The 72,089-nt window shown below is 37.9% G+C and overlaps 1 protein-coding gene and 1 long non-coding RNA gene across 14 annotated transcripts; one reads left to right on the plus strand and one right to left on the minus strand.

The window, feature by feature from the left end:
• Positions 1-5,917: 5,917 nt before the first annotated feature.
• Positions 5,918-32,948, minus strand: C9orf72 (C9orf72-SMCR8 complex subunit). Of its 12 annotated transcripts, none has more exons than XM_042963541.1 (13): positions 32,861-32,948; positions 30,753-31,873; positions 30,471-30,665; positions 26,967-27,454; positions 25,555-25,614; positions 20,259-20,354; positions 19,487-19,551; positions 17,260-17,332; positions 15,409-15,525; positions 12,642-12,877; positions 9,141-9,198; positions 7,926-8,035; positions 5,918-7,803 (listed from the first exon to the last, which is right to left on the minus strand). In XM_042963541.1, the coding sequence occupies exons 4-13, from the start codon at positions 27,408-27,410 to the stop codon at positions 7,617-7,619; spliced, it is 1,446 nt and encodes a 481-aa protein (XP_042819475.1). In that variant the 5' UTR covers positions 27,411-27,454; positions 30,471-30,665; positions 30,753-31,873; positions 32,861-32,948; the 3' UTR covers positions 5,918-7,616. The 12 variants fall into 12 exon arrangements, with proteins under 12 accessions (XP_042819475.1, XP_042819478.1, XP_042819471.1 ...); XM_042963544.1 differs by having other exon boundaries at positions 30,753-31,870; positions 32,861-32,940; XM_042963537.1 differs by lacking the exon at positions 32,861-32,948 and adding an exon at positions 32,779-32,856 and having other exon boundaries at positions 30,753-31,955.
• Positions 32,924-54,417, plus strand: LOC102954500. 2 transcript variants are annotated; one of them, XR_444168.3, is made up of 3 exons: positions 32,924-33,009; positions 34,999-35,148; positions 53,926-54,417. It is a non-coding gene; the product is annotated as an uncharacterized LOC102954500 (long non-coding RNA). The 2 variants fall into 2 exon arrangements; XR_006210344.1 differs by lacking the exon at positions 32,924-33,009 and adding an exon at positions 33,022-33,123.
• The last annotated feature ends 17,672 nt before the right edge of the window (positions 54,418-72,089 follow it).

Genomic DNA, 72,089 nt, shown 5'->3' on the forward strand with positions numbered 1-72,089 from the left:
TCCAATCAAAAGACATAGGGTAGGAGAATGGATAAGAAAACAAGATCCATCTATATGCTGTTTACAAGAGACCCACTTTAGACCTAAAGACACTTTCAGATTGAAAATAAGGGGATGGAGAACATCTATCATGCTAATGGTCAAGAAAAGAAAGCCGGAGTAGCCATACTTATATCAGACAATCTAGACTTTAAAATAAAGACTGTATCAAGGGATGCAGACGGGCATTATATCATAATCAAGGGATCTATCTACCAAGAAGACCTAACAATTATAAAGATTTATGCGCCAAATGTGGTAGCACACAAATACACAAATCAATTAATCACAAACATAAACTCATCGATAGTAATACCATAATAGTAGGAGACTTCAACACCCCACTCACAACAATGGACAGATCATCTAATCAAAAAATCAACAAGGAAACAATGGCTTTGAATGACACACTGGACCTGATGGACTTAACAGATATATTCAGAACATTTCATCATAAAGTAGCAGATTACACATTCTTCTCCAGTACACATGGAACGTTCTCCAGAATAGACCATATACTGGGACACAAATTAATCCTAAGTAAGTACAAAAAGATCAAGATCATACTGTGTATATTTTCAGACCACAACGCTATGAAACTCGAAATCAACCACAAGAAAAAATTTGGAAAGGTAACAAACACTTGAAGACTGAAGAACATCCTACTAAAGAATGAATGGGCTAACCAAGCAGTTAAAGAGGAAATTAAAAAGTATAGGGAAGTCAATGAAAATGATAACACCACAACCCAAAACCTCTGGGACACAGCAAAGGCAATCACAAGAGGAAAGTATATAGCAATCCAGGCCTTCCTAAAGAAGGAAGAAAGATCTCAGATACACAACCTAACCTTATGCCTTAGGGAGCTGGGAAAGAACAGCAAATAAAACCCAAAGCCAGCAGAAGACAGGAAATAATAAAGATTAGAGCATAAATTAAGGCTGTCAAAACCAAAAAAACAGTAGAACAGATCAATGAAACCAGGAGCTGGTTCTTTGAAAGAATTAACAAAATTGATAAACCACTAGCCAGTTTGATCAAAAAGAAAAAGGAAAGGACCCAAATAAATAAAATCAAGAATGAAAGAGGAGGGATCACAACCAACATAGCAGAAATAAAAACAATAATAAGAGAATATTATGAGCAATTATACGCCAATAAAATGAGCAATCTGGAAGAAATAGACAAGTTCCTAGAAACATATATACTACCAAAACTGAAACAGGAAGAAATAGAAAATTTGAACAGACCCATAACCAGTAAGGAAACTGAATTAGTAATCAAAAATCTGCCAAAAGACAAGACTCAGGGCCAGATGGCTTTCCAGGGGAATTCTACCAAACATTTACGGAAAAGTTAACACCTATTCTCTTGAAGGTGTTCCAAAAAATAGAAATGGAAGGAAAACTTCCAAACTCTTTCTATGAAGTCAGCATTACCTTAATTCCAAAACCAGACAGAGAACCCACTAAGGAGAACTATAGACCAATTTCCCTGATGAACATGGATGCAAAAATCCTCAACAGGATATTAGCCAATAGGATCCAACAATACATTAAAAAAATCATTCACCACGACCAAATGGGATTTATACATGGGATGCAGGGATGGTTCAATATCCGCAAAACAATTGACGTGATTCATTACATCAATAAAAGAAAGGACAAGAACCATATGGTCCTTTCAATAGATGTAGAGAAAGCATTTGACAAAATAAAACATCCTTTCTTGATAAAAACCCTCAAGAAAGTAGGGATAGAAGGAGCATACCTAGAGATCATAAAAGCCATATATGAATGACCCACTCTAATATCATCCTCAATGGGGAAAAACTGAGAGCTTTCTCCCTAATGTCAGGAACAACACAGGGATGTCTACTCTTGCCACTGTTATTCAACATAGTATTGGACGTCTTAGCCTCTGCAATCAGACAACACAAAGAAATAAAAGGCATCGAAATCGGCCAGGAGGAGGTCAAACTTTCACTCTTTGCAGATGACATGATACTCTCTATCTAAAACCCAAAAGATTCCACCAAGAAACTGCTAGACTTGATTCATGAATTCAGCAAAGTTGCAGGATATAAAATCAATGCACAGAAATCGGTTGCATTCCTATAGGCCAACAATGAAGTGACAGAAAGAGAAATCAAGGAATCGATCCCATTTACAGTTGCACAAAAAACCATACAATACCTAGGAATAAATCTAACCAAAGAGGTGAAAAATCTATACACTGAAAACGATAGAAAGCTTATGAAAGAAATTGAAGACACAAAAAAATGGAAAAAGATTCTATGCTCCTGGATAGGAAGAACAAATATTGTTAAAATGTCGATACTACCCAAAGCAATCTACATACTCAATGCAATCCCTATCAAAATAACACTAGCATTCTTCACAGAGCTAGAACAAATAATCCTAAAATTTGTATGGAACCAGAAAAGACCCCAAATAGCCAAAGCGATCTTGAAAAAGAAAACCAAAGCAGGAGGCACCACAATCAGACTTCAAGCTACACTACAAAGCTGTAATCATCAAGACAGTATGGTACTGGCATAAGTACAGACACTCAGATCAATGGAACAGAATAGAGAACCCAGAATTGGACCCACAAACGTATGGCCAACTAATCTTTGACAAAGCAGGAAAGAATATCCAATGGAATAAAGACAGTCTCTTCAGCAAGTGGTGCTGGGAAAACTGGACAGCGACATGCAGAAGAATGAACTTGGACCACTTTCTCACACCATACACAAAAATAAACTCAAAATGGATGAAAGACCTCAATGTAAGACAGGAAGCCATCAAAATCCTTGAGGAGAAAGCAGGTAAAAACGTCTCTGATCTTGGCCACAGCAACTTCTTACTCAACACGTCTCCGTAGGCAAGGGAAACAAAAGCAAAAATGAACTACTGGGACCTCATCAAAATAAAAAGCTTTTGCACAGCAAAGGAAACAATCAGCAAAACTAAAAGGCAACCAACAGAATGGGAGATGATATTTGTAAATGACATTATCAGATAAAGGGTTAGTATCCAAAATCTATAAAGAACTTATCAAACTCAACACCCAAAAAACAAATAATCCACTGAAGAAATGGGCAAAAGACATGAATAGACACTTCTCCAAAGACAGCCAGATGGTCAACTGACACATGAGAAAATGCTCAACATCACTCATCAGAGAATTAGAAATCAAAACCACAATGAGATACCACCTTACACCTGTCAGAATGGCTAACATCAACAACTCATGCAACAAAAGATGCTGGCAAGGATGCGGAAAAAGAGGATCTCTTTTGCATTAATGTGGGAATGCAAGCTGGTGTAGCCACTCTGGAAAACAAAAACTCTCAAAAAACTAAAAATAGAGAACTACCCTATGACCCAGCAACTGCACTACTAAGTATTTATCCAAGGGATATTGGTGTGCTGTTTCGAAGGGACACATGCACCCCCATGTTTATAGCAGCACTATCAACAATAGCCAAAGTATGGAAAGAGCCCAAATGTCCATCTGTGGATGAATGGATAAAGAAGATATGGTATATATATACAATGGAGTATTACTCGGCAATCAAAAAGAATGACATTTTGCCATTTGCAACTATGTGGATGGAACTGGAGGGTATTATGCTAAGTGAAATTAGTCAGTCAGAGAAGAGAAAAATCCTATGACTTCACTCATATGAGGACTTTAAGAGACAAAACAGATGAACATAAGGGAAGGGAAACAAAAATAATATAAAAACAGGGAGGGGACAAAACATAAGAGACTCATAAATACAGAATACAAACTGAGGGTTACTAGAGGGGTTGTGGGAGGGGGATGTGCTAAATGGGTAAAGGGCACTAAGGAATCTACTCCTGAAATCATTGTTGCACTTATATGCTAATTTGGATGTAAATTTTAAATAATAAAAAATAAAATAAAAAAAAGAAGTTAAAAATGTATGTATAGTATAGTATAGACCTTTATATACATCCATATATATGTGTATATATAGGTTAGTATACTACACTAGCAATCACTTAAAAGCAGAGTTACAATAAGCCAAGAAGAGATAAAAAGGAATCATAAAAAATAACACAAAACAGAAAAAAAAAGACAAAGAACAAATGGATCAAAATTTAAAAAAATAAACAAAGATGATAGATTTAACCTAAACCATATCAAAATCATGTTAAATGTAAATGTTCTAAAACATGATTAATTAGGTAATTAAAAGGTAGAGATTTTCAGATTATATAAAAAAGCACTGGAGCTCTGGTCAGGTACTGACCTAAGCACCTTAGATAATCTCGTTAAATCCTCTTGTAACAATCAGGAGGTATCAATCATGCCTTCAATTTCAAATATTTAAAAAAAAAAATGATCCTCAGAGAGGTTATGTAACTTTTCCAAGCAACCCAGCAGGTAATCACTCTTGGGCACTGCGGAGGGCTGGGACGCCCATAGTACTTGCTTCCTTCCCTTCCCTTCAATGCAGGGGAACTGCATTAGGTGCTGTGCTGCATGGCAATATGTACTGTTTAGGATGAAATCCAACTTAACTAGCTGATGACCATGGGCTGCATATATTTCTTTAAGATATGGCACTTGTACCCTAATGTTTATAGCAGCACTCTCAACAATAGCCAAATTATGGAAAGAGCCTAAATGTCCATCAACTGATGAATGGATACAGAAATTGTGGTTTATATACACAATGGAATACTACGTGGCAATGAGAAAGAATGAAATATGGCCTTTTGTAGCAACGTGGATGGAACTGGAGAGTGTGATGCTAAGTGAAATAAGCCATACAGAGAAAGACAGATACCATATGGTTTCACTCTTATGTGGATCCTGAGAAACTTAACAGAAACCCATGGGGGAGGGGAAGGAAAAAAAAAAAAAAAGAGGTTAGAGTGGGAGACAGCCAAAGCATAAGAGACTGTTAAAAACTGAGAACAAACTGAGGGTTGATGGGGGGTGGGAGGGAGGGCAGGGTGGGTGATGGGTATTGAGGAGGGCACCTTTTGGGATGAGCACTGGGTGTTGTATGGAAACCAATTTGACAATAAATTTCATATATTAAAAAAAAAAAAAAAGATATGTTTCCTCATTTGTAAAGTAGAAATAATAATAGCCGCCTTAGAGTGTTGTGACGATACACTGAGAAAGTCCAGTGGGCAGTGTGTATTAACTGGGGATGGTCCTGATACTTTAGGCCATCCCCTGCAGATCACAAGACAAACATCAATTGTACAATTCCACTTCAAAACCAAAACAGTGCTTGCTAAGAGTAACCATCACTACCCTCCTGCTCAACCTGCAGCATTACAGAAATAGAGCATAGGAGTTACTGTCTCATTTTTACTTTACAGCATTATATGAACTTGACGATTTTTCTTTGAGAATCTTAGCGTGCAATGAATCAGCCTTCTTTTAAAGGAAACTTCCAACTCAACTATTATGTTTATCAAATCCTTTTTTTTCTCCCCCCCCCGGAGTAAAACTGTCAATGTCACTTTTTCTCCAGATTACAAAATTTAGATTCCTTGTGTTTTCATTTTGGACACCTAGAAGAAATAACTTCATCTTAGAAAAGAATTAGAAAAATTACTCAAGCATTACCTTACATTTGAAATATTAATACATGACTTTAAAAATCAAAATGCAATCCTGGGAGTTAAGCAGAAAGTTAAAAAAGTAATAAAAACAACATAAGATTCCAGCATTACATAGAACCTTCAAATTCATTTTCTTTCAAAAGAGACAACAATTAAAAAAACAATTTAGATACAACACAGACTGTCAGCTAAACAGGAAACCAATCAGTCTTCATTGTCATAATACTGCTTTTCTGAACAAATAAATGTTGGACACAAAATTTCAAAGACAGTTTATTCAAAATTCTCCACCTAGGAGAAAAGATATATAACAATGTTTACACGTGCTTTAATAACTTAGTTCACTGTACAACTTGCATTCCATGTAACAGTACAATAAACCAGCAAAAGAAAATAATCAGTCAGCACTCTTTAATAATCAATCACATAAGAAGCACTGAGTAAGGGGTACAATAAGGTGGTATCTGTAAATTCTTTCATGAGTGCACCACAGAGCACCAGTCATCTCATTCGGTTTGTGTCTAAAAATCAAGATGTCTACACTCTTCTTATTAGTGATGTGAAAGGTAATTAGGACCTTTCAGAACATAACATGTTAGTTTTGGTTCCATTTGGTGAGCAATGGCAGAGGGGCTCTGTCACTTTTATCCCTTTCTTATAAATACTTTTCCCTTTTGTGTAACTTCCACAGTTTTAAATAAAAATAATTTTAATGCTTGTATATACTATTATGTCAAAACGGTTCTAGCAAAGAATTATATTAATCAGTTTACAGCTAGCACAATGGTCCAAAGACATTAAAGAAACAAAAGAAATTGACCACTTAGTTCCGCCAAAGTAGCACCTAGTAAAATAGCACATCAATAAAGTTTCTCCTGTTTTCCTCACGTGATACAGAGGCAAATAGACCTGGCAATAACCTCAAAAGTAAGGGCAGAAATTTGAGAAGGAAAAGGACAAGATATTGTTCTCTGTTCCTGTAAAAGGATCTTACTAGTTAGTATATTCTCCATTGCATTTCATAATCTTGGAGTTACAACTGCCAAATGAGGGTAAGACTACGCAGGAGGAAAACAAGATAAAAATGACTGACTAGTGTAATCTGAACTTCTTCCAAGTAATTATATTTTCCAAGAAAAAAAAAGGCACAGGAGGTACACATTTCAATTTGGCTCAAAAATAATAAAAATTAATTTAAATAGTTTGCAATAACTACTAAAACATAAAATCCAATTTCCTCTATTGTCTTTGACAGAGCTCAACACACACACACACACACACACACACACACACACACACACACAAATACCCTGACTGGTTTGCCATAATCCGGACTATACATACTGCGTGATATTTCTACACAGACTGAACCCTAAGGACTGCCCAGTCTACAAAGGAGGATCTAATAATTAATTTGAATTAAACATCTGCTTGATCAATACATTCTTTCTAATACTTAACCTATGTTCCAACTAAGTTCCTTTTGTGGAACTGAAATGATTCAGATGCTCTAATTTTCAGCTGATTATAAAAGTATTACAGTAATCTTACATACCAAGGAATACCAAGAGATGAAAAGTCAACTAGTATTATATCTGTGAAAAGTAACTCAGATTTCACTTTGATACATGTAAACCATGAATTGTAAATTTCAAAAACAGTAGTTGTGGTCAAGTTCATATCTTATTATTGTATCTTTAAAAGATAGCAGGAACATTTACTCTAACTGTAAACATAAGTCTGTATCTCAAGACAGCACACCTAGGAAAAGATGCATCCATTGTAACAATGCACCGGACATCCCTTGACAGACTTGTGACAAGTGTAGTGTAACTAACTTTAACTGCATTGCCAAGTAGGAGTCTGGGACATGACCCAAGGGAATGATGTTTCCTACACCACTGAGCTACTTCAGCAGCAATCATCATGGTGACAAAATATATTTAATAAGTTACACATTTAAAAAGTCATTAGAACATCTCGTTCTTGTACACTAGTATAGAAAGGTCTTCCAAAGATAAATGAGTGGAGGCCTGGTTTAATTTTCTCAGCTAGAGCCATTATTATGTTAAGGTCGCCCTCTGCTGTTAAATCAAGGTCTATCTTCAGGTTCCGAAGAGACTTAAAGGGCTTTTTCCCCTTCTGCCTATAAATAATGAAGAAAAAACCTTTTTACATATAAATACATAAAAATATATAGAAAACGTCCAAAAGGAACAAAACAAAGCACAATGCACAAAGGTTTTTATTCCATATAGCTTTACTTACGTATCATCTTCTATATACTTTATTAGCGTCAAGGCTTTTCTGTGAAGGACGAGTAGAAACTGTGCCAGGAAAGTACTCCTGAGAGATAAACCAGGCTTCAAATGAAAGACCTACAGGAAAATCAAACATTTTAATAAATAATTTGCTCCAAATCTTCTTATACAGCATATTTCTATCACAGTGTTGACAACGTCTGGCAGCTAACACACATTAGAGCAGCTCTCCACAACCATTCCTACTGATGCCCCTAACAGACAGGAAGTACTGAATTTAGAGGCGATCATGTTTTTCTGAAGTTTTCTATTTTATCTTTGAAAATGGACTCTAATTTTGCATTCTACCTCAAATATATATCCCTATTTACTTTATTAAGAACCATGATGTAATGTGCATCCTGATGTGTACTTAACTTTTTCTGCCCATATCTCCAAATAAAATCCAAGCTCTCAGAAGTTGAGCCACGCTTATAGGCTAGGGTTTTGAGGTCTTCTTCTCTCTCTCTACTCTTGGGGTGTTGAGGGTACATGTGTAATGATAGAATGATTTTATTCAGCTTGAGAAGCATGGAATTCATTGCATGATTGTGAATTATCTCTGAACTTTGCAATATGTCACAGACCACACAGATCTGGTTCCAAAATTTTGAGTTAACTTAAGGACCTCATTATTTCAAACCTACTTCTATGACCCTGTTCCTGGCCTGATCCCCAGAATGATATTATGACACAGCTCTGTTATATTAGGAAATAAGTCCCATGTAATCTATAATTTTCTTAAAATGTTAATTAAGCAGATTATTTTTGAAAAGAATAAGACAATAAAGATGTTATTATTTCAGTAGAAGTATACAAGTTTTAAAGATATTTTGGCCCAATTAAGGCAAATAAAAACCATTCTCCCCTCCCCAAAAGAAAACACCTGGAGTTATAGGTTAGTGGTTGGAATTAAAACATTTATTATTTTAACTGGGGAATACTGCATCTTTAATTGTTAATATACAGCCCATGGCCATTAACAATTCAAAAGAAAAATCATGTAGACACTTTGGAAAGACATGAGACACTACGAAAAGATAGTAACTTAATTCTATGATGATATATATATATAGAGAGAGAGAGAGCGAGAGAGAGCGCATGCGCACAGGCAATGTAGTATATATTAAAAAAGATAATATGTCATACTATTCATTTTGACAATCTTAGGTTTAACATTTACCTGATCCAGGAAGGCTTTTACTAGAGTGTCTCTGTGTAAGACATCTTGAAAAATATTCCTACAAAAAAAACAGTCCAAATGTTGAAATGTCTGTACAACGCTACTTTCCCAAATCCCTCACTCCAGTCAAATTAATTCTTAGAAATGGAATATTACATATAAACATATTTATAAAAATTAGATGTATATATTTGGAGATATAAAATACATATTCATTTTAACGCAAGGATACACTTGTATATTACTGGAGTTTGTCAAGACAGTATGTAATTATTTTTCTCTTAAAGATATAAGCAGTCCCAAGGGCATGTAAGTACCCATCAATCTATTTTTGTACCCTCACCTTATAAAAAAAATTTGAGAGCCTCAGAGAATTAATAAATACCAATTCCTGCCATGTCAAAAAAATAAAAGCAACAAAAATAAACACATATTACTACCATCAAAACCCAAAATAAAATAAAAGGTTAACCTTATAATAACTTGTAATAAGCTGTTCAGGAAGAAAAAGGTAAAAGGGTGAACACTAAGAAACATTCAAATGGGATTAATGAACATCTTGACCACTGAGTTGCATCAACAAACCTATCATCAGGCAAGTAACAAGAACCAATTACTTAGTAAAGTATAAGCTACTTGGTAATGATCGGAGTAAGAAACTAAGACGTTAACTCACACTTGAGATAATGTGCACACTTGAGATAGTGTATATCTAACATACCATAAAGTAAGCAATTTTTAACTGAAAATAGTAGGGATCATCATCGAACTGACAAGACTGGCAAAGAGGTGTGTATGCATAAATAAATAGGAAAGTACCTAAAATTTCCTAGTTAAGGAGATGGGTATACCAAATTACAGAAGAAGGAAATTCAGAAGGAAAAAAAAAAATCAGCATTTCGTCATTACTGGCTGTCCAACTGGTGTCCAATTTGGTAGTAACAGTACCCCTTTTCTGGCTTTGGAGAGAGAATAAGGCTAAATTATGTAAGTCTAGTGTTCTGAATATACTGTTTCACTGACTGTCTCAGTAATAAGTAAATCAGATGAAGCAAGTGTTAAAAAAGAATATTTCTAGTGACTGATTTTTCACGTAGTGGCAGTGAGTGTAACTATTTTTAAGAGTGTAACTATTTTTAATAGGGGCGCCTGGGTGGCTCAGTCGGTTGAGCATCCAACTTCGGCTCAGGTCATGATCTCACGGTCTGAGTTCAAGACCCGCGTCGGGCTTGTGCTGACAGCTCAGAGCCTGTCTCAAAAAAGTAAATAAACGTTAAAAAAATAAAAATTAAAAAAAAAGAATTAAAATTAAAAATATCTTAAAATTAAATAATATTATTTAAAGAAAACTAAAAAATACAGTATCTGTAACATATAAAAGTTAATACACAATCTAATGGTAGAAAATATCATTTTGGGCCCATTTGATGCTCAGAAAATTTACTTAGAGTTGTAAACAAATTTTAAAAATTCATGACATTATGGTTTTTTATTTTATCACCAACAAAAATAAGACTAGATGGCTAATCAACATCTGTCAAATCAGTGAAGCATTCAAATATAACTGGCTAAAATGAGTAAGAAATGTTAAAAGCATACATACACTTTCTCTAAAAAAATAAAAATAAAAATATAGGTGGTAAATCCATCCTAAAGTTCACTAAATTCCCCAAAAAGGATATCTGAAGTAACAAAAAAAAAACAAAAAAAAACAAAAAAAAAAAACCCAAAAAAAACAAAACAGAAAAAATACTAAACACTTTAGTTAAGAAGAAAATGCTTGAAAGCACAGATTAATTTTGAGAATTATTACACATGTACCAAAATTACCAATACTTGAAAACATAGTCATCACCTGGAATTCCGATTTTGACCAATTCATTTTCCTTCTTTTTTCTTTTGAAAGTTTATTTTATTTATTTTGGAAGAGACAGAGTGAATGAGCAGGGCTGGGGCCTGCTGAAGAGAGGCCTGAAGGGAGGGAGAGAGAGAATCCCAAGCAGGCTCTGTGCTGTCAGTGCAGAGCCAGATGCGGGGTTCCATCTCACAAACCGTGAGATCATGACCTGGGTCAAAACCAAAAGTCGGACGCTTGACGGATGGAGTCACCCACATGCCCCTTGACCAATTCATTTTCTAAACCAATTCTCTTAAAACTTTCTAAGGAACCAACAAGATCGGTGCACGCACAGCTGAGAAAAGATGGGTCCTAATGATGCCATCTTTTAGAGACACGTGAGGCTGGGGATCCCTTGGACATGGGTGCTCCTTTTCTCTGCTTTGGTCACCATCTTCTGTGTGACTACTGGTGCTCCACATGTCCCCTGTCTCAGCTCAAAATCTTTCTTAGAAACACAGGACAGAGTTGCATGCTCCAATTTTACTGCTGCTTTGTCCACTCAGAACTGGATTATCACAGTTAACATATATTGAGCACATTATATATGCCAGGTACTTTACACTGATTAAAGAGAACCATTATACTATACTCCATTTCTTTTCCTGATGTAGAACTTAAGTATTTTCTTGGGGTTTATAATACAAATTTATAATTTTTTCTCCTCTCATTAGGTCCACTTTCAACATTTTATCACTACTTTTCCTCTTTTTTTATTTAGTGATCACACTTTATGGTAAAAAATGAGTAACACAATATGAAATGCAAATAAAAGAATGCTCTGTAAATGTATTTTTGTAGTTCTACTGTATTTTATATTCACATATCAAGAAAAAAAGACTTAGAATTACTTCTTTAGTTAAGTTAAAATGCCTTCTAATGAGTCTTATACACTAGACTAATAAGCAATGCCAAGGGTTGGGGCTATCTGGTTGGTCACTATTTTTTTTAAATATTTATTTTGAGAGAGAAAGAGAGAGTGTGAGCAGGATGAAGCAGAGAGAGAATCCCAAGCAGGCTCTGTGCTGTCAGTGCATAATGCAACAGGGCTCAATCCCATGAACTGTGAGATCATGACCTGAGCCAAAATCAAGAATCGGACGCTTAACTGACTGAGCCACAAAGGTGCCCCCAGTTGGTCACTACCAGCCTTAGCACCTATTACGGTGCCTAGGGCCTCAATATATATTTGTTAAATAAATACTTAAATAGTTACTTAAAAAAATTTTTTTTTGTTTATTTTTGAGAGAGACAGACTATGAGAGGGGGAGGGGCAGAGAGAGAGGGAGGCACAGAATCTGAAGCAGGCTCCAGGCTCTGAGCTGTCAGCACAGATCATGACCTGAGCCGAAGTTGGACGCTTAACCCACTGAGCCACCCAGGTGCCCTTTAAATATTTACTTTTAAGGACTAATCTAATCTCTCTATGCAAAACATAATTACATTAAGAAAAACAGACATTTAAGAAAAAAGGTATGACTAACCAAATTTTTCTTCAAGCATAATTCTCTTAGTAATAGTTCATTCCTTTCAAATACACACTTGATTTTACTCATAAAAGATACAACTGCACAATACTGCTTAACAATAACATTATTACATACAAATCAGGAGTGAAGCTTTCGTCTGTATAGATGATTGTATCCTGAGCCATGTCTTCTTCTGAAGTGGCTCTCCAGAATGCTGTCAGCTCAGATCTCATGTATCTGCGCTGATTGTAAATATGCTCGTGACATGGTGGCATCTGCTTGACAGTGTTGACGTCCACATCTATGTGTGTGGTGGGATAGGGAGCGTACATGACTTGCCGGAACGGGAGCACAAAGCTTCCGGTTGAATCCTGTCATAATGAAAAGAAAATTCATTGTCTTATATGTCAAAAGACACGAAGAATTATTTTTTAACCAGAAAAACTGGCTTTAACAAATCCATCGTATACGAAGTTTTAGTGATGTGTGCACTAAAGCACTGGCTGAAATAGTGAGCACTAGAAAACAAGTAAGCATCCAAAAAGAGAACTGATTAAACAAAAAATGGCTTATTATTTAGCTACTAAAAATGAATTTGCAGAACAACTGAAGTTATCAATTTGTGTTGATACAGAAAGATATTCACAACATATTATGGAAAAAGGAGGTTAAAATATGCAGGGATAGGGACAGAGAACTATGTAAAAGATACATACAGAAGAAAAAAAGACCAGAAAGATAGATGCCAAATATTAACGGTGGTTATACATTGGATTATGAGAGTATGGGTAACTTTTTATTTTGTTCTTGATTATTCCTAATGTTCTTTTAAATCTCAATGAATATATAATTTTTGTAAGTAAAAAAATGTACTTCTTTCCAAGTATTGTCAGTTGGGTAGTCAACTGCCATGTAACAAATATCTGTGTATGAAACACTGGTATATGTTATGAATACAATATAGAGGCTACTTTCAATTTTTCACTCTTATAATGCTATAATAAACACTTTCATAAGTAAATCTTTCTTCTTATACAACTGCTTCCCTAAGATTTCCAGAAATATAGATAGTAAGCTAAGTCTTTGAACATTTTTATTTTTTATTTTAGAGACCAAGAGAGAGGGAGAGTGCCTGCACACATGCATGCACTTGAGTGGGGGAGGGGGGGAGAGGAAGGGGGAGAGAGACAGAGACAGAGACAGAATCTTAAGCAGGATCCATGCTCAGTGTGGAACTGGATGCAGGGCTTAATCCCACAACCCTCAGATCATGATCTGAGCTGAAATCAAGAGTCAGACACTCAACTGACTAAGCCATCCAGGCACCCCAATTTTTGAACATCTTTAAGGCTCTTGACAATGTTAAAATATTTCTGAAAGGCTTAACAATTTATACTTATATGGAAAACTCTTAACAAATATTTTTCATTAGATTATAGTTTCAAGTTTTCCTCTATGCATCTGGTATAGGTCCCTTTTAGGGATAAAATTACATAACTAAATGAGAGGGTACTAAGAAAATAAAAGTACTAAGTACCTTATCATGCCTTTGATAAAAAGAAGTTCTAATTTTCAGACTTGTAAAATTCAAATTGGAAATAGTTACATCCCTTAAGTAGTTTCTGTATTATTCTGAGCTCAAAGCATGCACACTGTTAAAAATGCAAAAGCTGAATATAATTTTTATTTGCCACAACTTTTAATATGTTTTGTTTCATTTTGCTATGCATAGATCCTCAAGAAAGCATTCGCTATGAGAATCACATAACCATTAGGAAATCTACCTTCTCCCATCTTTTGACTGTAATTGAAACATCAATGATAGTTTCAATAAAATGAATAAAATGTCTTCCCTGTAATTATTGAAAACAATTTCTAATTTACATTTATCTGCCTTGCTCCTTGAAAAGCAGATTCAAGCAGTCAGAGAAAGACAAGTACCATATGATTTCACCCGTCTAAGAATTTAAGAAACAAAACAAATGAACAAAAACTATAGAGAACAAACTTATGGTTATTAGAAGGGGATGGGAGGATGGGTAAAACAGGTGATGGGGATTAAGAGTACACCTATCACGATGAACACTGAATGTACAGAATTACTGGAACACTGTATTATACACCTGAAACGAATATAAAGCTGTATGTTAACCATACTGGAATTAAAAAGAAAAAGAAAATAAATAAAAGAAAAATGTAAAATAATTTAAAATTACCTACATGTGAAAATATATATGCATTGTTCAAATCCTATACACAATTTTGAAGACAGGAAGCAGCTTTAAATTTTTTTTCAATAAATGAATACAGTACATAAAAAATGCTAACACAAAAATTCAAATCCTTTTCAGAAAAAAAAGTAACTATTTTAGATGTGCAATCTGATTCAACCACATATATTTTTTTTAATGTTTTATTTATTTTTGAGAGAGAGACAGAGTGCAAGCGGGGAAGGAGCAGAGAGAGAGAGAGAGAGAGAGAGAGAGACACAGAATCCGAAGCAGACTCCAGGCTCTGAGCTGTCAGCACAGAGCCCGACGCACGGGGCTCGAACGCAGGAACCACGAGAACAGGACCTGAGCTGAAGTCAGATGCTTATCCGACTGAGCCACCCAGGCGCCCCAGATTTAACCGCATATTAAAAAACAAATAATCCTGGAGCCAGACAGGCAGCTATAGGAAACCAAACAGACACACACAAAAAGATACTCTAAGCTGTTTCACTCATACTAATTATAAATCTGTAAGATATATACTCTGTGCTCAGACTTGTGCATAACAGTCAGCTCCTTGGCATACAAACATGAGATGCACCACATGCTAATATTCACAGTGTATTTATACAGAATGTCAAAAATGATTTTAAAAAATTGCTTTCACATGTGACAAATAGAAACTATACCTTTAGCAGGCCTTGTACAAAGAGCCCTGACTCGTATTTAAATGATGATTCTGCTTCACATAATCTGGAACATTTTCTCTCTGCTGGAGTCAGAAAAAGGCATAATGTTCTCACTATCTGTAAAAGAAAATATTTTAGCATTAAAATAGGAAATTAAAAGGCCACTGGTCTGCTTATGAAAGAAATCTGAAAAGAAACTTCAACCATTACTGTCGATAAAATACATCCTAAGAAAAAAGTTTTCCTTAGTCACCTGGAGTAGTCCATGAGACATAACAGTTGTTGCCTAAAATAGGAATCCTGTGGTCAAGTAAGTTTGGCAAATGGTGGTAAATGTATGGTATCTCAAAACCTTTAGCATTGGAATATATATTGACTTTCCAGGTGTTGATATAATATGCATACTTTATCCAACTCTTTGACCATGGAACTTTTATATTTCAGTAAGAACTAATGACTTAATATAATTATTAATTCTACCTCCACCCAGCAGCAAGTATTTTTCAAATGAAAATAAACAATTTTGGATAAGAAAACTAAATGCAGTTGAATTAGGCAGAATTATGGCTTCGGTTGAACAGTTCGACATATGAAATCTCATTATAATGAATATCAGGAGTGTCCAAATCCTTCAACAGAATGAGAATTAATTCTATCAAATTTGATTTAAAATAAGCAAAACTTTGGTTGGGGTTTAGAAATCTAGGATTCTAACAGGATTTGATCTATAGCTCTATTAGGAAAAGTAAAAAGCCATGTAAGTATGTTGGAATTCAGACTATATTCAGAGTTTTTAGATTAAAGTACTAGCTTTCAATATAGAGTGATGGCATCCCTTTTCTCAAATTAAAAAGATAAAAGAGAAGTGATCATGCCAGAAGAGGATGTGGAATGAAAAAAATGTTTTAAAATACACAGGGCCCCAACCACAGAGCCTCTCTCCTTCCAGAAAGCTACTGGGAAGTCCTTCTGTGACCCTGAAGGCTCTGGGTGACACAGAGGGAAAGTTACCTTCTTGGGGTAACAGATGTAATCATAAATCACTAGACCAGCATAACAACAGAGATGCATTAACCTTTCACAAATGGATGTATGGAAAAATATAATTTTGGTAAATTAAGGGTCATGCAAGCATACAGGGTAGGTAACTTGAGAAAAAAATTACAAATATTATTTGTCAAGGAAATAATTATTGCTAACATATTTCCTATATAAAACATAAAAAGAGAAGTCAGGTTTGCCTAAACTGATAGATATGTGCAATTTCTCTCTTTCTAGTTAACAGTCAGTGAAGTAAAGTACAAAATCCCTTAGTTTAGTGCCTAACGTTTGGAAAAGTAAGTTAACTTCATTAATTCTTTAGTAACTCATAGAGCACTGAAGGAAGTGGTCACAGACGTTACTGAGTAAAACATAATTTCCACTGACCACTGAACAGCGATAGGTCCCTAAAAGAAACAGATTTAGGAGGAAAATAATGTAAGAAATCAAAATGAATAATTAGATAACATTTCTTTGGAATTAGTATCACAAGTACATGGTTATCTTCATACTTATTAAGTGACATCAGAAAATAGAAGACAAATTTTTTTAAAAATACCTTATTTTAATGAAATTCTCAAAACCATTTATACAATACTGAGAACTGTATCATATTTATGAATATTATTAATGAATTATCAAAATGAAACTGATAAATGACTTCCTATTTAAGCAGTTTACTTCGACTTACTTCTGCACAGGGTGTCACAGTAATTTTGCTTGACTACAACCTAACTTTTAAATCACAATCCATGATATGCTAGCAGTATTAAGAAGTGAGATTATGTGCTGGATTATAAGATAAATTACCTTATTTACTTTCTCTGCACTGCTACCTACTACGACTGAACAGCCACAGGTCTGCAGGTGTGAGCTAATGGCACTGCAAGGTGGAGAAAAAAGACGAAAAACATTGGCTGTAAAGCAATTTCACAAACTAAACAAAAAAAGGGCATGCGAACTTCAAGTAACAGACTAGCTTTACATGATGAATGACAAACTGTAAGTAAAGTGCCACCTTTTATTTCCACGGTACTTTACCTTTTTTCCACAGGCCTTTCACACAGATCCTCCCATTTGAACTTAAAACCCAGTTAGTAAAATATCACCATTTTATAATGAAAGAAACTGAGGTGTTGAGAGGTTAAGTGATTTACTTAAAGTCAAATGGGATTAAAAACAAGGATATGAACGGCTGACAGTGAGTGGAAGGGGGACTAAAGTCCTTCTGATTCATGCTATGTAAAGCTTCCGGGTTCAAAACACTCACACCTCTGAGTTTCCATCATGAACCTAAAGGAAAAGACTACGGACATAAAAGCAAATACTTTATCCTGTCACTTCTCATCAAAAACAAAATAAAACTTCATGATAATCTGCAATCATAAAGAATCACTGAGGTAGAAGATGAGATTCTAAGTGCAGAGAGCGCACTTAGGAGAGGGATAAATGTTGGCTGATATTACTGTCATTAACAGTCATTAACATTTTCCTTAGAAGAGACAGAAGTAGAAAATGTTAGCCATTAGCTCTTGCGTGCTTATACGTTCCGGGTGCTGTTTTAAGGGCTTGGTATGATTTATCTCACTCAATTCTTACAACAATCCTATTAAGTAGGTACTACTATTATTCCCATTTTACAGATGAGGAGATGGGGGCACAGAGGCTTCAGGTATCTTGTCCCAGTTTACACACAGCAATAACCCAGGAAGTCTGGTTTTAGAACCCACACTCTTAAGTACTAAAATCTACTATAAGATGGAAAGGATAAGTAAAAATAACAAATAATTTTCTTTTCTAGGCCTAAATAACTTAAATGCATCCACAATGCAATTCAATTTGTAAGGGTTCTGTGATACTGTGATTTTAAGAAATACGTATTTGTTTTTTATCCACATTTCCTGGCTCACAGCTCCCATAACACTTAGAATTTCCTAAGTGCAGGAAAAGATAAAGATGCCTTTTGTTATGTTAATGGAGCGACTTTTGGAAAACATCTAAGGATGGGGGCTGATTGCCAATGGAGCCAACCACTAAAGATTAGAACTTTCAGTCCCTCCCGCTGACTTCTGGGTAGGGGAGAGGGGATGGAAGTTATCACCAACGGCCAATGATTTGATCAACCATGCCTATGTAACAAAGCCTCCATGAAAACCCAAAAGGAAGGGATTTGGAGAGCTTCTGGGTTGGTGAACACGTGGAGATCTGGGGAAAGATGTGTGCTCAGAGATGCTATATGGAAGCTCTTCACCCTTTCCCCAAACCTTATCCTATGCATCTCTTCCATATAGATGTTCATCTCTATGTTAGATTCTATCCTTTACAATAAACCAGTAATCCAGTAAATAAAATGTTTCTCTGAGTTCTGTGAGCTGCTCCAGTAAATTAATGGAACACAAGGAGGGAGTCATAGGATTTATAGCCAGTTGGTGAGAAGAACAGGTAACATCCTGGACTTGTCACTGATGTCTGAAGTCCACGGATGGGTGGTTGGGATCTCTAATATCTAGCCAGTCAGAAGCACAGGCGAAAACTTGGACTTGTGACTAGTGTCTGGAGGGTAGGTGGGACACAGTCTTGTGGGATTGAACCCTTAATCTGGGGAATCTGACATTATCTCTAGGCAGAAAGTGCCAGAAATGAATTAAATCGTAGGACCCACTTGGTATCTAAAGCATTATTTGTTGATGTGAGGAACCCCACCAACATTAGAAATGGGTCTAAGAACCCCTTTTGTTCTTAGTTTCAGATTTAATGAGAAGTAAAACAAGAAACCAGAACCAACAAGATTTTCTGTCTGGGCACTATGGAAACTCGGCTTCTTTCAGTATTAAAAAGAGTAACATCAAATATATCACAGACATGTAACAAATGAAAAAATAACACAAAGCTAAGTAATAGTTCAAATATGAACCAATGTTCCCAGAATAGTTTGGGTAGCTATTCTATTACTTTCTTCCTTCCAAATCATGTCATTGGTGAGCATAAGATTTCTATGTCCTTTATCCACCTTTTATGAAGGAAACAAAATTCTTACTTGAGAAGGAAGCCTTCATGACAACTGTCACCAATGTCATCATCATTGAGAACTGTATCAGCTATCTAAAATGTACCACAAAAAAAAGAAGTTATTCTGGTTATAATACGGCAGTGAAATAACACTCTCAAGTCTCAGTTCAACAGAACACATTGCCCTCATTTCTAAGCATCAAGAATCCCAATAAAGCCATCTCTGCGCTTCTATAAACTTTCAGGAGAACAAATGTGAAAACTTGTCAGGCAGGTTAAACAACAATTTTTATGAGAACAACTTCCTATTCTTTGCTGTCAGAATCAGGAGACGAATCTTAATGACACAGTCAGAAAGAAACCAGAAAAGTTTCCTAAAGATTTCTCTACACACTCTTACAGTGTGATTCAAAATGTCAACATGTGATTAAGAAACTAGATTATGGAATATAAGTAAACTTGTGTTTATTACCACTGACTTGTACACTGCTTTTTTACCAAAAGTACTGCATTAAATACTGACTGCTTCTTTAAGGTCTGGAATTCTACTTCTAAACTAAATAGGTGTAATTCTGTCACAACTGTCACTGACCAAAAAAGCCTCTTTTTGGCCATAAAACTTAGTATTTTATGTGTGTGTTATTAAAGTGGTTAATACTTCATAGGAATAGCATGTATGACAAAAAATGCACACTAGTAAAATTAGAATGCTACTAATATACATAATAGTAATAGAACTCAAGGGAATTGATAAGAGGTGGTACCATTGTTCTTATTTAATAATACAAGTCATGGCTTACATCTATTTCTTCAGGAACACTGTGTGATTTCATGGATGAAAGCAGCTCCATTACAGGAATTACTTCACCAGTAAGCATTGGAATAATACTCTGACCCTGTACAAAAAAAGCAAAATGAAGCGGAAAAAAAAAAAAAATTACACAATGAAGGTATCCCCTGCTTTTCCAAAGTTCGAGTTACACCACTTTGCTTTTATCAAAAACCTACATTAGTACCTGTTTTCAGTAACCAAAAGGAATCCAAAGAAGATTTTTGCTTTCACCAAAAAAAAAGGTAAAAAGCTAAAAGGGGTTGAGCACCTGTTTTGCAATGAACCCCTCTAAGAGGCAGCACATACCCTGAGCGCAGGAGAGGCCCTGCCAAGCTCCTACCCCAGGAACTACCCTAGGCATCTCAGCATCAAGCTGCCTTAGCTTTGGACGGTGGTGAGCATCTGTCTCGATTTATTTTGTGCATTCCTTAGCAGGGTGTGTTCTAAGGTATCTGAGATGTGTAAGACAGGTTATGTTTTGGGTCTGGGAATGCTCAAGAACTTTTCCATGTAAATTAATGGTAATTGCTTCCTCACTTTATGGCCATTTCAGTGTATGAAATGTTCTATAGGAACACTCTACTTTCGGATAGCGGGGAAAACCTGTATAGGACCAACAGGACAATAAAATATTAAGAACAGAAACCAAGAATGACACCCTTTGATAGAAACACTCGATAGCTTGTTAGAACACAGCCCCAAACATGTCTACTATTTCAAAGCATTTCTAAAAGATGTACGTACTATTTAAAACTGATTTTCATCACTCATCATCGGGAAAATGCAAATCACAATTACTATGAGATATCACCTCATACCTGTTAGGATGGCCAATATAAAACAAAAACAAAAAGAAAACCCAGAAAATAACAAGTATTGGTGAAGATATGGAGAAATTGGATCCCTGTGCACTGTTGGAAGAAATATAAAATGGTGCAGCGACTACCCAAAACACTCTGGCGGTTCTTCAAAAAATTAAAAATAGAACTAGCATATAATCCAGAAATCCTACTTCTGTATATTTATCCAAAAGAATTGGAGACAGGCTCTCAAAGAGATATTTGTACTTCCGTGTTCAATGCAGCATTATTCATAATACCCAAGGTATGGAAACAACCTAAATGTCCATCTATGGGAGCACGCATGAAGAAGATTTGGTGTATACATACAACGGACCTTAAAAAGAAGGAAATGCTGCCATACACAACATGGATAAATCTTGAGGACACTATGCTAAATGAAATATGCCAGTCACAGAAGGATAAATAGTGCATTATTCCATTTATATGAGGTATCTAAGTAGTCAAACCCACAGAAGTCAAAAGAATAACGGTGGTTGCTAGAGGCTGGAGGGAGGGAAAAATGGGAGGTTACTGTTCAATGGGTATATGGTTTCAGTCATACAAGATGAAGAAGCTGTAGAGATCTGCTGTATGATAATGTACATGTAGTTAGCAATATTACACAATACACTTCAAGTTTTGTTGAGGATAGATTTCATGTTAAGTGTCCTTTTCCACAATTTATTTTTTTAAACTTTTTTTAATGTTTATTTATTTTTGAGAGAGAGACAGAGACAGAGACAGAACATGAGCAGGGGAGGGTCAGAGAGAGAGGAAGACACAGAATCCAAAGCAGGCTCCAGGCTCTGAGCTGTCGGCACAGAGCCCAACGTGGGGCTTGAATGCACAGACCAAGAAATCATGACCTGAGCCAAAGTCGGATGCTTAACTGACTGAGTCACCCAGGCACCCCCCACTTTATTTTTTAAACTTTTTTTTTTTAAGGTTTATTTATTTTTGAGAGAGAGACAGAGCATTAGCAGGGGAGAGTCCTTTACCACAACTTAAAAAATAAGAGTAAAGTAGTTTATAAGAAATTGATAAATTAATAAAAGATTTGCTTGATAGGAAAAAATAAATAAACTCATTTTCATTCTTCTGGGAATGACTTTCTTTAGTCAGAGTGGAATCACTGGCTTATCATTTACTGTTACATGCTATAATTAAATTGCCATGCCAAATTTAGAAAGGATTTCCTTTGATATTTATTTGAGATATAAAAATTCTTGTTAATTAAAGGTCATTGATGCATTTTATATTTAAAAATGAGGAAAAACTTGGAGCCTGGGTGGCTCAGTTGGTTAAGCGTCTGACTTCGGCTCAGGTCATGATCTCACAGTTTGTGGATTTGAGCCCTGCGTCGGGCTCTGTGCTGACAGCTCAGAGCCTGGAGCCTGTTTCAGTTTCTGTGTCTCCCTCTCTATCTCTGCCCCTCCCCTGCTCACACTGTCTCTGTCTCAAAAATAAATAAACATTAAAAAAAATGAGGAAAAACAAGCACAAAAAGGCTTAGAAATAGCAAATAACTCAACACTCAACGTCTACATTCACAATAAGGTTTAGTACTAAAATGCAAACTGAAATCATCACATATATTTTAACAATCAATAAAACAGACAAGTTTCCTTTAGAATTCAAGATAAAATTTGAATTATGTATCAAAAATGCAATTTTGAAATTTGTAGTTTCTAGAGTGAAATTCCAAGTTCAATATAGAACATCACAAACGCAGAGTGTCTCAAATGGATGATCTCTCATTTATTCATTACCATCACCCCTGCCCCCAAATTTCTGGACCATCCTGAATATGTAAACTTTTAGAGAGGTAGATAAATTGTCACATGTCCATTAAATTTTAGCTAAATATGTTTTCAAAACACATAAATAAGATCAATCTAACAGCTTTTTCCTCCCTCACATCTCATGAAACTATCTTACTCAAACTTTTCAAATGTGTCTTTAAATCTCAGTCATTCCAAGAGTCATTTTTTGAGTGACTATACCCAGTTTTTCAGAAACTTGGGCTTTAAATGTGATGCTGTCTGTGGGAATTTTATGCTAAGTCCTAAGCCTCCTTGCAAGATATGGGTTTTATTTAAAAAAAAAAAAAAAAAGAATTCATCCTGTAGTAGCCTCCAAACATAACCACTCACTGTTTCTGTTTTTTAAAAGAATTTTTAAAATTCTTGTTTACAATTACAATCAACACAGGCAATTCAACAAGAATAATGACAAGCTATAAAGGGATTTCCTCATAAAGTGATTTTATCAGATGATAGCTATAAGTATCCAAAACTTGCACTGAATGAAGTCAGTGATTGATTCCAGACTCATGTGTCATCCCCAAATAGTATTTATTTGTTCAAAATAAAGTCATTTTAAGCACATGATGGGAGATTCACAGGGATTCAGTTATCAAGCAGCTTCTTTTCAGAAAGGAAAACTGTAGGAAAATACTTTCCCTTCAGTGTAGGCATATATATAGTGCCATAAACCGTATCTCAGATATTTATCCTAAGTGAATGGATATCTTCATCAAAGCTTAACAAAAAAAATTCTACGAGCCTGAACGCAGAAGAGACTCTAAAGTAAATCCCTCAAGTTTCTTTTCCTCCTTTGACTTCTCTAACTTGAACTTCTCAGAAGAATGTTTCCCCTTTAAAAACCTTCTGTTGGTCCAAATACACAGAAGGGACACAATAACATTTTCAAGAAGAGCCCTTAAGAGAGAAATAAAACTGGGGCACCTGGGTGACTTCAACTCAGATCTGACTTGGATCTCAGCTCAGGTCATGATCTTGGTGCATGGGATCAAGCCCCCCATAGGGCTCTGTGCTGACACTGTGGAGCCTGCTTGGGATTCTTTCTCTCTCCATCTCTGCCCCTCCCCTACTTGCGTTTGCATGTAACAAGAGTGCAAATAAATAAACAAATTTATAAACAAATAAACTTTTTTTAAAAAAGAAATAAAACTTAAAAATTAATAGTGGTAAATTTCTTAAGTATAGGTTTCTAGTTTGAAAAAAAAAATCCCAGGAAAAGCAGAATTTTACTGGGTCCTAAATATCTTTATCTTGAGGAAACCCTACTAACTACTCCATAACTAGCAGGTACATCTACAGGTTGGTAAAAGTCCCCCCAGCACTTGGCACCCTGCTCAATACCAGTAAGTAAAGGCCAGGCTTTTCTGGGTAAACGGAAACATCTTCTAAGTGTCAGATCTTTCCCCAGGATTACCTCTCCTCTGGCCTGGGAAGCTATTTACAAAAGTACAGACATACCAATTTTGTAAAGTAGGTCATTCTACAGGGTTTTGTATTTTCCTGGTTTAAGTCCCTATATATTCAAATTTTTAGAAAAGTTACTGTTCAAAGTACTATTATGTCTTAGGTATGCTAAGGAAAACCACAGTAAGGACAACCCAGCCACAGACTGGAGTTCAAACAGAAGGAACACTGAGGGTGGCCAGCCAGCAGCAATGGGAGTAAAAGCAAAGAACCCTTTCTCCATTAGAGATTCCCCTTCAGAACATCTCTGCCCTGCACTAAAATGGTTTGCATTTAATTTCCATAAGGGAAAGCGTACCCTTGCAATCAAAATCTCAAATACTGGTGCCTGTGCCCTAAGGACATTAAAAGCCATGGGATAAACATGGCATGCTTCCCTAGAGACTTATTACCAGAATAAGGTGAGGAATATCACTGGCAGACTGTAATATTAAATAGATATAAAATATAAACTGCATGACTTTTAAAAATACAATGTGAGACTTCAAATAAATATTATGCTTAGAACTGTGCCTGTACCCCCAGATATCTTAGGAGTATACTCACTTCCCTCCCGTTATAATAACTTCTGTGGAAATGTCTGAGAAGCAACGCCTTAAAGAAAATCTCATATAAAACTTAAAATTTTTAGTATGAACAAGTTATTCAAAACTTACTCTATACAAACAGAAAAAAGGTAGCAAAATTGCTATGATTCTCCACTTATTTAACTCTTCACATCTAAGATATGGAAATTTTCATTTAGTTTATTCCATATAATTCCACAAAGGCTCTGTTCATTTTCAGATTCACTCTGTCAAAATAGTATGGCTTCAAGGCCTTAAGAAAAGTAGCCCTCAGGGGTGCCTGGGTGGCTCAGTCAGTTAAGTGTCTGACTTCAGCTTAGGTCATGATCCTGTGGTTCATGAGTTCAAGCCTGCATCTATGCTCACAGCTCAAAGCCTGGAGCCTGCTTCGGGTTCTGGGTCTCCCACTCTCTCTGCCCCTCCTCTGCTCACATTCTCTCTCTTTCTCAAAAATTTATAAACATTAAAAAAAAAATTAAAAAGAAAGAAAAAAGAAAAGTAGCCCTCAGCCTTATATAGATACATGTCATGAGGTTGTACTTTTTGATAGTAAGCATTCTGTATCTTACCTGATCTTCCATTCTTTCTGTGCCTTCTAAGACTATTTTCTGGACATTTTCTTGCCTTTCCTAAGCAAGAGAAAATTTATTAAAGTTAAAATTAAAAAAAACATCTTGATACTTGTTTAGTTTTCACAATACAGTTAAATGGCAGACATGCTGTTGTGTAATTTAGTTCATGGGAAAAATACTTTCCACATTAGGGCAGGAAAAAAAGGGAGGGGTCAGGAAATTAATCCAACAAATTCCTTCTCTTATAAACAATACAAAATAAAATAAAAACACCCTTTTTTCTGCAGTTAAAAAAAGATAAATTGTCAGAAAACAGTCAATGTAACATCTGCATAGTTTCACAAAGGAAACTAATGATTTGTACTTTTCAAATTAAATAAGATCAAGTTGAATCTGGGGCTTCCTGATTTTAAATGATTTTCATGAACATTTAAAATAAGAAAACATGTATGCAAACATAGTAAAACACTATTCTTTTGAAAGATGCTATTTCTCTTCACTATTTGGTAAAAGCCTTGGAAGATTAATAATGCTTTAACAGACTTCCACAATAGTATCAAAACCGTAGAGCAGAAGAGAGTTAAACTTATTCTTCGGATCTGCCAAAAATACACGAAAATATAAATACCACTAAATATTAAACTGCAGGATTTAGGGGATGACAGTAATTTCCTCTGGCTCAATCTGCAAAATTAAAAGGAGCATCTCCTAGAAACCATTTCGTCCAATCTCATTTTACAAATTTCAGAACTTGGTAAAGTTAAAGAGACCAAAGGCTACATGGCGGGCTGCTTATGAAACACTTATTTTGAACCGCTTGTACCTACACACAGTACTAAGTGAAAAACAGGGTCATACAACGCAAAAAGAAAAAAAGGTTTTATGGTTAAAGGTTCCCAAGACAAACCCATACTCTAAAACTTATTACGATATTCTTAATTTCTCTGTTTTAGCTTTTTACTTATAACAGAGAGCTATCATCCCCTGCCTTTAAGGGTTATTATGAAGATCACTGACGTCAGACTACTAGACCTATCTATCTAATAGGGCAGATGCAGGGGCACCTGGGTGGCTCAGTGGGTTAAGCATCGGACTTCAGCTCATGTCATGATCTCACGGCTTGTGGGTTCAAGCCCCGCGTCGAGCTCTGTGCTGATGGCTCAGAGCCTTGAGCCTGCTTTAGATTCTGTGTCTCCATCTCTCTCTGCCCCTCCTCTGTTCATGCTCTGTCTCTTTCTCTCTCTCAAAAATAAATAAACATTAAAAAAAAATTTAATAGGGCAGATGCAAATAATAGCTACTGTTTGAAATTAATTGCATGTAATTTCTAAAAATTAGATATAAATGTATCAGAAGATAAACATTCAATGGCTAGATTAGCATGATTAATATGCTCAAAAATAACTCACCTTGTGCATCCATATCCTTCCTTTTCTGATAATATGTGTTAGTCTATCAACACACACTCTGTGAAGCGGGAGGTAGAAGCTAAGTTCGGTCTGTGGAAGTATAATTGATAGACCATATGTGCTCCTATCTCCATTCCAGTTTCCATCAAAGATCAATGAAACAATAATGACTCCTTTTTCAGAAAGGACAAAAAACTTCACATCTATAGCCCCACTCTCTGCGTTTCGAAGGATTTCTCCATTTAAGGTGTGGTTGGCAAGAAAAGTTATTTCTCCATCGCTGAGAAGTAGCTGTTCTGTCTTAGGAGCCCAAATGTGTCTTACTCTAGGACCAAGAATATTGTCCCAGTAAGCAAAGGTAGCTGCTAATAGAGGTGATTCACCACTTAGAGCAATCTCTGTCTTGGCAACAGCTGGAGATGGTGGTGGACAGAGATTCGACATCACTGCATCCCAACTATCACATTATCCAAATGCTCCAGGGATATCTAAACAATGACATACAAAACCAATAATTAGGTTCAGCAATTTTAAAGTCATAGCTCAGAAACTCAAATGATAAAGGCCTATGTGGTTTTCTCCTCTTCGGTCAAAAAGGATTTGAAAACATGTCCCACCAGCTAGCATGGCAAGTGCACATTAAATGCCTGTGAATATGATAACCCTGATACATAGTAAATTGTCACCTATATTCAGAGAATATACTTAGATATCCAAAACAATAATGACCTAAAAAAAAGGGCCTTTGAACATTAATATGAAATACTATACACTACAGCTGATGGAATAGACTCTCACTGTTCCCAAATATCTAGTCTATGTGCAATTCTATTATCACTGGATATTTGCTCCCTAAACCACAGCAACTAAAGAGGAGCAAATTGGGCAGGGGAGGGTTCTGCTACAGACCACCACACTTGTTGTGGGTTGAACCATGTCTGCCACAAACTATATGTTCAAGTCCTACCCCTCTGTATTTGTAAGTGTGACCTTATTTGAAAATAAATGTAATCAAATTAAGATGGGGTCATATTGGATGAGGGTGGATCCTAATCCAATGATTGGTGTCCTTAGAGAGAAAGATTTAGAGACACATAGACAAAGAGGAAATGGGGCTGTGTAAAGACAGATGTAGGAATTGGAGTGATATGGCTACAAGCCAAGGAAAGCCAAACATGGCTGGTAACTGCTATGAGCTAAGGGGCAAGGAAGGATACTTCCCTACAGCCTTCAGAGGGGCATGTCCCTACAGACACCTTATTTTGGGCTTCCAGCTTCCAATACTTTGAGAATACATTGCTGTTGTTTTATATTACCCAGTTTGTGGTACTTTGTTATGGCAGTCTTAGAAACAAGTAAAGACACCTGTCAATAAAAACATCCTAAAGCTGTTGGAGGCAGGGGGGACAGGGAAGAAGGGAGGAAGGAAAGCAAACAAGAAACAAAAACACAACAATCTGGGACCATAACAAAAATGAGCAAAAAGTCCTGTTATTCTCAACAAGCTCTCAGGGTACTGAAGCCCAATTCAGTGTTTAACATGACATTGAAACATCAAGAGGAAGATAAATACATTTAATATGCTACTTAAATTTAAGGAAGCAGCATAGCATTGCACTGAGTTCATTACAAAGAGAGTTCTATGCTAAATGGCTAAAATTAAAAAAAAAAACAAAAAACAAAACTTTAGTTATTTAGAACATGTAAAGAGCACAGTGACTGGATGGGATACTGGCCAAGCCTTTCAAACCACTGAGATAATACACACAGAGACAAAAGCAAACTGCCCAAGGTCACAGAGTCAGGCAAGAATCGAGGTCTCATACATCTTAACCCACTGAAATATAACACTCTTAAAGTATATACTCTATGTGATATTAGTGTAAAATGAATAATTCTTGCCTAATATTAAAACTGAGGGGCACCTGGCTGGCTCAGTTGGTGGAGCATGTGACTTTTGATCTTGAGGTTGTGGGTCTGAATCCCAGGTAAAGAAATTACTTAAAAACAAAAACTTTTTTTTTTTTTACATTTATTTATTATTGAGAGACAGAGAGACACAGAGAGTGAGCAGGGGAGTGGTAGAGAGAGGGGGAGGCACAGAATGTGAAGTAGGCTCCAGGCTCTGAGCTGTCAGCACAGAGCCCGATGTGGGGCTCGAACTCACGATCTGTGAGATCATAACCTGAGCCGACGTCAGTTGCCCAACCAACTGAGCCACCCAGGCACCCCTAAAAACAAAATCTTTAAAAACAATTGAATGCATATATTTAAAGACCCAAAATGAAAAGAATCATAAGAAACCATTTAAACCAAAAGAACCATTTAAGCAAGTCTAAAATTGTGGAATGTGTTCATCATAATGATAAAGGATAGCAATTAATAGGTTAGTTATGATATACCTATCTTTGATTGCAGGACTGCTTTGGGAGGTACATTTGATCTGTAACTACAATTCATTTACTTAAAGAATTTTATCTGCATCTTGTCAAGAGAGTTCAGAGACTGTTGAAAAGCAGTAGCTTCTATTTTTAGAGTATTAGACGAGCATTTTTATCATGCATGTCAAGGATAGGTATACGGATCTTTGCAAAAACACTTTATTGTATGCATGTGTAGAAATGATTTAACAAATAGGCAGTTTATGTATGTATCTTTTAGTTCCGTAATTCATTTAGGCAATGTTTACTTTTTAATGTGTCATATCAACTTGATAGTCTCAAAAGACTATACTGGACATACACTGTCTAGTTTATTTACAATATCTACTGTTTTGGATACAATTTCAACAGTTTACAATGACAGAATACAGGAATGTAATTTGAATTAAAACTGTAATGATGTTATTTGTCATCATTAGTAACAACAAACTGGAGGCCAAGGAGATGGGTTAACACATAGCCACAAAATTGTATTGTAACATTTTTCTTTTGTTCTTCTGTTTTGAATAAAAAAGGTGAATATTTGGGGCACGTGAACCCCGGGCTCAGTCCGTTAAGCATCTGACTTCAGTGCAGGTCATGATCCCATGTTCGTGGGTTCAAGACCCTGTCTGTGCTGACAGCTCAGAGCCTGGAGCCTGCTTCAGATTCTATGTCTTCCCCCCTCCTCTCTCTGCTCCTCCCCCTCTCACACTCTCCCCAAAATAAATAAACCTTAAAAAAATTTTTTTTAAAAAGATGAATAATCATAAGAACAAACCTTTACCTCAAACATTTCATCATTACGTTGAAAATAGAAGCATTTCCTAAAACCGAACTGAGCCCTAGAGCAAAATCTGGTTGGATTATGGGGATGGGGAGATTTTTACCAGATTGTGAAAATTCAACTATCACAGACCATTAATTACATTTAGTCTCATTGCTAGGCTCATTAGAAAGAAAAGAAAGGACAAGGTCCATGCTGAATTGTTTAGCTTAAAATCCTTTCAAAATTAATAATTTTGAGAAATGAAATGTTACAGAGAAGAATAGTTAGGAGAGCTGTAAAAATACTTTTACTAACACTTAAAGTCATCATCCTTGGTAAGGAAAATCCATATATATAAAGGTGGCTGCAAAAAATCAGGCCAAAACCAATAGTCTTTTATCTATATATCTATATGTAGTTGGCTACTCCAGAAGGTAATCAAGCAATAGCCATAAGAGTCTTTTGAGGGAAGCCAGGATCCAAATTGGGTGACACGGTGGCTTGCCACTCCTGTAAACAAAGAATAGGGTTCATGAGGATGTACCAATATACTTACTGAAAATCATCCAACATATGCATAAAGATTATATTAATTACCATCTGTAAAACTTCTGGCAGAGTAGTAGGTTTGAAGCTTTGCTTTTTCTTAAACTTTTGCTAAAAATCAGCCGTCTCTTCTCTCACTGGTATTTACAAAGTTGGCTGGCCCACTGCTGTTGTAAATCAGAATTGTGCCATCATAAGGCTCACATTTCTTGTGACCATGCTTTCAGTTTATTTTCTCCCAGCCCTAAAAGAAGCAGGATCCTTAACCAGCCCACTTCCTAAAACAGATGATGCTCAGGCCAGCTTTAATGACAGAGAACTGTTTGTTAACACCAGACTGTGGGCAACACTTTCTAAACTTTTATCAGGCTAGACTCGGAAATGAAGTTTAGGATATCACTATCAGGCTATCTCTGACAGATCCAAGTTTCTCACATAATAGGAAGCCTAACCCACACAGCTCCTTAGAACTACTTAATTACCATAGGGCCCTAGGGCAGGCTTGAAAGACAGGAGTCTTCATTGTTTTTTTTTTTTTTTTTTTTAAGTTCTTTCCCCCCCAAAGCAAATTTTGGACTGCTAACAGAGCCAAATAAAGAGACTATTTTATCAACTTTATAAAGAGGGAAAAAAAAAATCTTTAGCTCCAATGCACTGTTTCCTGGAGCAGGTTAGTGCTGGCTTAGTGCACCATCAGCAACGTTGTCTAGAATTTCTCTCATTTTTGTTTTGGATGTATAAAAAGCAGACATCACCAGGTGATTTTCCAACTAATTGAGGGCTTTCCCAAAGCAGCAGGGTTTGGCGGAGGTGCTGGCCAAAGGTATCTGCATCACATAACACCATCGTATTCCAAGTATTCTGACTCTGTATTATTAAGCTTTCATATAATATACTCTAGCTTCTGTGATATTTCTTCCCATTATGTTAAAAGTTTCCTTAAGCCTGAGAAAGATGGTATCAGTATTTTTCAAGTTAAAAGTACAAATTAAAAGTAATGCCATACGTGTTGTGTCCCCTTGCTTTGCATCACAGGTGAGGGATGGGAACAGTCGGAATCGAAAATTATCCACTGGCCACAACCAGGCTGTTACTTTGCTAGAGCCCAGCTAGCAATCTCCAGTGTTTCTCAAAGGGCCATCTCTCTTGGGCAAGTTCATGACCTCCCTCTGCTGAATACAGAAGACTGGTGAGTTCACGGGGTGACTCAGACCCCGTGTGGGCACAGTAGTCATGTAATCAGGGCACTTCTTTCTGCAAAAAGATACCATCAGCCAAGTGATGCTCAAGTCAAAGGTCACTTCCTTTAAGTAAGTCTGTGTAACCTCGGAGCTGTGAAGCAAGTCATGACCCACACAGTGGGAGCACAGCCCAGTCTAGAATCGCTCCCCAAATTTACAAGGCATCAGCAATCTCTAGAAACTTCGATTCGAATTGGGTAGCTATGTGGTATAACCCGGGCCACCATCCCACCCCGCAGTTATCTCCTCTCGGACCCCGACTCGGGGTTCACCGCGCAACACCTGCCCCTGGCCTTTCCCAGGACCAGGCCTCCCAGTGCCGGAGGCGCCTTTCCCTCGAACCCGCGGTGCAGGTGGTGCGGCGGGCCCCTCTGGGTCTCACATAGGATTCCGGAAAGGGGCCGGCTCGGGAGCTGCGGGCGGGAAAGCCGGCTAGAGGCCCGGTCTGCAGCCCTGGTCTCCCTGCCGCCGCTGCCGGGAAGGCGGGGGCCCGGATGGAGGCAACTCCACTAGTCACCAGCTGGAAAACCTGATGCCGGGTTTCGGTCAGGGAGGACCAACCGAGCCCGGAGGATAGGTGCCGCCGCGACCGCCCCCGCGCGGTCCCAAGACCCGGACCCCAAACAATCGCCGGCCCGCCGGCTTCTCACTCACCCACTCGCCACCACCATCGACTCAGCCGCCGCAGGCGCAGGGACCGCAACCGCAGCCCGGCCTCCGCCCCGCCCCGCCCCCGGCCCCGCCCCAGGGCCCGGCCCCTCGCTCGCGTTCCGGCCCCGAAAACCCCTTCACGCCGCAGTTGTTTCCCGCCTGGTGCTCCTCTGAGTAGATTTTACCCAATCTTTCGCTCGTCATCTTCAGCGAATATCGTGAAAGCAAGTGGAGGGGAGAAAGGATGAGGAAAACAAAAGCACACACCTCCGAAGCACACACCTCCTGATCTCTCTGGACCCCGCCCCCGAAGGGAAGAAACCGGGCAGCGGGGACGGTTGACGCTTCAAACGCCATCTTTTACGTGGGCGGAAGAAGTCGCTGCTTAATTTCGTTTTCCTCGTGGGACGCCGTAGGTGCGTCTTGAAGTTTTCGATTTGCATTTACGTGAAGGCGGGAGGCATGTGGAAGAGGGCGGGCTCCATTTGTTCCATTCCTTTGTTCGATGACGCGTGCGGTGAAAATGGGGGGTAAGGTGTTAGCCGAGATAGTGGTGTCATTAGTGAGGAAAGCTGCTTAGACCCGAGAAAGCAGAGTTGGTAGTTGTGAATGGTTTGTGCTTTGACAGGTAGTGGGCGCTCAATAAGTGTGTTGAATTAATGGATTTATTTTTTCCTTATGACACTATTAAGTGTGCTGTAACTTCACTTCAAGTCTGATTAGGTAATTTCCTTTTCCCGCAAAACCTAGTCACCACAGTTTTGTCTTCCTTACGTACAAGCATTTTCTTAAGCTTGATTTTCACACTTTTAAACGTCATTTTTGCTAGTTGCGCAACGTGGAGATGTTGGGGTTGTTTAGCCTTCGATAATGTACTTCACCATTCTATTTGATGTGCCGTATGATTTGTTTCTAAACCTCGAGTTGATTAGCCTTTGGTATGCAGGTGTATATATCCATGGTACAGAGGAACAGCACTTAACATTTTTCATCTTTAAAAAGCATACAGCACAGAGGCGCCTGGGGTGGCTCAGTCGGTTGAGCGTCCGACTTGGGCTGAGGTCATGATCTCACGGCCTGTGAGTTTGAGCCCCGCGTTGGACTCTGTGCTGACAGCTCAGAGCCTGGAGCCTGCTTTGGATTCTGTGCCTCCCTCTCTCTCTGCCCCTGCCCAACTCATGCGCGCTCTCTCTCTCTCTCGCTCTCTCTCTCTCTCTCGCTCTCTCTCGCTCTCTCTCTCTCTCTCTCTCTCTCTGTCAAAAATAAATAAATATTAAAAAAAATATTTAAAAAAGCATACAGCACATCTTTATCATTGAGGAAGAAGGAATAAATACACAAATGACTCCCTCAAACTTAACACCCTTTGCAGTATTAGATCCCTTACCCAGTCAGTGCTGTATGCTTATATCATAGCATCAAATAAGTACCATTCATTTAGTTCCTATTGTGTGTTCGGTACTGTGCTCCTTAGTCAATGTGTTTCAGTGGATTAGAGCAAAAAACTCAAGAGGGAGAAGGTAGTTGTGACTTAGTACTGTGATCCACAGTACTTGTATGGTGTAAAATTTTACACTGGAAGGTGTAAAATAGGACAGATATCCTAGCATCCATTCCTTCTTCAGGGAACCAAAGAGAAAATGATACTAAATACATAGTAATGTGATCCATGTTAGCAGAACCAAAGGATGGCTTGGGAATCTGGCTTTAACCCTTATTTCCTCCAGACTCTGTCAATCAGCCCAAATAAACCACCCCAAATAACTCAGCCATCTAGTGAAAATACGTTTTGTTATTGAAATGTTTCTTCAAGTAAGAGACTTAGTCCTCCATTTCCAATTCGACTAATATTCCAAGATCCTGTTTAGAAATTTTGAGCTATCCTCCTATCCACGTGTAATTAATTAGCAATCATACAAAAAGGCTCAACTAGGAGAGCAATGAAGCAGATGGTTAAGAGGTTGGGCTCTAGAATCAGATCTGGTATAAATTCTGTCTTTGCCTTTGATCAGTTGTGAGACTGGGCAACATGTAACTTCTCCCTCTCTCTCTTTCGTTTGTTTGGTTGTTTTTTGAGGTAGGTACCCTCTCTTACCTCAGTTTCCTTAGCTACAAAATGGCAAGCAGAATAATTTCTCACCAGGTTGTTGTGAGGCTAACCTGAGATCAAGTAAGCTAAGAATTTAGAATAGCACATTCACACAAGGGTGGCTTTAATTTTGGTTTTAGTAATCATGCAAGGATAACAGAAGAAATAAGAAATGACTTGTAAATCTCTTAAACTGTGTACATATTTATAATTCCAATAAATAGAGTATCAGAACCCAGGGAATATTATTGGTACATAACAAATGTCAGTTATTGGCAGGAAGCCTCCCCATCCTCTCTTTACTAATGTATTTCAGAAATGTCTTATGTGCTGCTTTGGAGCCGGAGCTGAGGATTTGTTGATTACCTCCCATTTACCAGGATTACAGCAAATTAGATTTAACTGTGACTGGCATGGGAACTATCTGATGTCGACATTGATGAGGAATATTGCTATATAAACCACAGTGAGTTTAATTTCTTTTAAGTAATGAGATTTTATGTGGTTGCCTTATTCATTGCAGACTTATCAATATGTACTTTATGGTGCATTGCCTTTTGGTTGCAATATAAATGAGCCAGCACCCAGCCGAGGTACTTCCAGTTACGATCTATTAAGTTAGTTCTGTGATCTAGTGTGATATAAATGGTTTAGAAAGCTCTACTGGGTCCACAACGGCTCTAATGATGCACATTGTAGGCAACACCCCTGTGAGAGAACATTAGGATCCCATGTGTATTTTCATGTCCTTCTGGGATTCACCATTGTATAAATGATAAACTTCTCAATGAGGAGAATCACATCCTCCACGAGGTACTAACCTCTGTTCCTTCCGTGCTGGTGCTGTGCACCTCACAAGCAACAGGTGTGAAAGATCTAAGGCCCAAAATAAAGAGTCCCCAGGGAGAAGAAATTCCTAGTTAATTGCAGCATCATAGAACCCATAACAAGAAAGAGAACAAGTTGGAAGACAAGCCTACTGATTTCTTAAATCTTAGATAAGGTGCCCCCGGGGGGCTCAGTTGATTAAGCATCTGACTCTTGCTCAGGTCATGATCTCACAGTTGGTGGGTTTGAGCCCCATGTAGGGTTCTGGGCGCACAGCTCAGAGCCTGGAGCCTGCTTCAGATTCTGTGTCTCCCTCTCTGCCCCTCCCCCACTTGCACTTTCTCTCTCAAAAATAAACATTTAAAAAAATCTTAGACAAGTTCATTAGCCAATTTCTTGTAGAGGAAGACAGATTTTGAAGTTATATCTTGGTAAGTTTGTCATAATTTGACAGAATTTAGATGCAGTGGATAGTGCAGGGGGATAGTTTTGGTGCTGTCCTGTAATGCCTGAGTCACAGTGGAGTAGTGGCAGATAAGTGGCAGTGACTCCCTCTATAGCCAGACCCTTCCCAGGCCCATTTCAGAATGTCTCTCTGAGTCCATCTGCCTGTCGGAACCCTCACTTGCAGCTCTCAGCATTTTTTTCATTTATGCTTGTACTTCACTACGCTTACTCGTATGTTGCTTTTAAGTAAGTTCTTTAGTTACTTCATGTGTGGCTTCTGCCTCTCAACTTTGTCACAGGCTATATGACCCAGGCCCATAGGTGGGCTTAAAATTTCATCTTATGACTCCTTTGTTTTTGGTACGTATCAGATATAAATGCCAGCTGGCTAACTGCAACTTGATTCCTACTAAGAATTGTTATCCTTAGGCCAGGCTCCTGTCAGGCAAGGGCTTCTTTTGAAAAAGGCCTTTGTCCTTATTCAAGGGCCAGAGTGATCGTGTTTCAGGTTCAGGATCACTTTGATTTGAAGTAGGTGAGGAGCTCATGTCGTTTTTTTGTTCTTAATTTTTTTTAACATTTACTCATTTTTTGAGAGAGGGAGACAGAGCATGAGTGGGGGAGGAACAGAGACAAAATCTGAAGCAGGCTCCAGGCTCTGAGCTGTCAGCACAGAGTCCGATGCATGTCTCAGACCCACAAACCACAAGATCATGACCTGAGCCAAAGTCAGATGCTTAACCTACAGAGCCACCCAGGCGCTCCAGAGTTCATGTCTTTTGTGTCATCAATGTCATCTTTCCTACCTCCTTTCCCACACAATTTTGTTAGCACAAAAAAGAAACAAAACAATAACTGTCCTTGGGAGCAATCTCAGGTCACTTAGTTTTAAAATGTTTTGACATCTTTTTTTTTTTTTTTTTTTTTAATTGAAGTCCAGTTGGCATACAATGCTATATTAGTTTTAGGAGTACACCATAGTGATTGGACAATTGTGTATATTACTCATTGCTGACCACGATAAATGCAGTCACCATCTGTCGCTTTACAGTTATTACAATATTGTTGACCATGTTCCCTCTGCTGTACTTTTCATCTCTGTGACTTATTTGTTTTATAAGTGGAAATTTGTACCTCTTAATCAGACATCTGTGAAGTTTTAACATCTACCCTTTTTCTTCTTCAAAATTTTCTTGACAAACTTGACCCTTTGTTTTCCATATGACTGTAATGACTGGCCTCTAACCTTCCACAAGTAACCTTTGTGAGGTTTTCATTGGAGTTGTACTGAATTTATAGGTCAATTTATTGTCCTTACATTTATAAGCATGGCGTATCGCTCTACTTACAACTCCTCATATATTCTTTAATGAGGTTATATAAGTTTCATGGAAAAGATGCTTCACATATTTTTTGACATTTTCCCCAAGTTATATTTTGTGTTGCTATTAAAATTTTTTCTCCTGGAAATGACATTTTACTTTTTTATTTACTTTTTTTTTTTAGAGAGAGAGTGAGCAAGTAGGGGAAGAGGAGAGGGAGAGACAGACAGAGAGAGAGAGAGAGAGAGAGAGAGAGAAAGTCTTAAGCAGGCCTTATGCCCAGCACAGAGCCCAATCTTGCCACTGTGAGATCATGGCCTGAGCCAAAATCAAGAGTTGGATACTTAACTGACTGAGCCACCCAGGTGCCCCTGAAAATGACATTTTAAATATTTTGTTGCTAGTGTTTAGTATCACTAGTTTTGGATGTTCATTTTGTGTTTGGCAGTTTTGCTCACTGTTCTTATTGGGTGTAAATATTTGAAAACAACAAACCAAAGAAATAAACTCAAAACAAAAAGGTATCAATCATTTCACTCTCATGCACAACTTTCAGTTGCTCCCTATTTCCCATAGTGTTCAGGGTCCTTAGCATGACTAAAGGCTGTCCACAGTCTGTCTCTAGCTGAGTTTTCAAGGCCTCATTCTTACTGCCCTTTCTACTAGTTGCTTGCAGATCCATGAGCGTTTACAGCTTTGTGACCACTCACATAATACACTGGCCTGGAATGCCCTTACTGCTCCAGTTCATTCTGTGTGTGTGTGTGAGAGGAAATTGCAGCCACATGTTGCCTCCTCCAGGAAGTCTCCTTGGATTTCCTTGGTTGGAATCAATGTGACATTCAGTTATGCACCCTTAACCTCCACTCCTCTTGCTATTAATATTAAAATCAAACTCTTTGTATTTACATTTTACAATTTTAGGGCAAATAATGATCATATAATATTCAAATTAGACACTATTTGCACACTTATCATGATGAGTACTGAGTAATGTATAGAATTGTTGAATCACTTATTGCACAACTGAAACTAACGTAACACTGTATGTTAGCTACAGTGAAATTAAAATAAAAAACTTAACAGTAAAGAAATTAGAAACCATTAAAGATAGTGGCAAAAACACAATATACTGTTTAAAGGCATCATCAGCTTTGAAGTCAGGCTAGCCTAGGTTTGAATCCTGGCTTAGCTACTTTGTATCTTTGGGCAAGTCACTTAACATCTTTGAGCCTCAATTTCCTCCCCTTGAAAACTGGGATTGCTTTGAAGATTAAATGAGATAATACACATAAAATGTTTACCCTGCAACCTGCCCCATGGTAATTGCTCATTAGGGTTAGCCACTATTATCCCATGGTAGATACTCAGTTGGTGTTTCTAGAATAAATCTAAGCCTGATCCCTAGTTTATAGATGAAGAGATTGAGAAGGCAAGAACAAGAAGGCCTCTCTCAAGGTCATACCTTTAGTTTGGGGCAGATCTATAACTAACAATGTAAAATGAATATAATCTATGTCCTCACCAGATTGAAATCTTCCTGAGGGCGGGGACCTTTTCTTATTCACCTTTGTCTTCCCCTTGTTTCTAGGCATAGTGCCTTGATTGTATTAGATTCTCAGTAAATATTGAGTGCAATTTAAGAAAGTTCCCATCAGAATCAAGAATAAATTAAGAAAATTGTTTTAATCTATACATAGATTTGACTTTGCAGAATTTTGCTAAGCTCCAAATATGGCACAAGATCAAGGGATCCTGATAAGGAAAAGCTTAATTTGAACATTATTGTGTTTGTAGGTGACAAAAATAACAGACCACTTAAGCGTCAAGATTTCTAGATAAACATTTCATGAACTTCCAAAGGAAGAGGTTAAGAAATTCAGACATTATTTTTAACCTACAGTTTTATCCATGGCACTAATTATGAGTTTAAATGTGATTATGAAAGATAAAAAATATTGCCTTTATAGAAGCAATGGAATTTGATGAGTTGTTAATCATGAAGGTTAATTAGTTCCCTTTGTGAGAGCAAGGAACTGAGTCACAGGTAGTGAGTCTGTTTTCGGAACTATAAGAAGGCATGGATTAGTATGTCATTATTTTTCATCTGAAAATACATAGAGAGATATTCATCTTTTTAGTAGCTTGCCTGGGAAATTAAAGAATGTCTTTTCTGTCAAAATTAAGATTTTGCAATTTTTCATATACATTATAAACCTGTAGACACGCGTAATTTAGTATAGAACAGTAAGCTAGATGGATAGATGAGAGGTGAGTTATTACTATGAAATCAAAGTGTTAGTTCTCTCAAAATTAATATCCTCTTCAGAAACGACTCCTTATTTGCTTGCCAGTATTCCACGTGCAGGGGTATAAACGAGAAATAGTGCTGGAACATTGATGATCACATCTCAAGACTATCACTTGCTTTTACCAAATAGTGCTTCAGGAAAGAATGAAAATACTGCATGGGAAATGATATAAAGATCTCATTCTAAAGCACTTTTTTCACCAATGAACTATAAGTTATAAGTCAGGAGATGTGCACTTTTTTTTCCTTCTTTTCTGAACACAGGGGGAAAAAGAAAAGAAAAACGAATGGTCTCTTTGATGAGTAGCAAATACCTAATGCCCTTCTGGTGTTGCTGCACCATGATCCAATTATCTCCCACATTTCTTAACAGTGTTTACAAACTGCTTGTGCATTTAAGTTGAATTAAATGGATGACAAATCCAAATGAAGAAAAAAAAGAAAGAACAAAGTAAAGTTGAAGTCCTGATCATTTTCATGCCTAAATATTGTCATTATGGAAAAAAAAAAAAAACACCGTAAAAAGTAGAGTTCAAATTCCTACTCGCTCTAGGGCAGGCAGCCTGTGTACTGTCCAGCTCTGTGTGCCAAGTGCTTGTTAAAATTAATTATCATTCAGCAGCTTTCTCTCTCTAAGTAGAACTCCCAGAAAATATGCTTGGAGTAGAGAAATGCAAATTGGGTTATGAGGTAATTTTATACTCTAGGGACAGATTTTATTTTATTTTTTTTCATTTCATATTACTTCATGTCGGAAAAGGTTCATTATTATTTATATAGCAGAACAAGCCCCAAAGCCAATCCATTTCCAACCTCCTTGTCACTTTCTGCATTCCAAACACCACTAAATTCCCAAATGAGTAGGCTAATTCTTTCCTTAGAGAGCCATAAAACTTGCTTGGGGTATTACTAACCTAGGTGATAGCACTTTATTCAAAATAAGTCTTCTTCTCCAGGAATGTGTTCAAAGACCTCATTTCTATGTGGCCGTTACTTTGGTGGAAGAGAAGGCGGCTTGTCTGTTGATTATCACTTCTGAATTGTTTCCTTGAGTACCTTGGACCTAAACTAACGGGGAACTACTGAAATATTTGGGAGTGTGTGCTCGGAAGACATTTATTCTACTTATTTTACATGTTTAAGATACACTTCTGAAAACATTATTTTTCAAGTGAATTTGGTTAACTAGATGACTAACTAGTACATTCAACATACCCTATTTTGCAATTAATCAAAATATTGTTACCTAATTAACTTAAATGCATACCCGATACAGGTTTGTTTAGAACCATACAGGAACAACAGCAACAAGACATTATTATTATTTTTTTAATTAAAAAAATTGTTTTTGAACATTTATTTATTTTTGAGAGACAGAGAGAGACAGAGTACAAGCAGGAGAGGGGCAGAGAGAGAGAGGGAGACATAGAATCCGAAGCACGCTTCAGGCTCTGAGCTGTCAGCACAGACAGGGTCTTGAACCCACGAACAGTGAAATCATGACCTGAGCTGAAGTCGGATGCTTAACCGACTGAGCCACCCAGGTGCCCCTACAACAAGACATTATTTACTGCCCTTCCCTATGCCACCTCAATACGCTGACTCCAGGCTAATGTAAGAGGGGTGATTCTTCTGGCGTGCCTAGTTTAACTCCTGTGAGATGAATCTGTCTTGTCTGTAGGGTTCTGGGGCTAGCAGTAGAACCAGGCAGTTGAAGAAAGGAGAGTTTTTCCATCTCAGCATAAGAACTTCTGACAGAGTTGCACCAAGATGACATTGGTAGAGAGTTCCTCTCCTGGGAGGCATTCAGGGGTGAGCTAAGCTGTGCCAAAGAGGCCATTCAGGTAATAGATGGACAGTATGATCCTGAGAGTCTTGACAAATGACTCCTTCAAGATGGCATTCCCTCTTTTAATTGCTGCAGCTTGAAGAGCATTTACAAAGTAAAACCACTTTGTAGGTGTAGGACAGGAATGGAAACTTAAGATTCCTCTCTTGATTCTGGCCAACCCATTCAGAGAAAATGACTGTGAAAGCTGTCAAGGAGAAAAGCTTCCCTGAGATGATGGAAACTTTTAAATTGGAAAGGAATAAAATGAAGAAGTGAGATTTTTAAAATTGTGACTTGCAATCCAACTCTCATTTCCGTGTACTAATTTCGTTTTGAGGAAGGACTAACATGACCAGGAAAAGCTAATGTTGCAATGTTACTCACTTTTTTGAGAACTGAGTAGAAATGATGGGGCATGTGCTTCCTATCTCCTTGCTCCTCTCTCACCTGCTTCAGGAAAATCAACATAATCAGAACGGTTCTGAAAAAAACTTTTTCTACTGAAGAACTTTTGTGAGAAAGATTTAATTTATATGATACACAAGGCCCACTTCAAGTTTTTCTTCCTCTGAAGCCTTTCTGGACCAGTTCGGCCACTGGGACTTTTCCCTCTTCTGGTCTAGAACATTTTTCCTTCGGTATTTGTTTAGCACTGTTCCGTACTGTTGGTAGTTATCCTTATATATGTTTTGTGTCACCTCAGATGATATCCATGGTAGGCCCTGAGGAAAAGCAGTACAAAGTCAAGGATGGGACCTTTACTCGCATGTAATTTATAAACCATGAGTTCTCTTCCTCCCCAACCTCCCATGAGTGTGTACAGCACATCATGTCTAGCACATAGATGCTTACAAATATTCATGCTAGCTGGTTTGAAAGTGTGACTATAGTGCCACTCACCAGGCTTTCTATGTAGCGGGTAATCAGTCAATAAATCAAGATTAATCTTATGAATAGATAACATATTCACATGTTAAAAGATCCAAATGATGTTAAAATTAATACACTGGCAAATCTTGCTCCACCCTAGTCCTCATCTGCTCTGTTCCTCCTGCCCTTTGTAGGAAACCACTTTCTTCTATTCATTTTTTTGTGTTCATCTGGTATCTCATTATGAAAATGCAGGAAAATATACATATGTTTCCATATCACCTTCCTTTCTTAGACAACATTCTCATACTCTGTGGCCAGTTTTGTATTTTTTTCATTCAACCATCTGTTTTTCTTCCATGTCAGTGTACAGAGGTCTTCCTCATGTAAGAGCTGCAGAATATTCCATTCTGTGGCTGAATGATAGTTATATAACCAGTCACCTTTAGATGGCTGTATGAATTGCTTCCAGGTCATGCTTTTACAATTTTACTACAAAGTGAATAATGTACATGATTTTCTAAGTGCACAGGTATATCCTTAAGATAAATCCCCAAAAGTAGGGTTGCTAGAATAAATGCAATTATAATTTTTAAATAGATTCCCAATTTTCCCTCTGTAGGTGTTGTATTATTTCACTCCCCCTGATAGTGAATGAAGAGTCCCTATTTCCCACAAATTCGCCAGATGTTTAACTGAGCTTGGATATTTGAGGATGTGATAGGCAAAATATTGTAACTTGGTGTGCTATATTGTTGCTTTGTTTTTATTTGCATTGCCTTTTATTGTGATTACAACTGAAATCTTTTAATATGTTTCCCCAGGATCATTTGTATTTCCTTGTTCCCCCTGATTTATATTTTGCCCAGTTTTTTCTACTGGATTATTGGTCTGTGGGTTTTTTTTTTTTTTATTTCTAGCAATTTATTACAACTATGGAGATTAGCCCTTTGGAGAATGAGTTGCAATTAATTTCTAGTATTATATTTGTCTTTTGATTTTGCCACATGGTTTTTGTTTTTGTTTTTGCTTTGGTATTTTTTTTTGTAGTTGTTTGGTCGATCTTTTTTTGTTTTATGACACCTTAATTGTGAGTCATAGTTGGAAAGGCCCTCTCTACTCTAAGTTTATAAAAAATTCTCCATATTTCTTGTAGTTCTTTCTTGTTTCGTTATAAGTGTTTGATCCATTTGGAGTTTATCCTGGTGTACGTGTGAACTGGGGATCCAGCTGCCATCTTTTTTTTCCCTAGAAGGTTATCTAGTAGTAATCCATTGAAGGGGAGCAGGTATTGCCACCCCCAAATCCGCCACTTTGGTATGAGGATTATCTTGAACCGAAGTCCATCAAGACTGAGCAGACTTAAGAAAAACCTTTACTTCTCCCTTAACTACCTAAAAGAATTTAGATAGGGGGTCTGGCCTAGAAAGAGCTATTACCAGAGATAGCTTTTTATCTGAATGACCTCTCGAGATGGCAGGGCAAACATCAGTTACCAAACACCTGCTCTTCTTGCCGTTCTGTGAATACCCTTCTCCCTTTTGAAGTCCCAGGCCCCTACCTGATTTCCCAGCTTAGGATGGCGTATAAGCCTCCTCAACGGCCTGACTTGCCCTTGGGTCTCATATCTTTGTGGCTCCGGTACATATGAAATTAAATTTGTTTTTCCCCTGGTAATCTGTCCTATGTCAATTTAATTATTAGGTCAGCCACAGAACCTAGAGGGAAGAAAGGGAATTTTTTCCATCGCGATACTGTAAATATGGATTAATTGTAAATGGCTGTGATTCACGTTAATAGCCAAACCAGTAGATCGATTTCACTAATTTAGAGAAACAACTGATCAAATCAGCCACAACAGGAACAAACCAATGAACACGCACAAAAGCAACAAAAAACCAAATTAACAGATTCTTTGCATTTATCCTTAACCTTTATTTGATCTTCATGAAATGGCATCAAAAGAGTTGTGTTAAACCTTGGTCATGATATGATATGCCTGACACTGTGCTACATGCTTCAGCTAGGTTACCACTAATGTGGTCAGTCCGTGTCAGGTGGCTTTTATTAACCTCATTATACCCGTGACACATCAAGCCTCAGAGAAGTAAAGCAATTTTCTCAGGGCCCATTACTAAAGAGTGTTGGAGCAGAGTTTTGATTCAGGTGTAAGATTATAAAGTCAGAGGTCTTCATAGTTTCTGAAGACAGTGAACTACATTGTCTGAGATCTATGTAAGGGAAATAAGGACACTTGGGAGCAAAATGATGGATTTGTTAGACACTTATAAAACCACATCAGCCCTGCTTTTGCTTACCAGCGCCATTGCATTCATGTAGTTCAATTGCAAAACCAAAAATGCTGATATACAGAGTGCACTGTAGTCTCTTATAAAAATTACTTACCTTATGCAGAAAAGTAAAGAGCGAAAGCATTTAAGCTTGTCACACATCTTTCTGGCTTTCTGATTTTTAGGTCAGATTACTGGACCATGAAGCCTTCATTAAAAACCGAAGATCTTTTCTATACAAAAGTGAAATAATTTTTCCATCCCTGGGAGTGGGTCATCCAAGTCACACATGGACTTGAGGATGAATATGAAAAAGTAAAGTGTTTATGATCAGATAACTTGCTAGTTTCTTGCCATAAAAAGGGCTCAAACACTCAGCTTTGTGTCTTGGCGTCAGTGTTTGATTCGATTTTTTTCTCTGATAGTTTAATTAATTGTTCAGGTATTTCCATAATGCATAAAGCCAATCTTACCATAAACCTAAAATAAAAATGCATATTTTCAACATCATCTGTTAATCACTGAAGCTTCTGAGGCCCACCCATTGGGATCTGGTAGGGGCATGTGTGGCAATGAACACACAGGCAGGAGGATCCCAGGGCTAGGTATTGAATCTATGATAAGTTGTCTATGACGGTGTTGCCCAGGAGGTGAAGCCATAACTGGAAAGACTGAGGTCTTAGCCAGGCTAAATGGGAGGGGCATCCAGTGAGCGATCTGACCAAGTAGGCAAGGGAACAAAAATAAGACCTTGAATGTGAGGTACAGACACTGCTCATCAAGAAGCAGGCAGATTGTTTCAAATGTTTTAGAAAGTTAAGTCTGAGGAAAGTTCACTCTAGTAGTGTCTAGTCTGTAGGTGTGGGGACAGTCACTTCTTCTCAAAGTTACCTTTTGTGTTTGTGTGACTTTAACATTTACATTAGTGGTATTTTGCAACTTGCTGTTTTCCAGGCAACATTGTGTTTTTGAGATGTATCAGGATGATACTACATATGGGTTGGGGGTAAGTAGAAGGAAAGTAAAAGTAGAGAAATAATGCTTGACCCGGATGCACACCAACTTTGGAAGGTGGAAGGGATAGGGATACAGACAGTGGGAGAAGAGCTCCAAGTCTGGGTAGGTGCTTGTATTATTATCTAATTGAAATATTTTATATCTCTTCTAATTTTTATTTGTGGTAAAATACTCATAACAAAATTTACCACTGTTAAGTGTACAATTCAGTATCATTGAGTATATTCATATTGCTGTGCAACCAATCTCCAGAATCTTTTCATCTTGTGCAACTGAAACTCTGTACACATTAAACCACAGCTCCCCACTTGCCATTCTTCCCAGCCATCATTCTACCTTCTGTTTCTATTAATTACTCTAGATACCTCGTGTAAGTGGAATCATACCTATTTGTCTTTTTATGACTGGCTTATTTCATTTAGCACTTAGTCACTTCTCAAGGTTCATGTATGTTGTAGCATGTAGAATTTGTTTCCTTTTGAAGGCTGAATAGTACTCCATTGTATGTGTAAACCATACATTGTTTATCCATTCATCCATTGATGGACATTGTGCTGCCTCCTCCTTTGGGCTGTTGTGAACAATGCTGGTATGAACATGGCTTAAAGATCTCTTTGAGACCTTGCTTTCAATTATCCTGGGTATATCCCCAGAAAATTGCTGGATCATATGGTAATTCTATTTTCAAAAATTTTTTTTTTGTATTCTGCTATGTCTGCATCATTTTACATTCCCACCAATAGTAGACAAGGGTTCCAGTTTCTCTGTATTTTTGCCAATGCTTGTTACTTTCTGTTTTTTTTTTTTTTTTTTTTTTTTGGATAGTAGCTATTCTGATGTATGTAAAGTGATATCTCATTGTTTGCATTTGTATTTACCTGCTGCTTCTGTATCTTTTTGAAAAGGTTTTATGCTGTGAACTAGGGTAAGGGAGATGAGTGGGACTCAGGCAGTGTTGAGGAGGGGATGGGAAAGGCATGGGCCCAGTCAAGCAGGGAGAGAAGAGAGATACAGGCTTAACCTTTCCAGGTACCTAGCAGATGCAGAAGTTTCTATGAGTGATAAGGACCAGAATGAGCTGAGTGAACAGAGAAACAGGGAAGAGCCTGCAGGTGTTGCCTGAGATAAGTGAGTAAGAATGATGCAGATGCCGAAAGCACCTAATTCCTGATAATTATTTTTTTCAGTAAAACTGAGTTGAAAGACATTACTTGGTAACTGCCAGTAATAGCTAGGCTCCTTTCAGCAGCCAGAAAACAGTTATCATCTACTCTTGGGTATTTGAATTGATCAGATTTGCATAATGATTCATCCAGTGAAATAGTTTAGACATAAAAAAGTGCAAGCGTGCACTCACACCCTGTCCATCAGAGGCATCCGTGCACGAGGAGAGCGGGGGCGGTGACTTGTCCCTGGTACACCCTGTCTCTTGGGTTCCTCTGGGAAGATATTCTACCACTTGCCACCCAGAGAAACACTAAATGCCTGCAAGTTACCAAAGGATGAGTATTTTTCATTCAGGAGGGAATTGTGTGCTTCTTGATGAGCAGCGTCTCTAGGTGCGTATTTGGGAGTTGGGTTAGTTTTCTAGGGCTGCTATAACAAAGTACCACAACCTGGATGACTTAAAGTAACAGAACGCTATTTCCTCCTAGTTCTGGAGGGCAGAAGCCCAGAATGCAGGGCTCTATTCCCTCTGAAGGCTCAAGGGGAGAGGCCTTTCTTGTCTTTCCCAACTTCAGGTGGCTGGGTGCATTCCTTGGCTTCCTTGGCTCCTGGCCATGTCGCTACAACCTCTGCCACACCAGTCTCACCTTTCCTTCTCTTCTTCTGTCTCTTATAAGGACATTTGTCGTTGAATTTACGGTCCACTTCCGTAATCCAGGATAATCTCCTCTCAAGATCCTTAATTACATCTGCAAAGACCCTTTTTTCAAATAGAGTGACTTTCGTAGCTTCTAGAAATTTGGACATGGATGCACCTTTTGCGGGGGCATTATTCAACAGGAGTGCAAAACCTTCAGGGGAAATTCCAACCCTTTCCCTCTAACATGAGTCAGGCTGGGAGTGGGAAGAGACACTGCGCCCTCAATGTCTTTGTTTGCTCTGTAACAGACACCACCCAAAGTCAGTGATGGAGCCAGCAAATTTGGCATGTGAATCAATTTAATGTCCCATACGTATTGTTGGTGGTTAGAATAGACACATGTTTTTGGTGCTTCCAGTTTTGGTCCCCAGGGACATAAGACCTCTTGTGCTCCATCCTTTTGTCATCACCCCTGTCCAAAGCCGCACCCATTCATGGAATCATTCCTGTTTTGTGCTGGGGGCAGGAAGAGTTAGTACTTACTGAGCCACTCTCAGTCCTCAGTAACCTGGGTAACCTGAGATAGAGGAATCTAGCATCCACACCCCAAAACGATCCTGTTGGAACCTGCTTATTGAAAGAAGTCATTTTCACTTGTGAGTGTCTCCTGAACAATGCAATTCCAGGACCAGTTATGTGTGTTAGAACAGCAAGTGTACAATTTTACAGAAATGATTTCACTTCAATAGAAACATCTTTATACCAACACAAGATCAATATTTCTGATTTCCATGCTTAGTGTTACTCTTTGAGATTGACCAGAAATTGTTATTTCTATAGAGATATATTTTATTCTGATAATGCTAGGGAACAGATAATGACTTGGGAGAGCATCAAGATTAATGTCCTTAGTGTCAACATTTACCCTGTAGTCAATGTAATATTAAAGCCCCTAGTTCAGTTTACCTGAAGGCAGAATAAATCCTCTCCCCTTTTTTTTGGTCAACAAATAATATATTATAGGAAATCCTGTATCTGTTGCATTTATTTTGTAAACTTCTTTTTCATTTGAAGAATATGGCACATATATGGAAGAAGGCACAGCTCAGTGAATTATCAAAAAGTAAACACACCTGTGTAATCACCATCCAAGTCAAGAAAAAGTACATTGCCAGCCTCCCTGTGCCTAGAAGAAATCTTCAAGCCCCTTCTCTATCACAATCCCCTCCCTTCCCACCAAAAGTAGCCTTTGTTTTGACTGGTTTTTTTTTTTGACAGTTTTTTGCCTACATTGAAATTTTATGTTGCATATATTCTTTAAGCTTTTTTTTTTTTTTTATAAAAGCATCTGGAAAACATTCCTTTAATGCCATCCCATCTCAGAGGCAGAATAATTTTTTCTTTGTAGGTATCTCTTTGTCGGGAAGATAAATAGCTAACCCCACACATCATTATCATAAAAACTTACTTGTAGTTTACATGAGAAGCCAGGATGAAGAGTAACACATGACCTTGTGATCTAACACATGAACACAAATGGAATTATTAAAAATAAAGATAAATGAGTACTGGAAATTTTAATTTGTGAATTATGTGGTTCTCCTTGCTCTAGACTTTCTTGATAGTAAGGTGACTCTAACCTTTGGGACATAGTGGCATTCTTTTGATTATATAATTTTTTCTTTCTTTCTACCAGCTTGGTCTCTTGTTCAAATGCGTTTTCCCTAACAACGTGTTTTAGTGTTTAATGGTTTAAAAAAGAAATGACTTCAAAGCCAATAATATGTAGAGAGGCTTATATTTGTCTATAATTTGTCTAGACATACTTCTAAAATTATGACTGAGCCTAATTCCCACTAACGCATTATATTTACTCAATGCCAAGGGGAAAATGAAGTGTGAGATGTGATGAGGAAGGAAAAAGAAAGACCACACTGAATGTATAGTCACTCAGGTATAAGGTATAATGTAATTTCAGAAATGTTGAAATGTGGGGGGGAATTAGAATTGAGGAGTCATATTAGTGCTATTTGCTGATATCAGTGGATGATATTGGCCAGAGGTGGTTTGATGTTGTTAAGAGTTTTCTCTCAAAATAAACAAAATGGAAAAAAAATTAGGAAGTCACTCTGGAAATTTATATTGACAAACATCAGCTGTTACTGGAGTTATGAATGGGTTACCCTTTGGAGGTAATGAGAACATTTGTACATCATGTTATTTCAGGAGTTCTACAGAAACTCTACTTGTCCTCAAAACATTTGCCCTATTGTCGGCACTTCCTTCCTGACACTTTAAGAAATCACCTTTGGGGGTCAGTCTTTGAGTACTGTTTATGTAAGATGTCTGGAGAAGGAAACTAGCTCCTAGGTTCCTCCCCTTGCTTTCCCTTCATTCACTTGCATGGCTTAATTATATATGTTAGCTAATTGTCACTATTAAAAGCACAGATCCTGACCTTAAGGGAATAAAGTGCAAAATAGATACCTCTTAATTTCCTGACGGCAGCTTCAGTTTACTGAGAATAGAAACTCCTTCCCAGGCTGTGAGTGCTTGATTAACATAGGAGTTTCCCAAGAGTGTAGAAGAGGAAGCCCAGTAGGCCAGCAAGCTATTTGTTCACCCGGTGTATCCAGGTTTGAGTACTCTTTTGTGTGAGCTTTAAGAAGTGATCAGTAAAAATCACTATTTCAAGCCATTTTACTTTGATTTCCTAGTAAATGGATGTATTAACACAGTGCCTTTTGCCATATCCTTGTAAATATCTGAGATAACTTTCTTATATTTTTCTTTAAATCAGTGTTGGTTTTTGAAATGTAATTCATTTTATTTTGTTATTTAATTTTTTAAAAAATTTACTTACTAATTTTGAGATAGAGCATGAGCAGAGTAGGGGTAGAGAGAGGGGAGAGGGAGAATTCCAAGCAGGCTCTGCACTGTCAGTGCTGAGCCCGGTGCAGGACTCGAACTCACGAACTGTGAGATCATGACCCGAGACAAAATCAAGAGTCACACACTTAACTGACTGAGCCACCCAGGTGCCCCATAAATATAATGTATTTTAAAGGAAGATTTTATATCACTTCTATAAATAGACATCTACTATCACTTCCTATAAATAAAAGATAAATGTTAAATAAGTTCATAACTCTAAAACCACTTCCCACTTTGTGAAATGGCTTAGAATAGTAAATTTGGGACTTGGGATCAGAGAATCAGAGTTCTCATCTCAGCTCTGCTACTTATGAGTGCTCTGGTTTGGGGAAGGTCCCTTCTCCAAGTCCCAGTCTCCTCCACAGAAAGGAGGGGTTGGTGGGAATGATAATAATGCCCCCTGAAAAGAGTTATCATGGGGATTAGAAATGACACTTAGAATACCTGGCACGTTTTAAGTGTGGGGACTCAGAAGTTGACAATTTTTTTTAATAATTATGTCTTTGGTATTTGTATATCAACTTATCTTTGCTCTGCTCTGAAGCTTTGCCTGCCTGCCTTTCTCCAAGTGACATGGGATAAATCAAGTTGCAAAGGAAAATGGTGGTTCCTTTCACTTTTAAGCCTAAAGTCCAAACAGTATGGTAAATGGAGTTCACCTCAAGTGCAAATGCCCATTTATCAGTAGTTCGTGCCTGGATCCCTTTATTGACAAGGGTTGTGATAGCAGTGCTGTGATTGAGTAATGCTGGCTGTATGCCCTAAACATGGGAGGGCAGAAGACTGGTACTCCCTATTTGACAACATTAACTCCTGCCTCCTTTTTGCCAAGTCTTCTTAGCTTTCCAGAATCTGCATCTTGCAAGGTGCCCCCAGTTCAGCATGGACTTCTTCAGAAGAGAGCTTCAAAGTCACTTCAAGCACATTATACTTATTTTCCTTCCTGAAATAGTCTAAAATGATGGCCCTCTCAGGCCCTTCTGATTCTGTCACCTCTTTCTCACTCCCCTAGAATAGCCCACCTTTCAGTCCAACTAATTCTTCTTGTTTAGAGAGAAAAAGAGCTGTCTGTGTCATTGGGGCTGTTCTATCACTTTCCTCGCTCTCTTATATATCATAAAGGATTAGCAGGTACACACCCCAAGAAGATTGGGAGAAGGTGAAATGTGTGCAGCCTGTGGTCTGGTTAGCGATCAGGTCCCCATAACAGCTCGCTGGATGCTTATTTGTCCAGCTCTGCAAATAGTTTTGGCAATGGGAAGTGCTACCACTGTGACATCGTTGAAAATCCTGGTACATAAAAGACTTTATGACACTTCCCTTTTTTCCAGCTCACACTCTGGAGTGAACCAGTAAACAAATCATTAAAACAGGAGGAAAATTATTCTTCTGGGGTTTAAGGCTCTGTCCTAGTAAGAAAAGAACACTGTAGAAAGAAACGTGATAAACAATACTTAGGAGAACTTAACTTTTAAATGACATTTTGAAGCCAACAGATTCTAAATGCTGACATCAGCATTTTTAATATTTGTCCATTACTGTTTAATACAATAGGTTAAGTGTTGCTTCGGGGAGCTCGGAATTGTTCACTTCCAAGGAGTGAGAAGGATGCTCATTATTTCTCTTATTACCTCTCCTTAGAATTTGTATTGCTCTTATCGTCCACAGACTGCTTCTTGGTAATTTTTATTACTAACAAACCCATAACCTGATGGGCTTCTCTGGAAATAGAGGGTATTGTGAAGGCACTCAGGATATAGATATGGTGCTGATGGGATCAATTAAAATGAATCGTAGCCCAGGGAAAGGTGTTTTGTGGAGCATCACAATGTGACAAAGATGAGTTTAAAAATAATCGCTTATTTTATGACCACATTTCACAATCTTGTTCACCCAGATAGTTGTGACAGTCACATTCTGGACCAACATAAAGAGTGAGATAGGGGAAGACAGACTGGCAAACATTATGATTTAAAGGGAATTGATATTTATCGATGAGCACTTCATCATTTCCAAGGGCTTTCAGGAAAAGACAGCTTCTTTTATAGACAATGAAAGAAGGGACTGTTAATTCAGGTGCATCATCTGAAAGTGTTTCCAGGCCTCCTATTTACTTTCCATTCTCTTATTGCCCTCCCTGTTAGAGATCACAGCACCTGTGTGTGATAGCCTTTGAAAATCTCTCTCTCTCTTTCTCTCTCACTTACACACACACACACACACACACACACACACACACACCACCAAACTTTGAAGGGCAAGGTTAATTGGACATGTGAGAATGTGTTGTTATTTCATATTGAATCGGGTGGCTGAGCTTTTGTGGTATTAGTTTTGTGTTATTATTTGGGGATCTGAATTTAATAATGATATAAGAACCTTCTAATAGGATGAGAGCTTAAATAACTCACTGCTAGAGTTTTCTTTTTTAATTTCAGCTTTCATCCAAAAATTCCCTTACTCAAACCCTTTCAAGGGGTGCCTTACTTCTGAGGTGCTCTAAGCCTCTGGCTGGCCTTAACGACTCCGTCTCTCTGCCCTCCCTCTATCTTGTTCTTCTTCCATCCTCATCAGGGTGTTCTCTGTAATCCCCGCCCCTGCCCCCAAACTGGGTCTTCTCTCTCTGTTCTTTTCTTACCTTCTCTTTTATCCCAGCACCCATTTCCCAGATCTGACACACCTTTTATTCTCTCTGCTCTCTCCAAGTTCAGCAAAACATATTCAAGGGCCATTTCTTCTAGGGGACCCAGATTATTCCCTTCTCTATTAAGTTCCCATTCCTTTGAAATACAGTTTTTTAAGCCATGCTCTCTAACAAATAAAATACAGGCATATATGTAATTTTACATTTTCTAGAAACAGGTAAAATGAATTTTAATGATATATTTTATTTCATCTGTTATTTTAAAGATATTTTCATTTCTACATGCAATCAGGTTGAGATTATTCATGAGATGTTGTTATTTCATTCTAAGCTTCAGAAATCTGGTTTATATTTTATACTTACAGCATATCCCAATTTGGATTAACCACATTTCAAGTGCTCAATGTGGCATATGACTACTGAATCTGTACCACATTCCCCAGCTCTCAAATATGTACTTTTGTGTTTCTTATCTTTTCACCTGGACCTAACTGCAAACAACTATTTGAAGTTGGAGCCCATGTTGATACTTCTTCTGTTTTCACACTTCATTCCTGAGTGTATAGTAAGCTGTAAGTAATTGTCTATTGATGGATTGGTAATGTTCTTATCTGTGACCCCTGTTTAAGTAACTAAAATAATATTTCCTTAAGCACATTTATTCCCACTACAGCTTCTTTATGCTTGGAATTTCCCTTTTCTTCTCCATACTTACGTTATGATTCAGCTACCATATTACCTCTGTTTTGTTCGATTTGAACCTTTTGGGATATGTTGGATGGGATTGTAAGAAATAGATGTACATTATTTGCAGTTCTGTTGCACTAGAGAGCAGCATTTTCACATAATACTCATCATTCGTACAACTCGGGCAAAATAGGATTTATAGCTGAAATCAATAGGATAATTGCTTCCATTGTTCTTTTTTACTTTCTTAACAGAGACTGGACAAAGACTCACAAGAGTCTGCGGATCACAAGACCCACCTGTGAAGCAGAGGCTCTCTGGTTTGATTGCATTATGGAAAAGACACAGTTTTACAAGCTGAAACCAAATCACGAGGATAGAGATAGCTTGCAAAATTGCAGGGAGGTAAAGTGGTGGGGTAGGGAAGGAGACCCTAGAGAGAATGGGGACAAACAGACGACCTGAAGTAGAGGATAAGATGAGGAGGCTTCCAAACTGTGTCAAGGGCACCAATATGGGGGGGAAGCAGGAGGGAATGCAAATTGTCAACTATTCCACAATTTAATGAACAGTGTACTAATATGTGTACTATTTCTACTCTGTCACCAACTTAATTCAAGTCCAAGGTCTCAGAGACAGAATGCTGGAATATAATTCTAGAACTGTGCCAATAAACAATAAATCAAAGTCCATAGTTTTTCTCATCACGTAAAATTGTCATATTAAAGTTACAAACATTCTCTCCATACAGTCTAATGTTTAATGCATTCTATAGTCTTTATTAAGAATCTGTCAGTTGGTCCCTAAATGACCCATTTATTTAATTTTAAAATATTGTTTCTGTTTCTTGTTGGTATTATCAATCTCAGTTCCCTGTTAACTTTCTCCCCATATGATAGCAAATATGTCCCCTACTGAACAAAATTACTTCACTTAGCTTAATTTTACATTTACAAAATTTCCGCATTTTAAAAGTTTGGTACCTTCACATGTTAGTAGAATTTTGACAACAGGATATTAATATCACAGCTGGCTCAACGAAAGCAAAGGTACAAGTCAGGGCCCACATTGCTTCGAATGAGGAGCTTGGGAGTTCACCATAGCCAAAGTGTGAAAATTCTGTTAAGATTTTGCTGCTGATCTGTTTTCTCTCAGGACCTATGCTTGCTTCCCATGCCCCAGCCAACTCCCTAATCCTGAGCACAGGCCTAGATGTCTTTATCCTGACTTCTGAAGGGCCTGGGAAACACCTCTGTCTCAATACCCCTATCCCAAACCAGTAGCTAGCCAATGGCTGGCTTTCTAAAATAAAGGCAGTGTACATATTTTGTCAGTGGAAATGGAAATGTCCACAAGTAGAAGATTTTGCTTTTTAATAATTTGTAGTGTTCAGTAAAGTTTAGTCTTTAGACTGGGCCAGTCCATGATACTTATTTTCTCTTGTGTTATATTTGCTTTGATTTTATATTTTGAAATGTAATTTTAAGTCTCTTGAAGCCAATAATAAAAAAATTAGGACTTGTATTTTGTATATCTTTGATTTTTAAATTTTATTTTCTCATAATTTGTTTCTATTGCATTTTATGAACGTATTAGCTTCAGTGGGCCCCTTTTCATGGATAGTTTGAGCAACACCAATATTATTATTTAGTGTATAAAGTAGTGAAGGAATCCACTCCCTCCCCCCAACCCGATAGAGTGGATTTTGATAGGAGATAGGAGAAAGTAAACACAGAGCTCTAGACACCTGTAGAATAAAAGAAAAAGAAAAATTGTTTCAGTGTAAATCATTGTTGCCTTCATTATTTTGTCAGTTAGCCCCTGCATCTGTTAACAAATCTACTACAAGCTTGTATTGAATGTAGAATGTATTCTGTGGTAAAGTCATTGTCCTCGGTGCTGAAAGACATGGTGTATGTCCTTATCTTCCTCTTGTAAAGCTGTAGTCTAGGCTTTCCAAACTTGGCTGCTGTACCTCAGAATCACATGGGATTCTCTATATGACAAGTATAGATTTCTGGGCTCCATCTGAAAACCTACTGATTCAATATCTCTGTGCGTGGCATCTCTGAAGCTGTATTTTAGAAGGTTTGGGATGATTTTGATGTTTGGTTTGTGTTGGGTAGACTACTTTAGGCCTTGGTCACCTCGTGAAATGAATTAAAGTGGAATTAGCAAGCATTAGAATATGAAAAATGTCATAAACTCAATAAGCATTTATTTAGTACTCTACCTGGTGGATACAAGCAAGTTGTTCTAGTCAGGATAATTAATGCTAGACACTATAACCAGAACATTGACATCTCATGGCTCATAAAATAGAACTTCAGTTTTTGCTCTCATAGAATGCAATGCAGATAGATGTTCTTGGTCAGGCTGTTCTTCTTGTGAGCTCTTTTCAAAAACAGTGAATCAGAAATCTGGGCTCTTTTAACTTGGCACCCAACCATCCTTACCACATTCCTTCTAGACATTACCTGTCTAGAAGTACTCACAGCACTTTGATTAGATGCAAGAGGGAGGGTAAATTAGATCTTTCTGAGTATCCAGGAAGGAAAAGAAATGTGTTGTTGAATACACAGTATTATCTCTGCCACAGAAGTGTATAGTTTCTGTTAATGTTTTAAGCAGTTTTATTTCTTCCAAGGTAGTAGGAACCAAGACTACTAAAGAGACAAAGTTTAAGCAAATACAAGCTTATTTCAGTAGATTCTATGAAGAAATTTACAAAGGGTGTTCTTCCCTTAATTTGCTATTCCAAGGAGTAATTGTAATAGAGACCATCTGATTTTTTGTGGCATAAACCCTATCATCAATACCTCTAACAATAGAGGTAATAATAAGACCCTGCTTTCTATAGGGTCTCCAAATGCTTCTGTGGCCATTCCACATTCTATATATTTTGAGGTCAAGTTCTCTTCTGATCTACCTTATATTGTCTTTAATAGAGAAAGATTTCTTAAAATACAAAAGACAGAGATCTTGTTAGAGAAATCAGAGAATCTAACTGTCTAAAATCTGACTAAAATATAATGAAATAAAAACAAAAATCTCCAAAATTGAACTCACGAATTTTGCAGTATCTTTGGGAAATAAGTCATCACTCATACTTGAAATATTAAGAGTGTAGTATTATATATGATGAAATAGTAGTATAAAAGGTAGAATAACTTAGGATCCAGGATAACATAGAAGAGACAGAGATATGTCTGGCTTGAAGAATCTTTGAAGATTTTATGATGCCTCGTGACAAAGCAGGAGTAAGCTAAATCTTAAATCTGAACAAAAGTAATGTATACAGAGCTTTTCTAGATGATATCTCACATTATCTTTCCCAATCTTCTCAAAGATCCATCCTTTCTCATTACTGTTATATTTTTATCTCCCCAAACAGTCTTTAAGAAAGTTTGGCTGGGGGATGTTAGGAATCTTTGTCTTTATATTATATTTGATGATATGTAGTACTGCCAGTATATTCACTTGGATTTGAATATCTACAACTATTCTAGTTTTCCAGGTGCTCCATATTGAATTTTGAGGCCCAGGAATCAAACAATAGGAAGAACCAGTGTGCCTTGGTGGCTCAGTTGGTTGAGTGTCCACCTCTTGATTTCGGCTCAGGTCATGATCCCAGGGTTGTGGAACCAAGCCACGCGTCAGGCTCCATGCTCAGTGTGGAACCTGCTTGAGATTCTCTCTCTCTCTCTCTCTCTCTCTCTCTCTCTCTCTCTCTCTCTCTCTCTCTGTCTCTGTCTCCCTCTCTCCCCCTTTCTCCCCCACCCCTCTCTCTCCCTCTTCCCCTCTCTGCTGCTTATATGGGCTCTCTCCCTCTCTCTCTCTCTCTCTTTCAAAAATGGAAAAAAAAATAGGAAGAAGGGAGAGGACAGAACCAGAGAGTTTTATTTGATAGTATGATGCCCTTGTATTGGGTATAAATATTAGTTTTCTGTAAAGCTTCTTTAATATGAATTTTCCCTAGACTTATATTAATTCTCACAAATATGCTCTCGTTTTTGTCCTTAATTATTCCTGTGAATTGTTACTTACTTTTGGACCCAAAATCTGAAGGCTTATTGCTGAGTCCGTTTGCTTCCAGACATGAAGAAGTCCAGTAGATTTGCCCCTGCCAAAGCCATTGTTGTTTTTACAGATTTTGACTGCTAATTGATTCCTTATTTGAGCAGACACCAGGTAATTGGCTATTTTGGTAAGGTTCTTTCAGTAAACGTTTTTCCATTAATACTCTTATCCAGCACCAGATGGTTCTGATCTTTTAGTGGCACTTTTAGTGGTACTTCTTCCATCAGTTGATCAAGGCTGGCCTCTGGTCACTGCATACATGAGAACGCTTGAAGGAAGGTTGACCTTCTAGACATAATAATAATGGGCTTTGCATGAATTCACTTTTCCAGGGTGGTTGATTGATATCTAAGTCTTAAGAGCTGGAACACACAATCCAGTCTTGTCCAATACAAAGAAGTGAAAACTCAGTGAAATTAGGTGATCTCAACAGTCATTTAACTAGTTAAAAACAGGATCTATAAAAGTTAGGTGAAGATAAAACCACCAAATGGTCTCTAAATACAAACTTCTTATTGGGTTAACTTAACATTGTTTCCTCTTATTTGGATTATGTGCTGACTAATTTCCCTTCTGAATAATGACCTTTTTAAGTAAACAGTAAAACAGAGATTCGCTAGGAAAAGGAGGAGCTAAGGGAAGCAATATGAGGTAAAGTGTAAAAGCTGTCATTTCTGTGAAGCTTGAAATATGGACAAATGAAAGGCAAGAGAGGCAGGAGGAGTTGAAGTCTGACCTACTCATCAACTTTAATGCCCTAGATTGTTAGAGACCTCACAAGGAAATAAAAAAAAGAGATGGTTTTGAAATTGTTCCTCCATGGACACTTGTCTATACAAGGTTGCAGTTTCATTGAGAGCTCTTCGTAAACTTGGGAGCATTTCAGTTATAAATATATTCAGATGATATTTGAAATTCCTCAACAAGGTGCAATTTATCTTTCAAAATAATAGCCCTTTCTGCAATGCACGTGCTGCACATACAATTACTAAGTATTTGAATTTTAACAGTTTTTAGAACTGCTTTCTGCCCTTGAATTGGGTTTTGGTTAAAAGGGTCTGCATGTGTCTCCTCTAATAGCAAAGCAGAGGATGAGCGTACACCAAGGATTCATTATTTTGCCACTGAACAATTGTAAAGATAGTATTTATTAAGCTCCTGGGAACATGTGTTAAGAACAAAACAAGTTACTCAAAGATGTGTGGGTTTTGTAAGAAGCATACCTTGACTTTGGAAGTGGACTGTCAAGGTTGTTGTATGGACCCAAGAAGCCAAAGGAGGCTTGAAGAATTGTATTTTCCATCACTTGCTTTCATGCAGGACTTCAGCTAACCTTTCCTAGAAAAATAAGGCACTGATTTTTAATGACATCCAGGAGGGCATATCGTAATCGTATTGTGGAATGGCTTTGTGCATGGACAATAAGTAGGTCTGCATATCAGTGTTACTGCATTTGAAAAAGCATTACTTAAGGTGTTGAAAAACCTCAAGGATTAAAAAATGCCTATGCTTGGCAGTGGCTGTGAGGTGGCAGTTTGGTTTTCAGGATTTCCATGGTTTATGTGCCAAGAAGCAAAACGGACACACACTGTAAATTGTGCACAGTGATACACACATGCATGCTTATTATTTTTTAATAAAAATTATGAAACTACAACTTTCTACACAGGCCTCCATAATTAACCAGAGTTTTATTATATCAAATAATGTGCTAAGTAGCTTCATAAGAGTTGTAACATCTTAGTTGTAACATCAATAATCTGGGGGAACCTGGGGGGCACCTGGGGGCACCTGGGTCTGACTTTGGCTGGGGTCATGATCTCATGGTTTGTGAGTTTGAGCCCAGCATCAGGCTCTCTCCTGTCAGCACATGCTTTGGATCATCTGTCCCCCTCTTTCTCTGCCTCTCCCCTGCTCATTCTCTGTCACTCTCTCAAAATAAATAAATGACAACTTAAAAAAATTATATATAAAAAGAAAATCCAGTAATCTCATTCATCTGTTTATTTAATAAATATTTATTGAGTATTATTATGTGAAAAGTGTCATCTTAGGTGCTTTAAAGTTTATATTCATTCACACACAAAAAGGTCCTAACAAATTTTGAGGGCCAGAAGGAGACACAACACAAATAAGGAAATGTATAATAGAGAAGGATCCTTTGCTGCCGAAGCTATTAAAGACCTTGAACTGGGCCTTAGAGGTCACATGTTTTCCTGGTAAGTACATTCATTGTCTCAATAAATATTTATTCAGTGACCGTGCTCTAGGCACTGTGTTGGTAATGAGTATACAGTGGTGAAGACAGATTTAATTCAGTTCTCTTCAAACTAACAATCTGATGGAGAGATAGGCATGAAATGATAACCACCAAGTAAAGCTAAAATAAAATGATCTCAGGAAGGCTCAGCTGATTCTGAGGGTGAGAACCTCACTTACTGTTGCCATTAGAGCAGGGCTGAATCAACTGTTTGCTATGAAGGATGGCAGCGATGTAGGTCTTTGTGAAATAAATTTACTTGGAAAATGATACCTTATGAAAACTTAGTAAGCACCAGCTTTCTGCCAAAAGTTGCTATTTAGGCTCTTGCACTGCAGAAAAGAGGGAGGAAAATCCTTCAAGATTCACCTTTACCGTTACTGTACTTGGATCATTTTACTATGAGAACCTATCCTTTGTTTGACATTGTGGCTGATTGTATAAGTAAGTCTGGAAAACATTCAATAACTCGGTTGCTCTAGTATATGATGCCGTGCATTATTGACCTCTTCCCATGAATAATAGGATGTGAAAGTCTATGTCATTGCCTATAGTATCTCATTCAGTACCATTATCTATAGCATCTCATTCTTACTATAGAATCATTTCCTACTCCTGGATACTAATTTATAGATGCACAGCAATGAAATTGTATTTAAAAATAACCATCAAAGACAGGAGCATTACACTCAAATACCTAACCTCTCAGCATACCTGAGGCTCTTCCCTTTCAAGATGCTTCATTAGAGTATCTTTATTATTCCCAATTACACTGTGCTCAGCGTTTATGTAGTAGTTCTTGATCCAAGTAGTGTGCAGCACAAGTTTATCTCATAAAAGAATTTGAGAATATTCCCTCCATAAACTTATATAGTTAACTCTGCATTGCCTATATTTATGAGTGATGGTATAGTGTAAGTCAAATTCAGAGATAATACATAGAATCGTAGCTCTGAATTGGTGATTGTCAGACTCTGTATTAGCCTTGGAAACCAGTCATTAATGTTGTGCAGTGGGCTGATGAAAACAGAGCTTCTGTCGTTAAAAAGAGGGCTGGAAGGCAGAGACTCCTCTTATCTAGGCTGCAAGGCTCCCCAAGGAGTTTCAAGGCTTCTCAGAGCAGTCCTGAAGCTTCCAGCTGAGCCCAGCAGTCCCCCTAGCATGAGGTCTTCTTCCTGGCAGGCTGTGAAACAATCATTTTATAAGAAAATAATACAGAACTCTGTAGATTTTAATTTTCCCTGTGTGTCATTGAAAGCGACTTCATCATGATCGATTTGTGTGTTGTAGACACAAAAATTTGGTACTTCTTCATTATTTTTGTCTTGCTCTTCTTACAATTTAATTTAATTTTTTAAAGCACTGAGTTCTTTCTCTGCTGAAAAGTAGAAGCTCAAATTGTAGGTGGGTCTTTGATCTTTTTGTTTACCTAAATGGGCCACATGGAAAAAAAAATTTGGAATTTTTTCTCATAAAAATACTTTCAATACTTTCAATTTCTACCCTGTCCAGGCTTGGCAACAGGTAGACAAATGAGCATGTTTTTATTCTAATATTTTGTTTCCTCTGGCCGTCTTCTGATGGAGGTGTGAAAAGCCAAAATGTGGACAGCTGGAAGGGAAAGTAGAAATAGCAAAGAGCTGTATTAATGGAACTAGCAATATGTGAAAGGGCTTCAAGGTGCTCAGAACACAGATAATGAGTAGCTCTTCATGTGCAGATTCCAAAGCATTAGATGTCACTGCTCAGTCCCTGCCTATCTTGGAGCCTGTTGTCCTACCCTTCCCATAGCCTAAGGCTCCTGTACAGGATCAGCCCTACCCCGTTGTAGGAAGCCATCCCAAATGCCACCAGGAGGGACGTAAGTAGCTGTCTCACATTCTGATGTCTGCATTACATTACTCTTCACATTCTTATCCCATTTTGCCACTGAAATGTGAGGCTTCTCGATGCCTAGTTGATATAGGCCTCCTAGAACTCTGCTACCCAGAGCATGGTTCAGGGACCAATAGTGTCAGCATCATCTGTGATCTTGTTGGGAAATGTAGAATCTAACATCCTGCCTCAGACCCACTGAACCCAAATCTGCATTTTGACCAGACTCCCATGTGACTCATCTACCTACTGATGTTTGAGAAGCATTGGTAGAGAACCCAGTTCCTGCTCTTTCCCCCCTAGTGACCTTGAATCCCTCCCTGGGGAACACATCTCCCTGATGAAGGTTGCCAGTCCACCTGCTTATCTGTCTTGTCAGTACTGCCTGCTCCCAGATTGGCCATCACTGTATTGGGCTTAGCTCTTTCGGTACTTTGTTATCGTTCTCTCAGGTGGCCCAAAGCTGGTGTTGCCTTCAGTTGTCTGCCTTGATCATTTTCAGGAACTATGTACGTAGCCAACTGGAATGTCTTCCAGTACCTGTACCACCATCCACCCAGTGCCTGCCCACCCAGTCTACTGCTCCTGATGTTAACTAGTCCATACTCTCACCCAAGAACCATTTTCAAGCCAGTTACTAATGTGAAGAATTCCTTTTAAATGATTTTTTGAAATTCTCCAATGATTGATTATCACCTATTATCCTATAAAGGACTAGACAAAGTTTCAGAGTTCTTTTTTTTAATGTGTTTCTCAGGGAATGGAAATGAAACATACGTGTGTCTACAGTTTGGCTTTAAGGACCTTAAAGTAACAGGTATGATTAAGATGTGCATAATTAGAGAGTAAAGCAACATTATGATAAAAATTAAAATATCTATAAGATGAAAGATACCAAAAACAAAGATAAAAAGACAAGCATTTCGTCTGGGAGAAAATATTTGCCACACATATAAAAGACAAATGATTAACATTCTGAATAAATATAGAGCTCATATAAATGAAAAGGAAAAAAAAACCTAACAGTATAAAACCAAACGATATGAACGGTCAATTCACAGAAGAAAAGCCAGCGATCCATAAAACAAAAGAATGTTCAACTTCACTAGAAATTGGGAAAATGCAGATTAAAACAACAATGTGATAGTATCTTGCATCCCTCAGATTGGCATTAATTAAAAGTATTGGCTATAACCAGTGAGGGTAATAAAGCAGTGAAATAGACACGTTCTTACACTGTTGATATGGATGTAAACCATTACAGATTTTTGGTAGATCATTAAGTGTAACTGTACTTCTCAAAATAAAAATATTAAAACCCTTTGATCTCTTGGCCATTGCCTTTCTGGAAGCCCGTACTAATGAAATGTACACGTTGCACAAAGATGCACAAAGATATATGTGTGTTAATTGTAGTATAGTTTTTAATTATGAAAAGTTAGGGAAAAAATCTAAATGCTTATAAATAGGAAAATAAGTAGAATAAATTATGACCCATGCGTATTTTAGAATATTCTACAATTTTATAAAGAATGGATTATATGTATATATAGAGAAAGGAAAGTGTACTAGAGGTTATAGACAAGTTCTTCCCTGGGCCTCATTTTATATATGTGTGTGTGTGTGTGTGTGTGTGTGTGTGTGTGTGCGCACATATATATATGTATGTATACACACACACACACACACACACACACACACACACATATATATATATCTCAGACATGTAACTTGGTTGAAAAAGTAGGTCATAGAAGAATATTTATAGTGCAGTTCCATTTATGTTGCAAAAATCACATCTGTCTTTCTGTATATACATGCGTGCACATATGTAAAAACATTGAAAAAGAGCTAGAACATTTATCAAACTAAAATAATGAATTATTTTCATGAGGAAACAGGAGTTGGCCAGGGAAGGATGAAGAGGAACCTTAATAATTTATTCTATTATCTTTATGTTGTTTAAATCTTTACAGTGAGAATATGTATAATAATTGTGCAATAAGAAAACCAATGAAGAGAGAAAAATACCCACACCAGACAGATGATAGTAAGGAGTGTGATTATGGTATGTTCAGGGTAATAATTGTGGTGGAAGATACAGACAGGTTTTTCCTTGAGGCACATATTCCTCATCTGAAAGTTCCTCAGGGTGGAGAGATGGGAGAGGGGGTGAAATACATTTATTTTCTAAGATTTTTCCAGCTCAAAATTCCATGTCTTTACAGCTGCTTCCAAAGTGTTTTCCAAAGTGGTTGTGCCGTTTTGTATTTCTACTATCACTATATGAGAATTTCAGTTGCTTTTCATCCCTTTCAGTACTTGTTATGGTCAGGGTTTTTTCCCCTTAAATTTAGGCTTTCTAATATGTGTAAAGTGGTATTTCCTTGTGATTTTAATATGCATTTCCCCTAATGACTAATGATTTTAAACATCTTTTTTTTGTGCTTATTTGCAATCTGAAATGAATCAGTGACCTAAAATCAAAACCTAAAACTATAAATCTTCTGGAAGAAAATGTATGAACTAATTTTTTTGATTAGTGTACTTAGCCTGAAGTAAGCAAATATTTCTTAGGACAAAAAAAAATCCCACAAACCTATGAAAGAAAAAAAAAACTCTTATAAATTGGGCTTCATAAAAATTACAAACTGGTCTTTGAAAGACACTATCAAGAACATGAAAAGATAGAGGCGCCTGGGTGGCTCAGTTGGTTGAGCATCCGACTTCAGCTCAGGTCATGATCTCACAGTTTGTGAATTCAAGCCCTGCATTGGGCTCTGTGCTGACAGCTTGGAGCCTGGAGCCTGCTTTGGATTCTGTGTCTCCCTCTCTCTCTGCCCCTAACCCACTCGCATTCTGTCTCTGTTTCTCTCAAAAATAATAAATAAACATTAAAAAAATTAAAGAAGATGAAAAGATAAACCACAGACTGAGAGAAAATGTTTGCAAAAAATCTGATATTTGCATATCTGATAAAGGTTTTGTATCCAGAATATATAAAAAGCTTTTATAACTCAACAAAAAGAAAACAAGTCAATAGCAAATGATCTAGAGATGTGAACAGGCACTTCTGCTGCTTCTTTTAATGAAGCCTAGAATAAAAGATGAACTATCCTTCTCTGAGCATTGATTAATAGCTGGTGATTAGAGTCCTATCCAGATGTAGTTATTTTTGCTGTAATAAATGTTCTTTTATGATTCTTACCTGGAATTTTTAATAACAAGTGATTAACCTTAGAATGGCCCATTTTCCACTACAAGTGAATAATTAACTGATTTTGTACACACACACACACACACACATGGAGATTAGATACATAGATATATAGATACATAGACTTTTTAAAAGTAAGTTTCATGCCTAGTGTGGAGTCCAATGCAGCATGGAGCCCAGCTCACAACCCTGAGATCAAGACCTGACCTGATATCAAGAGTGGAATGCTTAACCGACTGAGCCACCCAGGAGCCCCCATAACACTTATATTTTAAAGTGTAACTAACTAAACACATCCTACAAAAAGTGAGGTAGCTTTGTCATTTACTCCTTGAGAAGGAATTAGCAAACATTCTGTGGACAAGGATAATTAGATAAAAGTCTCCTCTTTTCTTGGCTTAGTTTTCCACTTCCCCATGTTTAATAAGGTGGGAAATTTACACTATAAACCCATCACTTCTCCCTTTGTTTTGGAGCAGGGGATGGTACAATCTAAAAATGGCAAACACACACACACAGCACACACACAAAAACAAAACAAAACAAAACCACCCCAGAAACAAACAAAAAACACCCCCAAAATGGCATTACCATTCACTGGTCGAACACCTACATGGAATCAGGTAGAATATTCTAGAAGAACTTTTGACAGGTGATATTTCTTAACAGAACAGCATTGATTAGCTGTGGCTTCTCTTTGGCTCTTCAGTTTGTTCTCCATTCCCTGTGTCCACCCTTCCAAGAGCAGAGTTATCTCCAACACCTTCTTGCTTGCATCCTCCCTGCTACCCCTGCCAGCTCCTTTTTCATCTATTTGCTCCCTTCTCTAAGTTTTGTCCTTCTTTGAGTCCAGTTCTGATGCTGGAGAGGGTGTGGAGGAGAGGAGAGGGCTGGCCTTAGGGTGAAGCTGACCTACCTCCAATATTTTCAGATTCCCAGCAGGAGTGCACATGGATAGTCTCACATAGTCTCTGATGTGGATTGAAAGTCTTCCTTTAGTTAAGAATGTGAAGTTGGAATTTTGACCTTTTCATGTTATGGATTTGATAAGAATAATTCTATTGCCTGTTGGTATAGTTTCGATCAGTAATTAAATATCCATTATATAAGAATTTGTAATGTGTATCATACTCAAGAGATGTCTATTCACTCCCATTGTTTTCAATTGTTAAAAATTTAAGCAGTCTGTCTCTTTAAAGATTTACAGTAATTTTTTATTTCACTTTTCTTTTTTGAGCTTCATGTTCATATATTCTATTGCTATTATAATCTTGACTTGTGCTCATTCTCAATTATTTTGGTAGGTAGAATAATTGCCCCCTAAAGATCTCCATGTCTAAACCTTGGATCCTTTTGCCATGCATAGGACATTGCCTATGTGATTACGGTTAAGGATGTAGTATCCAGGTGGGTTCATCTAATCCTATGAGTCCTTAAGGGGAATCTTCCCCAGCTGCAGTCAGAGAGGAAGATAAAGCCATAGAATAACAGTCAATAAGATAGGAGGTGAGGAATTAACTTGCAGTTGCTGGTTTTGAATATGGAGGAAGGAAGCCATGGGCCAAGGAATGTGGGTAGACTCTAGAAGCTGGAAAAGGCAAGGAATGGATTCTTCCCTGGAACCTCCAGAAAGGAATGCAGTTCTTGAACTTAGCTGTGTTGGACATCTGGCCTATGGAATGGCAAGATAATAAATTTATATTGTTTTAAGCCACTGAGCTGTGGTAATTTGTTACAGTAACAATGGAAAGCTAATACTAAAGGATCAAACCATCAAATGCAATTACATTTAATGTGCATAAAATTTAGACATTTTCATCTAAAAATTAAATATAAAAATTTTAAGCTAAAATAATTTTTCATGTAGTCTTTCCAAAAACCTCATATACTTATTAAATGTTGGATGACAAACTTATCTAACATAATTAAAAGAAAACATACAAATCATAATAAATCTAATCATTTAAAATAAAATTATTTAAATAAAGTTTTGAATTATTTTAATTTAGTATTTATATATTTAATAAAGTCTTAAGTATTTTCATGATGATAAAGTTTTTGGGCTTTTCATGTTCAATGTCCATCTAATTGCCAATACTTCAATCACATTACGCCTAAGCCTACACATACACAAATTTATGAAACACTCAGTATTATAAAGGTTCTTAAACCACCATGTTTCATTTTCAAAAGCTGATCTAATTCATAAATACCTCCAGACCTATGAATCGGAACGTGAAGAGAAGCAAGAAAACAGGTTCATGGTACTCCTGGGGAAACTGTATTTCATTATTCAGGAACCTATTGTATTTGGATTATCCGGGAGGAAGGATTTGACAAGTTAATTAGTCTTTTTTCTTATTTGAGCACTTCTGCCACTCAGATGCTCCCTACCTAAGTCAGTATTTGTCTCTGATTTCAACAACCCACAAACCTTCACAGAATTCGGGTACATTTGCCTTTTGATCTGAAGTCATAGGGTTAAGATATGTGAGAAGCATTTCTTGGGGGCTTCGAATGGTGAGTCATGGAAGCAGGTGTTTGTGGTTGTGGATCCTGCTATGCTGGTGCTGAGCGTTGGATCTCCAGTGACAGAGCCACCTGTGTGTTCCCTGGAGAATTTGTTTAAGTCTGTGATATGCCAGGTGCTCTAAAGCACAAGGCACATAAGAGTGGCGCCTCTTTCCTGGGCTTCAGGGAAGTATTGAAATATCTAACACATGCACTCAGACCTTTTAGACCATGAGGTGTAATCTCCAGCTTATTGTGCTAACAGAGTGTTTTCTTCAGGGTTGAGTTATATGACAAATGGCTCCCGTTTAATTGTTTTAATACTGGAGATGCCAGGCTCCATAAAGAGGGAGGGGAAATATTTAAGAAAACCCATTCTTTCATTCCAGTAAGTATGACTCCCTTTACTGATCATCTCCAGTATTCCATGGCTGGGGCTTGGCCCTGTTGGGTCCAAATTCTTATGATCGAATTTTCTTTCTCACCAGACTTTGCATCATATTCTGTTCCCCCCCCCCCCAATATCTTTCTCCTGCCCACATGCTCTCCTGTGGCTGCACATTGGGCATTTGCAGGGGTCTGTGTCTCTACTGCCCTGGCTTAGGTCTCCCCGGGACTTCTCCCTGAGCCCTGACTGCCCTCACCCTTTGTCAGCTGGTTCTCACTTTTATTGAGTTGAAAAGGACTCAAAGACCTTTGAGATCTAAGTTTTCATTCTAGAATTCTTTCCCATTGGTGGAATGAAAGTGGATGTTAAAGATTTCTGTAGCAGAAGAGAAAGGAAAGTGTTGTCCCTACGCGAGAGTCCACCTGAGAGTGTTAGTGTAAATGGGCCAAGCCAGGTGTGATCACTAACCCTTACCCCTTGAAGACCAGCGAGCCTCTTACCAATCACTCATTATGAAGTCCTACTTTATTATCCAGCATTTATTTCAACAGGATTTGGTGACATAAAAATAAAATATGAGGATTGCTCAAATATTGTAGGATAGAGAGCAGTGTGGCTGGAGTTCAGCCATTAGCAAGCATCACTAATTTTAAATGCCCTCTTGCTGCTACCTGTCTGGGCACTAAATTTACATACTCTGGCCACACGTCCCTTTTGCACAGTAAAAGGGATGTTTTATGCCTTGGAGAATGTTTCTGGGAAGATCAGTGTAAGTAAGCAAAGTAAACCCTTTCTCTAGACTACCTCCAGGTTATCTCTCTCAGGAGAGCCCTACAGAAGCCAAGGCTTGCCTTCCTTGAAACTCCAGAGCTGGGCAGCAAGCTGACCTTGAACTTTCTACTGTCCCCTCTGTGTAGGATTTAGGAAAGGCAGGCATGGTACGGTCTTCAAATATTTGAGGAGCACCACAAAGTTCCTCTTAGTAACTACTAAAGTTCCCAAGCAGTAACTGGAAATCTCGTAAGATAAACGGTAACAGACTTTTCTTTTTTTTTTTTTTTAAGAAAAAGGAACCAGTGAATGAAAACTTCCCCCTTTTTTATTTAACAAATGAGTTTAAAAAATGAGAGGTCTGCAATTTCTCATTTTTTTCTGTTCCTTTTCCTTTTTTGCAGCCTTATTAATATAACCATAGCCTAGAATTCTAAGATTGTTTTTTAAAAAATGGAGTTAAAACATGTTAAACTAGGGTAAGTGAATGGGATCTACCAAGCACAGGCTTTGCCAAGCCTAGTCTCCTTGACTCTTCAACAGCTGAGGCCATTTGATTCATATCTGTGGACTCAGTCCTGAGTCCTGTTCCCAGTTTTCTAAGAGTAATTGTATTGAAGTATTGAGCATTGAAGACACATTTTTTTTTTTAAATAAGTCTAGAGCAATGGTCCTCAACCCTAGCTGTGTAGGAACAACAGGTAAGGAACTTCTACAACATATCAGTGCTTAAGCTCACTACTACACCAATTAAGACAGACTTTTTGTGGGTAGAGAATCTTTTTATTTTTTATTTATTTAGACAGAGCACAAATGGGGAAGTGGGACAAGGGGAGAGAGAGAAAGAGAGAGGAAGAATCTTTTTTTTTAATTTTTTAAAAACATTTATTTATTTTTGAGACCGAGCATGAGTCGGGGAGGGTCAGAGAGAGAGAGGGAGACACAGAATCTGAAACATGCTCCAGGCTCTGCACTGTCAGCACAGAGCCCAACTCGAACTCACGGACCGTGAGATCATGACCTGAGCCGAAGTCGTATGCTTAACCGACTGAGCCACCCAGGGCCCCTTGAGAGAGGAAGAATCTTAAGCAGGCTCCACGCTCAGTGTGGAGCCTTACACAGGGATGGATCCCATGACCCTGGGATCATGACTTGAGCCAAAATCAAGGGTCAGACGCTCAACTGTTCAACTGACTGAACGACCCCGGTGCCCCCTGGGGAATCTTTTTTAAAGACCCCAGGTTCTTCTAATTTTCCACCAGGGTTAAATACCATTCTTCTAGAGTATTGGCTCCCTACTAGGGGTGATTTTTGCCTTCCAGGGAACATTTGTCCATGTCTAGAGACCTTTTTGGTTGCCACAGCAGGGATGGTGCTACTGGCATCTAGTGAGTAGAGGCCTGGACTGACTGCTGAGCTCCTGTGATACCTAGGACAGTCTCCACAGCGAAGAGTCACCTGGCTCACAATGTCCGAAGTGCCAAGGTCTAGAAACTCTGATCTAGGCAGACCCCAGGGCTCTGTGTCAAGTTCCCCTCCAGCTGGTGCTGTTGAGATTCTAGTAGCATATTTCAGGTGTGATATCTGGATTCTTGCCCAATTCACAAAGCCTCCATTCCTACAACTCCCTATCCCAAACCTTAATGTTTATTAGAAGAATGAAAGATCTTCAGAAGGCTGTCTGCCTTCTTGCTCGCCTAGACAGCTGAAGAATGATTGTTCCCAGTGTCCATTACTGTGCTCTGCTCTGTGCAAATGGTACCGTCTATCAGACTTCATACTGCTAACTGTTTTCCTCTTTGCAAGAGTTTTTAATATTGGAGTTTTCATTCTAGCGTTTTGGTTTTTTTCTTTCTGTGGTTACATGAGTAATTAATGGCAGAAAAAAACCACAAAAAAAACCTCAGTGGCATTTATAGATAAGGGGTCATCCAGGATTCAGGGAAGAATTGGCCAGCATTTGCAAAAAAATTCTTCTGCAACATGATTGTCAATAATGAGAATGCATGCTAGCAGGAAATTTGTAAGTAAGACAAGCAGGCCATTGCCCCAGGACACCTTTTATGAGCAGACTACTTCTAGAATCAGAATATGTCTGATTGAGAGAAGATTCAGCAATGGCAAGAATGAATGAATAGAGATAGATGGGCAAACATGAACCCAGAAAGACATATAAACTTCAGTGTTCTACCTTTTCCTGGGAGGGTCTAGCCCTCTGTCATGGTGAAGGCAGCAGGGCGAGCCATCAAAGCAGTGGAACTTTAAATTGCTCCGAACTCCTTATTTAGGCCCTAGAAAAGTCAAAATCTACCCTTTCTTACTTCTGGGTCCCTGATGTGGAGCTGGGTTCCCAGATTTAGAAAATACAAATACAGGGCCCTGGTTAGATTACAGATAAACAACATAGATATCAGATAAACAACAAGTATTTTTTAGTATAAGTATGTCCCAAATATTGTATGGGATGTATTTATGCTGCACAAAACATTGTTGCCTATGTGAAATTCAGATTTAATTTGGTATCCTGTCTTTTACCTGGCAACTCTCACCTGGAGTTTCCTTCCAAGCAGAGACAATGAGGAGTAGACCAGTTAGGATAACATGGAGCTGCAAGGCCAGGACTTACTACCTACCACTGACTTAAACAAAGTTGGTAGAAGAAACAGTGGTGGGTGGTACCCAGAAGCTCTCCCATATGCTCATGCCCAATGTACTCCTTTTACGATCTTAATATCCTTTCTCCTTATGACCTCATTCTTTGCAGCTTACACACCTCCCAAATATTTCTATGCAGACAGTCCTCATTTTCTTTTTTTTTTTATAAAAAAATTTTAATGTTTATTTCTTTTTGAGAGAGAGAGAGAGAGAGAGAGAGAGTCAGAGAACGAGCAGGGGAGGGGCAGAGAGAGCCGGACACACAGAACCGGAAGCAGGCTCCAGGCTGTGAGCTGTCAGCACAGAGCCTGATGTGGGGCTTGAACTCATGAACCATGAGATCATGACCTGAGCTGAAGTTGGACGCTTAACTGACTCAGCTACCCAGGCGCCCCCAGACAGCCCTCATTTTCTGAATGCAAAGTTAACCAGACCTAGAATGGCTGTCCTCTGATTACTATTTCCTTCATTCATATGAAGTTTTTCCTTCTTCATTGTAATGTGATTTCCATAAGACAGGGAACCGTTTCCAGTGTAACTGCGAATGGAATATGTGCAGAAGAGTTTGACAAAGATTTTTAACTCCACGTAGTTAAGACTCCTGTGTTGTTGGCTACACTTTCTCTGGTAGTCAAAAGAATGCAGATAATTCTGTAGTCCT

This window comes from Panthera tigris, chromosome D4 (genome assembly GCF_018350195.1).
Source record: "Panthera tigris isolate Pti1 chromosome D4, P.tigris_Pti1_mat1.1, whole genome shotgun sequence".
Taxonomy (NCBI): domain Eukaryota; kingdom Metazoa; phylum Chordata; class Mammalia; order Carnivora; family Felidae; genus Panthera; species Panthera tigris.

Excerpts from the sequence above, each read along its gene's own strand:
- C9orf72 (XM_007076595.3), bottom strand. The coding sequence starts at position 27,410 with ATGTCGAATCTCTGTCCACCACCATCTCCAGCTGTTGCCAAGACAGAG. Across the intron at positions 25,615-26,966 it reads GAAGGATATGGATGCACAAG|GAAAGGCAAGAAAATGTCCA; the intron begins GTGAGTTATTTT and ends TCTCTTGCTTAG. Across the intron at positions 9,199-12,641 it reads GAAAGCTTCACTCCTGATTT|GAATATTTTTCAAGATGTCT; the intron begins GTATGTAATAAT and ends TTTTTTTTGTAG.